Here is a 71289-nt window from a genome sequence, read left to right as displayed (position 1 = left end):
AAATTCTAACAGCAACGTGAAATGATATTTGTCATACCAGAGAGAAAAAGTAAGCCAGCAAAAACAGTCTTTCTTTCAGCATCTGGTAGTTAAATATAAAAGTGAAATGCTATTATACGCTCAGAAACTTAGAGTGCCTTGCTCTCAAAGAATGTGCTAGGGAGTAATCAAATCGGTGAAGGGACAATGAAAGAGACCCTGGAATGTCTGCAGGTGAGAGGCCAGGACGCGAGGGAGCCACTGGCTTACTGGTCACCAGTCGGAACAGGCACCCACAGCCCCATGAGGGCCATCCAGAGAGCATTTAGAAGCAGAGACCAGCCCTCCCTCAGCCCCAGGTCCAGTGACCACATCTCCCTGACCAGCTGGACCACTGAGATAAGAGGCCTCTAGTAGAGAGAGAGGCTGAGGCCTTGTGCTGATAGGCCCTGAGGTCAACCCTGGGGGTATCACGCTTCTGGGAAGACTGTGTGGTCTCTTGGATATGTTCTGACTCACTTTTCCACATTCAAAGTGGAGCTGACAATGAGTTATTTGGAAAGCCCTCTTGCCTTTTGTGTATCTTTTGGTACTTTCCAAAATGTCCCACTCTGGACACTTTTTCATTTTATATACCTCAGAGGTTTCTAGAATTTCCTCTCATACACAGAGATATTTAAATAGTTTCTTATAAGTTTGAATATTTAAATATCTAAAGTGAAGAGGTCGTAACTTCCAAGGAGTCAAGTTGTGTGATTTTTAATATTCTGGTGAAAGACAAGACTAATTGGGATGGGGAAACCCCTTCCCTCAGCAGGCAGATGGCTGCTGATCCCCTCAGCACTTGGATGGCTCTTCTGCAGGCTCCCTCTCTGTAGCTCTTACCTTAAGGTTTGCTTATTTTCTAGTAGCCCTGGCAACTTGCTCTGCATAGGTGGTCACTGGTTCTCTGCTTCAAAACAATTCTCCAGGAACCTTCTTGTCCATCTGAAAATTTATTACACATTTTACCAGTGCTCCCGTTGCCCTTGTGAGGCCAGCAACCCATCATCAGTCATCCTGAATCACCCAAGGATCACCTGGTTTCAGTCCCATCCCTTGGAGTAGGAATAAGGGAAGTTCGTCGTCCCTAGGCCTCTGGACAGCTGGTTCCCCCACCGTTACTCTTCACCTGCTTTGTTTTCCTCCTGTGTCCCCTGTCCCCATCCAGGTGTCACTCTGTCCCACTCTTCTGCCTTCTTCTCAGACCTGCCCTCTCATCATCCCTGAATCCTGGAGGGGATGGCTTGCAGCAAATGCTGAGATGCCGCCAGACGTCTGGTACCCTGTCAGGTCTCTCATGATGCTGCTTCCTTGACTCCTGTCCCGACTCTGGGAATCCCTCACCCTGCAGTCCCCTCCTCTCTAGGCCTTTCTTCCATCTTTTGGAAGGTATTTTGTGCACACATGGCCCATACTACATTCATTTTCAACATACAACATCTTTCAGCTGCTCTGTACCTCAACCCAAATAACCTTGCCCGTGTATTATCATCAACAAGATCGTTGGACTCATGGGAGCTTAAGCCCCCCCCCTCCAAGGACAATGCATTAGTTTATATTCTCATAAGCCCTGAGTGTCACTGTCTCAGACTCACCTAGACAATGTTTCTAAACTTCTGCCTCAGCCGAGGGACAAGAAAGTCCCCCGTGGTTTCAAGCCTCATCTCTTCAGAGAGAAGCCATCATGCCTTTCCTCTGGTGTGAGCCATCATTCCATTCTTCAGTTATTCTTATGTACTAAGAAAATGACTCTTTGTGTCTAGCAAATAGACTGTTTTCCTCAGTCTGCTACTCTCTCAATGCCATTAGTCTTTTCAAGGTTTTCTGGGCTTGTAGCCTGGAGAATTTGCCCACCTGCCCTGAGCCTACAAGAAAGTGTCCTGTCACCCTCTATTCACATGTAGAAGCGACCTGGCCCTTGCTCCACACTGTTCACACACATCCTTTTCACTCCCACCCAGACTCCATTTTTCTTCAAACACACAAAACTAGAGTCCCCACATATCCAAAGATGCTCTCAGTGCTTTCACTGAAGTAGCCCACCTCTGACACATCTTTCATGGAAACTTCCTTCCCATCTATAAGTCTCTCAACTGCCAAAGTCAGCCAACAGCTCAGATACCCTCCTAAAACTCAACCACAAACTACTGGGCCCATCCTGGACTTGCTCAGCGTTTCTGAGTCCGGTCCACCTTAATCAGTCAGGTTGAAGGCAAATGTTCATTTGATGCATGTATGCTGGATTACATTGGCAACTTGGCAGAATCTAGAGTAACGTGGAATATGGACTTCTGGGGATTTTGATGACATCAGTTGATGTGGGAAGACGAATTTTAACTGTGGCAGCATTTGGACTTTGTAGGGAATGAGAGCTGAGCACACACTATATCATCCATTGTTCTCTGTTCTTGGTTAGGGAGGAGATGGGATGAGTTCAGTTCCTGCCATGTCACTTCCTTGTCTTGATGGACTGTAACTGGAACTGTTCACGACAAATAAGCATCTTACCTCTTAGGTTGCTTTTGTCAGAGTATTTTATTATCACAGCAACAGGAAACAAAACTAGTTCAACCAGGTAAGATCCCACTCCTAACCCTTGCCCATCAAGTCTCCTTAAAGCACATCCAACAGCCTTAAGCTGCACCCCAACTCCTGGACTCCATTTTTCAGCCCACAACTCTGCCTGCTTTCCTGGAGACCACTCTGGTACCAGGGACCCCAGAGGCAAAGTTAGCACCCAAAATCGCAGAGGCCACAAAAACTCCAGGGAGGAAACCCTACTGGTACTGAAGACTTGCTAGTCACAGAACCCCAGGCCACTCAGGCCAGAAGACAGAGAGGAAACAGAAACAAAAGGGGGTGGTGAATCCAAAAAACACATGCCCAACAAAGATAAGCTAAAATATCAGCATCTAAACCTATAACAACTGCAAAACCCAGAGGGCTGAAGGCTAGATAAGAACGCAATCAACTCAAGCTGGGGTAATATGGCACCACCAGAAACCAGCTACAGCAAGCCCTGGAGGTCCAAACACAGCCGAAACACAAGAAAATGACCTTAGAGCCAATCTGAGGAAGACGATAGAGGCCTTTAAAAGAGGAAATGAATAAATCCCTTAAGAAAAGCAGGAAAATATAATCAAACACTTGTGAATTAAACAAACAAACAAACGAACGAACAAAAAAACTGTTCAAGACCTGAAAATAGAAATGGAAACAGTAAAGAAAACAGAAATTGAGGGAATCCTGGAGTTAGAAAACTTAGGGAAGAGAAATGAGACTACAGACATAAACATCACCAACAGAAGACAAGAGACGGAAGAAAGAATCTCAGGCCTAGAAGAAACTGATACATTGATCAAAGAAAATGTTAAATCTAAAAGTGTTCTGACAGAAAACATCCAAGAAATCTGGGCAGTATAAAAAGACCAAACTTAAACATAATAGGACTAGAAGGAAAAGACTCCCACCGAAAAATTCCAGAAAATGTGTCCAACAAAATCATAGAAGAAAAATTTCCAACCCAAAGAAAGAGATGCCTATACACACTTCTTCAAAACTGACCATATACTCAGTCACAAAGCAAGTTTCAGCAGATATAAGAAATTTGAAATAATCTCCTGTATCTTATCACACCACCGTGGATTCAATACCACTGGACAACTGAAAGCCTAAATTCTGAACAGCTCTATAGTCAAGCACAAAATAAAGAAAGAAATTAAAGATTTTCTAGAATTCAATGAAAATGAATGGACAACATACCAAAATGTGTGGGACACAATGAAAGTAGTGCTAAGAAGAAAGTTCATAGCTTTAAATGACTTCATAAAGAAATTAGGGAGGTCTTATACCAGTGACTTAACAGCACACCTAAAAGCTCTAGAGCAAAAAAAAGCAAACAGCCAAGAGGAGTAGACAGCAGGAAATAATCAAATTCGGCTGAAATCAATAAAATGGAAACAAAGAGAATGATATGAAGAAGCAATGAAACAAAGAGTTGGTTCTTTGGGAGTATCAACAAGACAGACAAACCTTTATCCAAACTAAAAGGCAGGGAGGGAATATCCAAATTAACAAAATCAGATATTAACAAAATCAGATATTAACAACATATATGAAGGAAATATAAAGAATCACCAAGTCTTACTTCAAAATCCTATACCCACAAAATTGGAAAATTGAAATGAAGTGGATGATTTTCTCGATAGATATCACTTACCAAAGTTAAAGCAAGATAAACCAAAGGTAAACAATCTAAATAGACCTATAACCCCTAAGGAAATAAAATCTTAAAAGTCTTCCCTCCACCTAAAAAAAAAAAGCCCAGGACCAGATGGTTTTATTGTAGAATTCTACACCAGTACCAATACTAATACCAATACTCCGCACATTATAGGCCTTGAAAAAACAATACTCAACCTCATATGGAAAACCAAAAAAACTAAGATAGCTAAAACAATTATGTACAATAAAAGAAATTCCGAAGTGTCTCCATGCCTGATTTCAAGCTTTACTACACAACAATAATAAAAGCCACATTGTATTGGCATAGAAACGGACAGGTTGATCAATAAAATAAAATAGAAAAACCAGAAGTACACCCACACAATTACAGACACTTGATTTTTCATAATGAAGCCAAAAGTATGCAAAGGCAAAAAGAAAGCATCTTTAAGAAATGTTTCTGCTCTAACTGGATGTCTGCATGTAGAAGAATGCAAATAGGTCCATACTTATCACCCTGCACAAAAATCTTTGATCCAAATGGATTAAAGACCTCAACATAAAACCAGATACATTAAACCTGATAGAAGTCAAATTGGTGGATAACCTTGAGTGCACTGGCACAGGAGACAACTTCCTGAACAGAACCCCAACAGTTCAGGCACTAAAACCAACAATTAATAAATGGGAGATCATGAAACTGAAAAGCTTCTGTAAGCCAATGGACACTATCAAAAGGACAGAATGGGAAAAGATTTTCACCATTTCCACATCTGACAGAGGGCTGATATCCAAAATATATAAATAACTTAAGAAACTAGACATCAACAAACTAAATAAAATAATTTAAAAAATGGGGTACAGATAACAGAGAATTCTCAACAGAGGACTCTCTAATGACCAAGGAGCATTTAAAGAAATGTTCAACATCCTTAGTCCTCAGGGAAATGAAAATCAAAATGACTCTGAGATTCCATCTTACACCCATCAGAATGGCTAAGATAAAAAACTCAAATGACAACACATGCTGGCGAGGATGTGGCGCAAGGGGAAGCCTCCTTCACTACTGGTGGGAGTGCAAACTTGTACAACCACTTTGGAAATCAATCTGGAAGTTTCTCAGAAAGCTCCAGATTTGGAATAGTTTGACCTCAGGACCTAGCTGTGGCACTCCTGGGCACATACCCCAAATATCCTCCCACAAGGACACTTGCTCAGCTATGTTCATAGCAGCTCTATTCGTAATAGCCCAAAACTGGAAACAACCTAGATGTCCCCCAACTGAAGAATGGATTTAAAAAAAAAAAGTGGTACATTTACTCAGCTACTAAAAACAATGACATCATGAAATTTCCAGGCAAATGGATGGAACTAGAAAAGATCGTCCTGAGTGAGGTAACCCAGACTCAGACAAACATGGTATAAACTCACTTATAAGCGGGCATTAGTCATAAAGTACAGGATAACCATGCTACAAACCACAGACCCAAAGAAGCTCAGTAACAAGGAGGACCCAAGGGAGGATGCTTGCATCTCACTGAGAAGGGGAAATAGATTAGACAACAGGGGTGTGTGGAAGGTGGGGACTGAGCTGGGAGGGATGGGAACAGGAGGGATTAGACAACAGGGGTGAATGGAAGGTGGAGATGGGAACAGGAGGGATTAGACAACAGGGGTGAATGGAAGGTGGAGATGGGAACAGGAGGGATGAGGTGGGGGAGGACTGAAGGAGAGGGTACTGGATTATAGGGGCCATCTCTGGGAGGAGCTAGAAACCTAGGACAATGGAAACTCAGGGATCTATTCCAGCAACGGGGAATATGGAGCCTGAACGAGGCATCTCCTGTACGCAGACAAGACTTCCAATGGAGGGATTGGGACACCAACCCAGCCACAAACCTTAGACCACAGTTTATCCTGCCTACAAGATGTGCAGGAGTAAAAGACGGAGCAGAATTTGAGGAAGGGCCAACTAATGACTGGTCCAGACTGAGACCAGGCCATGAGAGACAGCCAACCCTGACACTATTAATGATATTCATTATGCTTGAAGACAGCAGCCTAGCATATGTGTCATCAGAGAGGCCCCACCCAGCAACTGATGGAAACTGATGCAGAGACCCACAGCCAGACATTAAGGGGAGCTGGGGGAATTCTGCAGAAGAGGAGGAGGAAGGATTGAAGCAGCCAGAGGGGTCAAGGACACCACAAGAAGACCTACAGAGTCAACTAACCTGGGCCCATAGGGCTAAAAGAGACTGACTTGCTAACCAGAAAGTATGAATGGGACAAACCTAGGCCCTCTGCACATAAGTAGCAGTTGTGCAGCTGGGTCCTCATGTGGGACTTCTAAAGAGGAAGCAGCTGTCTCTGACTACACTGCCTACCTTTGATCCCTGTCCCCTAACTGCCTTGCCTAGCCTCAACCAAAGAAGATGTCTTACTGCAATTTGATATGGCAAGCTGGCTGATATCTGTGGAATGCCTCCCCTTTTCTGAGGAGAAGGGGGAGAGGGGTGGATGGGGGGGCAGGGACTGGAAGGAGGGGAGGGAGGGAAAGCTGGAAGGAAGAAAGGAAGGAAGGAGGGAGGGAAGGAGGAAGGAAGGAAGGAGGAAACTGGAGCAACACTGGGAGTAGTTTCATGGTCTTTTTCAAAGTCTGCCTTGATTTTAATTATTACAACTGGCTCATCTTCGCCCCACAGCACTCATGATGTGCAATTGTTCGTCTTTTGAGCAGAACAGCACATCTGTAACACGATGACAACTTGATATCACCCGGTAGCCTCATCTCCGGGGATGGAGCAACAGAGAAAAACTCCAGAGACAACAGAAACACTTCCCCACTGTGCTCTCTTGACATAAAAGCCCATCTTCCATGAGTGTCTCTCCTAAGGAGCAGAAAGCCTTAGCACAAATGTGAACAGCAGAGTCCCTGTGGGTCTCTGCTCCCTGGTACATTTCAACCAGAGCAACTGGACAGGTGAAAAAGATTGCCTGGACACCCTGAGGGTCACATCTGTGACAGAAAGGAGTCTGAACACTGAGAAGGAGTGCCCAAGGAACTGTGTCACTTTCTAATTAGTGCCTCAGAAGAGAGATGAGTGCAAAGGTTAGGAGAAAGGCTCCTCCCACACAGCAAGCAAGAAGCAGCCCCTGGGCAGGCCTGGCCAGGCATAGAGCAATCGCCCTCAGTGAAAGCAAAAGCACAGGGTGGGAGTGTTCGCCTGCCTGCTGTTGTCTGATCCTGCTGTAAGCACCTGCCTCCCAAGGGCTGGTCGTTGGTGCCAGTTTCAGTGCTAGAGTTGGTGGCATGATAGTCCAGGAATGGGTGGTTGTCACCTTCGGGTCACCGAGGCAGGTCAGAAGGTCCCTCATCCTTTTAGGTGAGAAGACAGCAGATGCACACGGCAGGACGACTTTCACTTCCCTCAGGTTTGAAACAAAGGCTAGTCACAGGAACACTGGACAAGTGAGCAGGGACCTCTGTGGTCCCCGTCGAGAGTTTGGAGACATGACTGCTCTCTCTGCGGCCATGACGGATCTGGGGAGTGATGCTGGCTTCCAAGCCTGGGTTCCCAGGCATTGAACAACGTCATGGTCCACCCCAGTCACACATCTAGATCTGCGTGTTTACTTCTGGGGGTCATTTGTTGTGGGCAGTTTCTCTTATTTTCTAATGGGAGATCGATGCAACGGTGTCCGTGACAGAGCAGATGCCTTGGGCACAGCGGCCTGTGGACAGTTAGGACTGACAACTCCTTCAAGCCATGGTCTGCTGAGGGCTGAGCCACGTGGCTGCTTCAGGCATCACAAGATCATGGCTCAGTGCTACAACACAAATAGTCTGACTCCAAATTCTTAGTCGTATGACAGTGAAGAAGGAAATTTTTCTTGTGGTGGCGGTGGTGTTAATCTGTGTGTATATACTCTTTTTATGGTTTTTATTGGTTTATTTAATTGTGTGAGTGTGCGTGCATGTGTGTATGTATTCCCCTGGAACTAGAGTTACAGGTGGTTGTGGTCCACCCAACTTGGGTACCAGGAACCAAACTGGGGTCAGCCGCCTAATAGCTGAAACATCTCTCACTCACTATCACTAACGTGAAATTTGAGGCCACAGCCTCCTCATGGTGGGAGTATTTCAGTTGCTCTGGTTCCACTGACATTCAGAGAGGGGCCCAGCAGCACAAGGGAACACGGGGGCTGGAGCCGTGCCAGGGTAGCTCCTTGGCTTCTCGCTTCCTCAGCCTGTCTCGAGTTACCCAGCCGGTGCGCAGAACATCAACACCATGGCCCACAGTCAGTAGGAACTCTGCTGATAATAAAGTGGGGGGTGAAAAAACAAAGCAAAGCAAAACAAAAACGCAGATAGTTGTTAGAGACTCGCACACTCAAGAGACAGGTCCAGGGCCGTCCTACCAGCAGCAGGTCTGGGACCCAGGGTGGGTCGGCTGGAGCATCGCTGCTCTGTTATCTCCCTGAGCTCTCCATGTGTAGAGAGCTGAAACCCTAGCAATGGTGGCTGGGCAGGGCACACCTCGGCCTCTAAGCCTCAGGGGTGAGGGTCCAGTTTAACCGCCTCTGCTTGCTGGAGGGCGCAGGCAATCAAGTGCACGCTGGCACCTGCACTGGCTGGCCTTTCCAGGCCTCCTCTGGCCCAGCCCTGCCTGTGCTTCCGTGCGAGCACGTCTCGCTGCACGCCATGCTCCAGGACACACACGATGCAGCTGTCACTCGCCTTTCCCTGGACCACGTCATGGTTCTGTGTTCTCAGCCCTCCTCGGAGGCATTCGGGATGGATGTGGGGCTGCAGTTGTAATCACAGCGCTGGGGACAGGGCAGCAGGAGGATCAGGAGTTCAAGGTCCTCTTTGGGTAGAGCTGGAAGTCTGCTCGGGCTGTGTAAAAAAGCCTGTCACAAAGCTCCAAAGCAACAGCAGAGGTGTTTGAGAGGAGCATACATCTGGGGCTTGTTCTGTGGAACAGGGACACTGGGAGCACTCCCAACCCCCAAACCTTGTTCCTGCCTCACAGGAAAAGCTGACACTTAGAATGCTGACTTCCCGCTTGGAGCTATCGCTCCTATCCAGCTTTCCTGCATTCTCTTAAATGTATATGTTAAAGCGCTTCCTGCACCCTCTTAAATGTGTATGTTAAAGCGCTTCCTGCACCTTTGAGCCATGGTTATTGGTTTTCTTTGCGGATCAGAAGAAACTGCCTTTTGCACATCGACTTGCACAGAGATCTATTACACTCTTGATGCTGTGGGGTGCATTTATTTGAAACCTAATAGTGACAGGAGTCTTTACCTCTTACCGCATGCCCACTGCAAGCTGATAGATTATATCAACTTTTCTACACTAGTGTTAACCCAGGCATGCATTCGTTTCTACTGTAGTCTCATGACTTCAGTAAAAGATGATTGTGTTTGTCCATGCACTGCCAAATAAATAAATAAATAATCAAAGGATACAGAATGTTCCAGCCACTGAGGACAACTACGGTTGAAAACATCTAATAGCAAGAAAGAAAGCTGGCCACATGTCATTTTGACCAATTTTAGAATTCCCCAAATAGGGTGATACTGAGTGATCATCCTACCTGGGCAGAAGCAGGACTGAGTGGTTTCCTCTTTGTGTTCTTCTGGATTGGTGCCTTTTCCTAGGTGTAAAAGTGCACAGGAAGGCACCCTGGTGAAGTCCCGCCCTGTCCTTGACTCTCTTGAGCCCTGGATGCCCCAGAGCCAGATGATGCCTGTTGCTTCTTGGGGCAGAGACATCACCACTGCGCCTGTGCAGGAGGTGGCTGTGCAGGGTGGCTCAGATCTTGGTACTCCAGAGAGCAGCGGGCAGTGCCAGAAGATACAGGGAATCTTTAAGGGAAGGCGCACAGGGTTGTTGAGGAGAGGGGGCCACACAGGTCCTCCACAGACACCGGATCCCTGAGGGCTGGAGTGATGGGTGGTTGTGGACCACCCTGTGTGGATGCTGGGAACCAGACTGAGGTCCTCTAGAAGAGCAGCAAGTGCTCTTAACCACAGAGCCATGTCTCCAGCAGCAGGACAAAATAAAATGTGTGTGTGTGTGTATAATGTGTGCTGTGTATGTGTATGTGTGTGCTCACAAAAGAGATAGGAGGAGGGAGAGAGAAGGGGGAGAGCACGAAGGACCTGCGCTGTGTGGATGAGGGGGTGTGAGTTCTTTGTTTCTGCCTTGCTTGAAGCAGAGTCTCTGGTCGCCCATACCTCTGCTCATCTGGTCTGCAGTTTTCTGTGGGCTTTTCTCCCACCTCCACCACCCATCTTACCCTAGGAGCTCCAACATTACAGATGCGTGTTACCGTATCTGGCTTTTATATGGGTACTTGGGGATCTGAACTCAAGTCCTCTTCCTTTCACACCATGCTCGACATGCTGAGTCATCTTTCCAGCCCAAGCTAACCAACCAGTGATGGAGAGCCGCTTGCCTCCTGGAACCAGCTCCACACAGGTCTAGGAGCAGAGCAAAGGCAGTTATGTTTGGGTGATGGAAGGTTCATCTTAACTGGACCCTGTCTCCAGTAGCTGATGCTTTCTCCATAGAACAAAGGGGCAAAGGGAGTCAGGGAGTAGCTTGGGGTACCGGAAGACAACTGTGAGTAAATTAGTCATGTGTTCATCTTTGTGTGGCTGAGTCCACCCTTGCATCACTGGCACATGGCATGCACACCCTGAGAAGGTACAGAAGCTAACATCTCATTTTGCTGGATTTGCAATCTCAGAACCTATGAGATAAGACTTGGATATGGCAAATGAATCTTTGCTAGATTCTCCTTGATTCTATGTTTTTAAAAATGAATGTATTAATTTTACATGTGCAAAATAAAAGTACCCCAGTAGGGCACAAGAGGAAAAGTTTGGGAGATGGCTACTGTTGTGGATATAAACATGTTTTTGTTTTGGTCCCAGGTATGGAATATGGGGCTGATTCAGATGGTCCACAGCAGCAAACTATTTGCGTCATGCAGGCTCTGACAGGAGCTCTTTGCCAGCTGCAGACAGTTTAAATCTGAGGACTCTGGAGAGAGAATAAATGCCAGAGCCCAGAAAGTAGAGCTTGGAGGAAGAACAAGGTTGTTCCTGCTTCCCCCTTTGCTGCTCCTAGTTCCTGTTACGCGACAAGAAGATGGAGATCTCGTGCACTGAGGATTGGACTGACTCCAAGGAACCTGATGACCCTGAGCAGCAGGAAGCAGCTAAGAAAGAACTGTGCCCCCTCTCCCACTAACCCTTTCTCTCTCCTACCTGGTGTTGGGCTGTTGGAAGGGATTGTGGTGGAGTAGGGAGAAAAAGATACAAGAGAGTAAATAAAAAGAGTAAAAAGTAAATAAAAGAGTTTTTAAAAAGTACGCCAACGGGCTACAGACCAAGCAATTGGCCAATAGTACTTCAGAGCACTGGGCCACTAAAGGCTTGCCTTTGGCCAGGAGCTTCCTGAGAATGGTTTCGAATACAAAGCTGTGTTGGGCAGACTTCCGTCTCCCTGGTTCTGCTGCTCACCCAGCAGGCTATGGACACTGATATGCTGCAGGGGCGCACGGGCCTGTAAGTGCATTCCCGTGGGAGTGGCTGGAGCATGACGCGCCTGTAAGTGCATTCCCGTGGGAGTGGCTGGAGCATGACGTGCCTGTAAGTGCATTCCCGTGGGAGTGGCTGGAGCATGACGTGCCTGGCGGTGGAGCGGGGTGAGCGTCTGCAAGAGGAGATGCTGTGTGAGCTCCCTGCTTCCTGGTGCTAAGGCTAGGGTGACAGACGACAAGGATCCCTGTTTCTTAGCAAGACTGGGGCTACTAAGAGCACAGTAGTGGGGGTATGGGAAGCTTAGGCCTTCCTCAGGAACTGCTGGGACCTTTTGCTCCTTTTTGGCTGGTCATTCCTGACTCTCACCAGCCTCTCTCTGACCATGGGGTCTGCCTTTCACCTTCTCACTGCCACCATGCCTGGATCCTGGCAGGAAACCCACATAATAACTGCTCACTTATCTCTGCCTGCACTTCTAAGGCCACCACACATGAAGAAGCTTGAAAGATAGGCTGAGGCCTTGAGCCAGGAAGGCCCAGAGGTAGCTAAGGCAGCCTCTCCTCAGGCAGTCCGTGGGGGGAAATAAATACAGGAGGCAGCTGGCTCTCATTGTAGGGAAGAGGACATGGTGGATCTCATGGCCACCCTTCACCCAATCACAGTCTCAACTCCCCCTCTCTCAAATTCCTCGCCTTTCTGGGCTAAATGGCTAGACTTCAGTGGATGTCAGGCAAGCAAATCACATCCTTCATAAATCTGAATGCCCCGCCCGTAATGTCAAAGGTACTCTCTGTAATTTGGTGGCAGAGAGGATAAATACCACTTAAAAAAAAAGTTTTGCTAGTCTGAAAAGTGACTCAGACTCTAAGATCCAGCATTCATGGCATAGCTTATTTTGTCACTGACTTTGGCAGTGGGTGGGAAGAATTTTGGTTAAAGGCTGCTGAGATGGCTCGTGGACAAAAGTGTCTGCCCACCAGCCCAGTGACCCACGTTCAATCCTAAAGTCCACGGAGAAGATGAGAACAGTCTCGCAAAAGATGTCCTGTGGCCTCCATGTGAAAACTGTGGTGGCACACGTGGGTGTGTGTGTGTGTGTGCATACTCGCACTCTTGCATGTACTCACACAAAATAATGGAACAAAGGAAAAAATAATGTTTTAAAAAGAAATATAGTCTTTGTAAAGCTAATGAACACAGACAAGTTTGAAAAATTGTTTTAAGTGTTGGTTAAACAACCATTAAAGCAAGCCTCAGAGAGGGGCAAGAGGGGCCTTTTAGCACCCACTCGGTTGTTTCTGTCCACCTCTTCCTCGCCCAAAGCCAAGGGAGGCGGAGGTTTGTCTCTGCTGTTTGCTCAGTAACTAATTTTGCAAAAGACTCGGTTGTACTCAGAGGCTTACGCCACAAAAACAAGGTGACCTTGAAGCCCATCCCTCGGTGACTTTGCTTTCTGACCTCCTGGCAGCTAATATTTCCCTATCAATTTAGTGCCATGTGGAGGGGTCTCTTTAGAATCCTAAACATTACAAAGAGTTTTCATAAGAAGCACTGTCATCTGTCTTAGGCCCCCAGGCCAAGTTTTTAAAATTATTACAACATCAGAGGTGTAATTTTCTAACATGACACTCACCCAGGATTCTATTAAAAACCTGGCTCTGGAACCATCTGGTGTAAACTGTGGTCCCTTTGTCCACAGGAGTGGACTCACCCTGTGCCTATAGGGGAAAATACAGGTTTATACTGAAGCCCAAGGAATCTGGGTAAAAATATTCTTAAGGAGGTTAGATCCCAGGAGGTTAGATTTCCAGGACATCCACAAAGGGGAAAACCTAGCTGAGGCGGGAGGCACGGGTGCCACACGCATCTATGTGGACTATGCAGAGAAGCCAGTGCACAGACGGCCACCCGAGTCATGCTCTGCTGGGGTGGCGAGGAGCCTCCTTCCGAGGATGTCATGGCAACTGCTGATGCGATCATTTAACAGTGCTGCCTGAGTCTCCCCCACCCCACTGGCTCTTCCTCCGTCTCCGACACTTCCTGAGCAGGCAGCCTGGCATCGGCAAGGTGTGTGAGAAGGTCTCTGCTCCCCCGGGGATGTAGAGGCATGGAGTCATGGAGTCTAGGACTGGAGTTCGCAGCTGCTCAGAAGCCCTGGGCTGACTTCCTGTTTCCATCGGAGTCAAGAAAGTCTTATGGAGAGAGAATGAGCGTTGGGATCCTTGAGTGTCTGACGGGAACATCTTCAATCTTCTAGAAAACCTGGAGCCAACGAGATGCTCCGGGGGAGAGGGCACTGGCCACCAAGCTGACGGCCTGGGCTTGGTGACCAGCCCACAGAGTAGAAGGAGAGAATTAACTTCTGCGCATTGTCTTCTTGTCTCCGCACACAACAGACAGACCGATGCAAAAGGATGATTCTGGAGAGCTTCACAGCCCAGCTTTGAGCTCTGCCACATGGCCACACAGACACATCAAGTGTGCACAGACTTCGTCCCATGTGCTGACCCTGGAAAGTTTCTGGCACCAGGGGCTTCTCACTTCTCATGACACCATACTTTCATGAGGGTGCTGGATGAGGCCCAAGGCAGTGGTACACCCATGGAACTCCAGCACGAGGATGGCTGAAACAGGAGGATTGCCAAGGTCAGCTGGAGCTACGTAGCAAGACTGTGTCTCAGAACGAGATGCTCAAGAAGCTGCTGGCAGGTGTTTGGTACTATGAGTTAGTCACAAAGCTAGAACTCACCTCTGTTTTGTCACACTAGTTCATGAACTTTCACTGCCTGGATCTCCTAACAAGAGCACCCACCCACTGCCTCTCCTCGTCTCTCACGGCACCTGGACATCACTGGGAATCTTCTCAGGGTGAGGACTCCCAGTGTCCCCATGGCAACCTTTACTGCCCATTAGGACCACGCTGTCTATGTGGATCTCAGGAAAGTCTCCTTTTGTGGAGGCCCAAGGAGAATGGCCACATCCCCCCCCCATGTGGGACGGAAGCAGGAGGGTCCTGGGGGCATCAGCCAGGAGAGGCCTCGTCAGGCTCTCCTGTCTCAGCCCACAGTCTGACTGAGAGGGCTGGGCCCTGGGAGAGCCTCTTGGGGACCGCAGTACTGGAGAGCACACCACACAGGCTAAGCCATGTGATGCTCCCGGTTTCCACATCATCCAGCAGCACAGGGCACCACTGAGGGAAACAGAGTGAAGCACTCTCCAGCTTACATCTGCAGCCTTCTCTTAATCTGTAATCTCAGCAAAGTCAAATGAAAAGGAGCCCTTGAATGCCGACTTTAATTGGTCTTTTGCTGGTCAGCTCAGCACTGCAGTCTGCAAGACCCATGTAGGGCAAGCTCTCGGCGACTCAGACTTCCAAGGCTTTTCTTCTTCACGTTTGTCTCCATCGCTGCCTGTGTCTAACACACCTTTTAAGACAGGTTTAAAAAAAAATAGATTACCTTGGAGGAGGAATTTCCAGATTTCAACTTGGAAACCACATGCTTCCAGGCACTTTTCAGTATTGCACTGCCCTAATGCCCACAGATCTGGGCAGTCAGCACGCCCCGCCTTCACTGCAGGGTGGACAGCAGCAGCTGGGGACCTTCCTCCATGGCTTTGTTTGGATCATAACAGGGAATCTGGGTACTTTTCCCTCCAGGAAACTAAAGGGCAGTGTAAGGAGAGTGATGGAAAAGTCCCAGTTCCCAACCTCTTCCCGTAGAAGCCCTTTGTTATGTTCATATGAACTGTAAGGTTCATGCCTGTGGCACAGGACTTGGGTAGAATTTTCCCATCTGAGACATGCAAATCTGCCTTGAAAACAATGGAGCTGCATTAAAGTATCTTCAGAGGCACAGGAAGTCACGGCATTCTTGACATGTGAGCAAAGCCATTGTGGCCTCTCGCTGTCCTACCCTCCAGTGGCTGTCACATCTGCTCCTTAGAGTGAAGTTCCCTTCCTAAAAGAAATGGCAAAACAACATTTTATACTTATCCAGCGATGACTTCAAATAAACTAACTGTATTTCTTTCTTTCTTTTTTTTTTCCCCAAGCAATTTGAGGCCATTGTTATTAAGGCATTGAAAAGAAAGGGAAATAGCTTAGCCTGGCCCTGGAAGTCCTTTGAAATTTAATTGACCATCAGGCCACCAGGCGTCTTGGCACATGACCATTTAATAATGGGAAACTCAGCCTTGCATCAGAAGAAAGGTGTAATTCATCAGCAATGCACACCATTTACATGGCCGTCCACCGAGAATTCTGGGGAAAAGTGCAGAACACACACTTTTAAGTAATTTATGAGCTTTTGAGTAGCATTAAAGCGACTGAGCCCTGGCAGTAAGAAAAATGTTTGTGGACAAGCATGCTTAATGCTTTTAAAAACTTGAGCCATAACTATATCTTGCCTGATGCCCAATTAATACAGTCAGTGGGGAGGGCTTTTTCTTTTCTTTTTTTAATTAGGGATATTGATAAATAGGGATACCTTAAAGTGTTTAATTTAAACAGTAATACTACTTTATTTCCAGACAAAACCCAGTTTTCTGACACATCTCGCTTAATCCACATGAGACTCGATTTAAACATACCAACAAATCTGTATACTCTCTCACGGGCCCTGAGGCTTGCTTACCATAAAGAAACACAGTCACCATTTTTTTTTTCCAAGTTTGATCTAAAAACAGCCCAGCCCCTGTGGCCTTAGGGTTTGTAGGAAGATTGCTATGAAGTAAGCCTCTTCTGCTCCTCCTTCTCTGAGCGCCCCTGAAGGTGGAAGAACGATGGGGACCCCTTGACTGGTGCTGCTCTCCCTCCGGTGACATCTGAGGCTGTGAGCAGTCACGGGCTGAACAGGGCCTTCTGGGGATGTGACGCCGAAACCTCGTAGAGAATCATGGTGTCTGGTTTTCAAACACGTCAGGACCATTTCACCATCAAACTACACAGACCAGCACACAGGAGGGTGTCCTCCCCCATTCTCTACCAAATGTCATATGTGTACATATATAAGCGTGCACAGGCACACACTCACACACACACATGTAGCATCAAGGTCTCTGTTACATGTGTGTGTGATGTAAGTCACCCCCAAATTCTGAAAGTCCTGGCATACATGCATGAGCAATGCTTGCGCCCTGTGTGCAAACGTAAGACGCTATCACATGCATGTATCACATACTGTGTATTTGTGATGCAATCAGCGCTGTGTCAGTTATACACCTGTCAGCATACACATATCATACATGGATGAAGCTGCGACTTGATGGGTCACTAACTTGCTCAAGCCACAGAGTTAGGACAAGTGAGCACACAGAACCCTGATAACTACTGCAATTCCTAAATTCCCACACGCACTGAGCACAGGTCAGACCTGCCGGAGGAGCTGTCTGTGCTGAGCCTGCTCAGTGCACTGCTGTGCATGACCCGCTCAGAGTCCTCCTCACCAAGCACGCATGCTATCAGGAGAGAAGGCCACACCCTGATCCATTCATTCTGTGATCACGTATTTACTCACTTACTCACAGGCCTTGATCTGCATGTGTGTAAGCAAGTCCTGTGCTCAGAAGGTGAGCATGTTGGTTAATCACATCCTGCTCCGGCTTGATGTGCTTTTCGGAAGGCTCATACAGGATAAGATGGAGGGCTGAGGCGACGGCTTGGTGGGTGAGTGCTTGGTCCTCCTGAGGACCTGAGTTCAGATCCCCAGAACCCATGTAAGAGGTGGGGTGCAGGGCTCCGCACCTCTAACCTCAGGGCCAGGAGGCAGAGGCAGGAAGATGGTGAGAGCTCATCTTCCAACTCATCAAGCCAATCAGTGAGCTCCAGGGTCAGTGAGAGACACTGTCTCAAAAGCAAGTGATATATAAACGAATACAGGAAACAGAGGAAGATACTCAGTGTTTATCTTTGGCACACTTGTGCATATGTGCACACGCAAATGTACTATGTGTGTGCCTGCACACACACACACACACACACACACACACACACACACACACACACACACAGGCAGAGTGTTTTTGGAGAAGTTGCACTCAGGTAAACACAACAAAATGCTGACTTTTGGATGCTAGACACGCTGTATTGTTTACCAAACTGTATAAACAGCTATCACATAGGAGCCTTCCAAGATAAGCAGGGATTGAATCTGGCTCTGAGCACAGACACTCAACAAGCATCCCCATTGGATTCTGAGGTGCAGCTACACTGTCCCTTGAAGCCTCTGGGAAAACACTCTTAATATAATTATCATCTCAATGTGAGTTTTAGCATCTCTTTGGAAGACTCCCTTGGAAGTGATAAGCACTGGGCTCACCCCAACCATTCCGCTGCATGCATCCAAGAAACCCTCCTTTTGTGGGCTTGTGCCAGGCAGCTGGCTGCACCTCAGGAAATCTGTCCCACCTGACCCCAGAGCTCAGGGCTGGGCTGGGGACCCATCGACTGCTGGTGTAAGCCAGTCAAGTCCATGCTTTTCTCATTGTAGTCTCAAGCGACACTCCAGCTCTAAGGAAGCAATGCATTTGCAAAGCTGCCACTACAGTGAATTCAGGAACAGGGAGACACTCCCGCACACATCAGGATCCAGGCAGCCAGAAGTGACATCATATCCAATGCAGCCCTTCAGTGCACTCATATCAAACCTGTTGCTGGGTGAACTGTCTCATACATAGAATGAGCTTGAAAGCAGGGGTCAGTCCTAATCTCTAAACCACATACTGCATTCAGCTGAACCCACTTACTTCAAACAGTCCACAGAGATAAAAATTTCCCTGCAGGAACCCACTTATCCTGGTAACGCTTTACTGGGGCTTATTTACAGGTGCTCCGTGCTGCCTATTTTCCATGTCCTGCTTCCTGCTGGAATCTGTGCCAATCGGAATTTGCCCATAATGTGTACAGGTTACAGAGCTGCGGGGATATTCCTGACGATGTTTGAGCTGAGCTCCAAAAATAATAAATGCTTCAAGAGAGTCTCTTGGGAAGTGTGGCTGTCTGGCATCCCTAGTAAGTACTGACAGACGCACACCACACTGATTTCAAGGCAAACAACCTTTTAATAATAGTTATTAATTAATTAGTTAGTTAATAGTTAATAAGAATTGAAAGGAAGCCAAGTGTTCTTTTAAACTTTTCACCAGCAATTTCCACATTTAAAAAAACCTATAAACCTTTTTATTTTGACAAAAATAATACACTTCAGCTTGACCTCATAACATTTGTTTCAGTTGTTTTTTTTTTTTTAACTGAGTGTTTTGTTGCTCAGTACCTCATTTTGAATACAAACAGAGTTCGTATTTTTTAGGGGGGGGCATGTCCTCCAAAACCCTTGCTAGATTCTGACCATGTGTTTCGGAGGCATGGGAAGAAGTGCTGGTCAACCGCCCTGTGGCTGCAGAGGTTTGTGTAGCAGGCAGCTAGTGTCTGTGAACACGCCCAGGGACTTTCTCTCTGTGGGAAGGACACGGTCAAGAGATGACATAGCTGGGGAGCATGTTACACGGCAAACTCAAAGTCACCAATGCTGTGAAAATCAAAGAGCAGAGGAGGCAAAGGGCAGACCAGGGGGGCCTGTGAGAAGAGCCTTGAAGGAGACAGGAGGGAGGAGACACTCGAACCAGAGCTGTGGTCCTGTGGAGAAGTGGGTCTTCAGTGAGATGAGCCAGGTTCAAGTACACAGCAGAAGCGGCAGAGGCAGAGGGAGGCTGAGTTGGGAAAGAGGATGAAAGAAGGGATACTGGGGCTACCAGTCCTTGGAGACCCTGGAAAGTAGAGACACAGGACGTCTCACAGGCTCCAGGAGAAAGCATCAGGTGAAGGGAACAGGGAGTCACTGTCCTGCCTACAGCAGGACAGCCTGTGCTCCCCGCAAATGTGTTCAGGGCTAACTTCTGGAGCCCATGACCAAGACTTGCTTGGCAGAATGTGTCAGGTCCAGACAGGTCATCAGGAAGGGACTTATTCACCTATGACTAATTTGCTGTGAAGAGAAGGACCTGAGGATCCTTGTGGGGATCTGGAGACAGACCGGGTCTGAGCCTACTTGCTGACCTTGGACTGCTGCTGTCTTACTTACCTTTCTATTTCTATGGAGAGACACCGTGACCAAGGCAACTAACAAGAGACAAAGCGTGTTGAGCTCACAGCTCCAGAGGGTTGGAATCTACAGACAGCAGGGTGTGAGGTGTGGCCACAGGGAGGTGAGGCTCTGTAGCTCAGAGCTCTTCTCCAGATCTACAGGCAGAGAGAACTGGGAAGGGCGTGGGCTTTCAAAACCTCAAAGCTGTGACACAGCCACTCCAACTAGGCCCCACCTTCTCATCCCTCCCAAGCAGTTCCACCAACTGGGGACCACGCGAACCCGTAACCCGTGGGCCATCCTCATTCAAGCCATCGTAGCCACCACAGGCTGGAGTAAGGAAGGCTGGTCCCCTGAAGCCTTCCAGGGGGGCCCAGGTCTGGGGACAAGGCAGCTTTGACATGTAGTTCCCAGAATGGTGGAGGATAAGGTGGGCGGGGCGTGCAGAGGAGGGAAGTGAGGCCAGGGCAAGGAACCAGATGTCTTAGGCCGACACTTGTTTCACAGTGTTTATTCGACCACAGTGGTTTGACCTGGTTTGACAGTGCTAGTGCGTGCTGGGGTGCTCATCCTAGTGTGGTTGGAGCACCGGCTCATCTTATTTTGTGCCGGGGCACCTGCTCATCCTGTTCCGTCCTGGATGTGCCGTTGGTCTCTTCTTCAGTCTCTTTTCTCCTGCTGTGTCTCACTCCTCCCATCTCGGAACTGACACATCCAGAGAACAGACCCTGCCACAATGTGTGCTCTCTGTACACCAGCTGCCCTGCCGTTCCTGAGGGAGAAGTACCCAGGAGTGAAGGGCTGCTGCCAGCTCAGCGTGCCTCCACCAGGGCCTCCTGTCTCCTCAGCTATCGCTCGCTTCACTCAAGAATGCCTCGAACACTTGCGAGATGTGTACCCCACAGCACACCCACCCACAGCGGCTCAGGTCGGCTGCTCTGTGAGACTCTGGAGAATAACATGAGGATAGAAATCCGCCCTGTCACACAGCCACGTCACACAACCACCGCACCGCAGAAAGATGCAAACCCATGTGCTTACCTCTGAGCAATCTGGGCATCGGTGGACACTGCTGGGAGGAGAAGTGTAAGGAAAAGTGAGCATGGAGGGGAGGGCCTTGAGAGACAAGTGTAAAGATGGAGTGTGAAGAGAAGTGAAAAGAACGCATGTGAGGAATGATCATGAGTGGAAGTATAAAAGATGAATGTGAGGGTGAGTGAGTGTGAGGAGGAGTGTGAAAGATGAGTGTGAGGAAGATTGTGAGGGGTGAGTGTGAAGAGGGAGGTAAGGAGGCATGTGAGGGAAGAGCTTGAGGATGAATGTGAGGATTAGTGTCAGGGGAATGAGTGTGAGAATGAATGAAGGTGAGCATGACGAGGTGAGTGAGGGATGAGTGTGAGTTTGGGAATGAGAAGGCACAAAAGTGAGCAGCTCCTCCCAGTTCTGAGTTCCAGCTGAGGTGATGACCCCTCCCTTGCTCACTCACGCTCCAGGCACACACACCCCTGCTCCCTTCAGATCAGTGAAACTCCCCATCTCCCCCTTGCTGGAACCCTCCTAGTTGGGAGGCCCTGAAATCCCTGCCCTTGTCTTCGCGAGCATGCACAAATGCACGCACACACACACACTCTCTGAGAGGGATGCAAAGTCCTTCCTCTTGCTCTGACTTTCCTAACTACTTCATGCTTTTTCAAAGTGACTGTGGAAATCCCTGGTGCATTTCCCAGGCCCCGGCTGCCCCTCCTTTGTGCCCCCTCCCTACGTCACACTGGAAGGAGACAGTGAACTACTCAGTCCCTAATGTGTGTACACATGTGCCCGTGGGAATCCACACTTCTGGGCTCCCTCCCAGCTCGGGGAGCACTCGAGTGTCCCACAGATGGCCTGGCTTTGTCAGGGCGCTGCACTCTCTCCCTTTGCCTCATGCTGTCACGGCCTCCGGGTCCGTTTGGTCCCTTAGCAGCTCCAGGCTCACACTGATGGTGCACGCCTCGTAGGAGTCACAGCTCCAGGGGTCACCCGTGCACACAGCTCTGGATCCGTGAGCCCTGCGTCTGTGAGCTCTCGTCAAGTCAGGCTGAGAACACGTGATTTCCCTCCTGTTCTCACAGGGCACACAGCGTTTGTGTCTGAGAACCACAAACAGGCCACGCTTGCGGATTAGGAACATGCTGATGTGACTTTGCACTCAAAGTTTCGTAGTTAATGCAGAAATCTGTGTCAGTCTAAGAAGAACCATCCTCGTGCAAGGAATGTGTGCGGCTCACACAGGTGTGAGAATGCACAGAAGCTGTGAAGTTGTGGTGTGTGTGATGCCGCACAGGTGAATCCAGGGAGACACTTACAGCTTGACCTCGTTTGCACTTCAGAGGTTTTTCTGGTACATCATTAAATATTGTCTCGTATGGTCACACACACTTTCCTTTGTCGTGGCTCCCTCAAGAGACAGAATAACCACCACACCACACCACCCTCAGCACTTGCACAGTAATGGGTGTTGTCAGTAACCGGCAGACAGCTGTGAGGACGACGGGCAGAGGTTACAAGCAAAACCACGCCGGTTCACACAAGCGCTTGAGAGCCCCTGGGTTTGGGTCGCTGCAGGGTCTAGACCCTGAGCGTGTGCCCCGTGGACCCTGAGGCCCGGCTTCTCAGTGCCTCTCACCAGCGCCCACAGGCCTGGGAGTCCATCACCCCTGGTCTCCTGCACACACTTTCTCAAGGAGAGGCCCCAGGCTTTCTGGACTCCCCCGCTCATACCGTCTGCTGACCAACGGTGGGTAAAGAACCCCAGGCGTGGTTCGGGTCACTTTCTGCAGGTCCTGTGGCTTTCCTGTTGGCAGGGCAGGCAGCTCTGCCCCTCGGCTTTGCCACCTTCCTGAGCCTTGAGGCCCTGGTCAGCTCTGCACGGCCACAGCTTTGACGTGCCCATGTACTCTGCAAACAAAGGAGTCCTGGTGTGCGCACCTCCTGCTGCTCATTCGCCTGTGTTTCACGGATGCTGGCAAATGCAAGGCTTACTGGTGCACTAGATCCCCCGCCCTCCATTTGGCATTCCCTGGGGACTCCCCTCTGTCCACACAGACGCCTGGAAGTTCTCCTGGCCTGCTCCTGGCCACCGATGCCCGGGAGCTTGTGGACCAGCAAGCGGATACTGGAATGAATGGACCCACCCTCTCCTAAGGGGCTCTGGCTGGCGACTTTCCTTGTGGAAATTCATGACCAATATTCACTCTGGCCAGAAATGAAAGCACTTCCCACCCCCACAGAAGCCTGTGCATCTGTCTCCATTGACAGGTGAGCTCTCTCATCTGGGCAGGGCAGAGCAGGCGCGTTGGAGAGAAGGAAAGAATGCCTGCCAGCCTGGAAACAGGAACACGGGGGTGTTTGTGTGCACACTTGCCTGGGTAGGCCAGAGGATGAGCACGGGGTCATTTCTCGAGTGCCTGAAACCCATCAAGCAGGCTGGGTGGCTAGGGAGCCACAAGCACCTGCCCACCCTTCCCCCCAGCGCCAGGGTTAGTAACGGCCACTATGACCCTGATTCTGTTTAGAAGTGGGTTCTGGGGATCGAACCCAGAACCTCATTCTTGCCAGGTCTGAGCCTCAGCTTCCAGGAGCACACCTCACGGCCTGAGAAACCTGCAGTGGCTAAGCCAGCCTCCCATACGATGCTCTCCTTGCAGACAGCTCCCCCTTTCTGGTTACCCACCACCCTAACTTGGTGCTAACTGCCCCGGGTGTTCTCATTTCCTGCCCCGTATGCACCTTCCCATTCCGTTCTTATTCCAGCTGTCTACAGCGTGGGGAAGGGTCTAGGCCCTTCCCCAAGACCGGATCACGCTAAGGCATGGTTGCATGTGTCAGTAAACCCGGATGCAAAGGGATCCAGGTCCAGGTCCTGCAGCAAGGGCACAGATACCGCTGCGCGGTCATCGGGAGGCACAGGGGCTGCATGTCGCCTTCAGCACTGGATCCACAGGGTGGAGATGCTGACTTAGGCTACTGGTGTGTGCCACTGCGCCTGCTTGCATGCGGATCTGCCTGGAAGAGGCCTGCATCTCCCTGTACATGAGGCATCCGGGCCTCCCCCCCTTCCGCAGGTGCTGAGCCCCGCACCAACTGCAGCTCTGGCCCGCTATCGTGCCAGCTCCCTGCCCTCCCAGCTGCTGACTGGAGAACGGGAAGGCAGGGCTTCCACTAGTCTGTTGTGCAGGAGGGTGACTGGGCTCCCGTTCTTGTCAGAAAAAGATGTGACAGAGTGATAAAACAGACCAGCAAGTGAAGTATTCACGGAGAAGAGCAAACTTTGAGAACCCGGTACCTCCCCATAGGGGGCCAGTTTGGAGCACTTCCCCAGGAGGACCATACCGAGGTGCCTGGGGTGTCAGGGTGATTGTTTCGTGCACAGCCCACAGCAATGATGTTTCATCACTAGATCTGAATGGGGGACTGGATGGTGACTTGGGGTTTAGACCAGTCGGTGTGGCACAGAACCAGGCTAATAGCCTCCTAGGGGAGGTGGGGGTGAGAGAAGGCTCTGCAGGGTCCAGAGGGAGGAGGAGCAGAGAGGGAGGGGACCAGGAGGGCCAGACATGCATCCTCTGGTCTGACACTCCAGCCATGGTTTATGGAGAACTCACAGTACTGTCGGCCTCCATTAAGCACTTCCATTTCCCTAAAAGACAAATTAATCTATTTTACTAGGTCCATAATTGGAGAGTATTAAACCTAAACACCACTTTAAAAGTCACTGAGAGAATTCCGGCTGCTTCTCCCAAGAATGCGGCTTGCTGGCTCTCCTAGGATCTCAGGAGCCAGCTGAGGACACGGCACTGCCCAGGCTGAGGCTCATCCGCCTCATCCCGACTAGCTCTATGTGGATGAAGTCTAAAATAGAGCTTGTGGCCAGACGCAGAAAACTCAGCAATGAACTTGTTGCCCATGGGCAGGAATCACGATGTCTTCCTGGTTTTTGCCTCTTCTGACCCCTCTCCTATTCCCTCTCAGAGGTCCTGACTTCTCTCCACGTGGGAAGTCCTAACATTCCCCTCCCACATCTTCCTTCCTAGGGAATCCCACATCTCTTGCTGTCTCTGGCCGAGTCACAGTAGGATATGCCATCCATTACCCAGCTCCACAGAGCGGGGTATTCAAACAGACTGATTGCTGGTGCTCACGTGGACCCTCTCTTTCTAGAACACTGTGGATAGACGGAATTCTGAGTCCTTGCCACCAAATCCAGCATTCAGTTTGTTAGTTACTTTTCTCATTGGTGACAAAATGCCTGAGAAAATTACTGTGCTGGAGAGATGGCTCAGTGGTTAAGAGCTCTGTCTGCTCTTTCAGAGGCCCTGAGTTCAATTCCCAGCAACCACATCGTGGCTCACACCCATCTATAATGAGATCTGGTGCCCTCTTCTGTGTATGCAGGTGTATGCTCATGTGTATAAATAAATAAATCTTTATTTAAAAAAAAGAGTGAAGTTGAGGCATGCCCAAACTCGGAAAATCTCATCTTGAGGCTGGCAGGAGTAGGTCGGTTCCCTCTGGTTCTGGGCCTGCATGCCCCATGGACCGCACCTCTGCCGCCCTTGAGGTGGTCAGGTAGCCTGGTGGCCAGGTTATGGGTTAAGCCTCCTTCTCCTTACAAGGTCATGTCCAGCAAGCACCTGGAATTCCTCTTCATTCAGATAAGGCATTCCCAGCACCTGGTCCTGGCCAATGACGTACACTCATGCTGAAAGCCTCTAGCCACTCCCCAAAGGTTTAAATAGCCTTTGCCCCCCACAATTAAACAGACTCTCTCCCTGAAGCTGTCTCCTGAGAAGTCTGTCTGTCCTGCGCTCACGGCCGTCTGAGGTCTCCACCCCCTAGCCTTTTCTGCCAGGATCCACTGGTTGTGATTGCGGGCTCCACGCGATTATGGGTGGGCAAGCAGGCCAGGAATGGCAAAGAGACACAGCTGTGACTACCCGAGGCTCGAGGTGAGAGGAGTGGAGGGGCATTCTCACACACAATTAGGACAGCTCTTCTGGGGAGCCATTGGCAGTGTGTGGGACACTCTGCATTCAGCACCCGGAGGGGGCATCATTCCTGTGTGTAGGCATCTGTCCTTTGGGAATGATGCAAACTATAAACAAAATCTATGTAGAATGCATCCGCTCAGATTCTGCTTATAACTCCGAAAAAAAATCCTAAAACAGTGGCGAGCTCCAGAAGAGTAGAGAAGAACCAGTGTCCTGCACATCTGCAGAAGAGGATGAGGTCATTAGACAAGGTCCCTTCAGTGGCTGGCTGGCATCCCACATAGGCAGGTCCAGGATGACAGCTGGCAAGCAGAATCCCAAGTTTGCCTGCCTTGCTCAGGAAGCTCCCTTGGTTAAGAGGGTGCAAGAGTGGGTGCAGGTCCTCAGTTCCTGGAGACCATCTGACCCTTGAACTATAAACCTTAAAGTCCAAGACTGGAGAGGCACTGCTGGGTTCAGCACCTTGGAGAACTCCAGTGTGGCGGTGGATGGAAGATGGCTGCAGGATACAGTAGGAAGCCACTCCCTTGCAGAGAAGGATGCTTGCTGTGGGAGGCAGGCATGTGATAGCTAACGGAAACCATGACGGAAGCCTCTAGAGAGGGAGGGCTGTATCTATGCATGTATACATACATAAGACCTGGGCCTTCTTCCTGGGCAGGTGGGAGAAACTGAAGTGAGATGGAGCATTTCTTGATCCTGTCTCTCACCTGCTGTGGTGTTGAGCTTGAGCAGAGTCCCAGGTTCCTGAGAAGGGATGGAGAATGAAACAGAACACTGTCACCTCACTCAGGGAAAGGCAAAGGGACAGAGCGGTGGTAAACCAGGATGAGCATGGCACTTTGTGGCTGTGCTTGGCTTTGTCTCGGATCCTGAGTTTGTAAGGACTAGAGGTTTCCGGCAGTGAAGCAAAGCTGTAACACCCAGAGTCACCCAGGGCGATGCCCTGCACCGACCCCATTCGTGCTTACTTCCTGCATGTCATTGTTTGTCCACGCTGGGAAACTTCATTTTGAGGCACAACACTTGTAGCTGGTGTGGCAGTCCTGAGCTACCCACTTGGGAGGGGGTAGCTCAAGGAAGTCCTCTGGCTCTGCCTTTTCCCTCCAAGGAGTCACGTGACTTTGGTCTGTATGTAAAGGAAGGAAGACTTACACAGATATTGTTTTGCAAATAACCATCAATTTATATACAATATGTTGAGACCCTATTTGCCCTTTTAGGATTCTTTTTTTTTTTTAATGTAACTTTGTTAAACATATTTCATTTAGTGTTGCTACCTGGTAGTGTGGCTTAGCACTAACATCAAATTCTATTTGAAGGACATATATATGTTTATGTTCTTTCTAAGTAAAAAATGCAAAGGAGTAAATGCATACTTGCCTAGATTAAAAGACTCAATTCAGATATATGATGGCTAGGGTGATAACTTGGCTAGAGAAATGATTGCCTTGTAACTATGAGGCCCCGAGTTAGCTCCTCCAGGACCTACATGAAAAAGCCAGTCAAGGTGGCATGCCCTTGTAATCCCAGCACTGGAGACCAGAAACAGGTGGATCCTAAAAAATAAACCTATAACATGGATGGCACCCAAGGACCGACATTGAGGCTGGCCTCTGGCCTCCATGAATAGTTGCACACACACACATATTTGAAATATTGTTCCCTTCTGGAAAGTTCATCCATTATGTTTTCTGTGAAACACTGGCTGTCATGTGCTGTAAGGTATAAAAGAAGGTGGCGAGCCCGTATTTTCACTTTCACAATGACTGGAGCTTCTGTGTGATCAGAAGAGAAAAGATGAACACTAGACCCATCGGCCCAAGGCTGAGAAAGACCAAGGCACGGAGCCTGACGGCCAGCAGACAGATGCTACCCGCCCCCCCCCACAGGTGTGGAACAGATTCAAGGAATCCCGCAGTGTCCGACCCTTGAGCCATGGGACAAAAAATTTAAATAAGGACCAAATTATGTTTATTCTAGAACATAAATTTCAGTGAATATTCAAAAATCAGCTAATGTAATTCACGATAATTTTAAGTTAAACTCTTAAAATTTCTCTCTGACTCTGTTGCCCACCTTTGGGACCCACTCCCTACTCAGCTACCTCCTGTAGCTTCAACTGGAGAAGATGGCTTCCTGCACCCTGAAATGCTAAGGCTGGTTGATAGCCATGGGAGTATGAGAGAAAGGAGGGAAAGGGGAGGAGAGCCGCCTGTGGAGAGAGCTGAAGGGTAAACGCACAGCAGCATACTGGCCTAATGTGGCATACACAAGGATGTCGTCAGAGGGAAGGAAAGAGGATGGGAGGCTGGCTGCAGACCTGGACCAAGAGAGAAGCTCAGCGTCTGCCAGCACAAACCAAATGTTAAAAAACAGCTTCGGGGAGTGGGGAGAGAAAAGTGACGTCAAGCCACACACACAAAGATTTTACATGGGTGTCCTGAAGCCCCAAACAGAGAAAAGGAATGTGGGCTAAGCACTAAAGAATGCAGGTGGGAAGAAGAAAACAAATATTTAAACAAAACAAAACAGAAATTCAAAATCCAAAATCCAAGGGAAGTAAAGAAATTTAAGTAAAAGGAGAAATTGCCATTCAGTCAAAAGGCAGCTTAAAGAAAACGGAGATTCAATTAACCAACTCCAAAACAGGCGTGTCATAAAGCAACGGTCCTTGGTCTACATGAACAATGCCTGCAAACAGGGAGAGTGCTTTTAAGTCTGTGCTGCTGGAGGACAAGCTTGCCACTTGCTAGTTCCCTTAAAGTAACGTTTATTACACACGAAGACTGAAGGTGCGAAATAAACACCGGCAATCCCATTTCTCTCTGTGATACTGTGTGAGTGCTGGCAGGAACTTTAATTGTTAAAAAGGTATAAAGTGCAACTGGGGAGATTCATTGCAGGGCACTCTCTGGAAGTCCTTCATAGTTTTTGCAAAAGTCCGCTGGAGCCTAGATATGTATAATCCACTGCCATAGAGAGACATTCCCTTTTTCTATATAGAGACATTCCTTCCTTCTACAGTGTCCCTACAGAGCGGTGTGCAGTCAGGGACGAGAAACAAAGTGATGACAGCAGTCATCAAGTGTGTGAACATGCCATGATGGAGATCCAGAAGGCTGTTACAGTTTGATTTGTATGACCTTTTATATAACTACATGAAAGCCACTTTGTTTTTTATTGATTTTTATTTTATGTGCATTGGTATTTTGTCTGCATGAATGTCTGTGTGAGGGTGTCTGATCCTAGAGTTATAGGCAGCTGTGAGCTGCCATGTGGGTGCTGGGAATTGAACCCTGGTCCTCTGGAAGAGCAGCCAGGGCTCTTAACTGCTGAACCATCTCACCAGGCCACAGAGGAAGACAATGGAGCCAGCCTTGATGAGATCCGATAGGCTAGGGTCAGATAGAAGGGGAGGAGGACTTCCCATATCAGTGGACTTGGGAAAGGGCATAAGGGGAGAAGAGGGTTGGTGGGTGGGGCGAGGGAGGGGGCTGCAGCCGGGATATAAAGTGAGTAAATTGTAATAAATGTATTTGTAGAAAAGATTTGTTTTGTGTGTGTAGTGTGTAGTGTGCATGCACATACCTACTGAGACCAGAAGAGGGCATCTGATTCCCTTTAGTTAGAGGTGGTTGTGAGCCCCACAACATGGGTGCTAGGAGTCAGTTCTCACCTTCTGAAATGCAGTAAGTGCGTTCTCAGTTGCTGCACCATTTCTCCAATCCTTCCAAAAAACGACTTTCTGATTTAAAAAAAAAAAAAGTCCAGAATATAATCTAAAAGCATGGAACAATCTTGTTGGAGTTCATGTCTTACCCTGGAAGGACCTTTAAGAATGGGTCTCCAAAGGAACAGGACAGGAGCCTATCACAGAGGGCCTCTGAAAGACTCTACACAGTAGGGTATTAAAGCAGATGCTGAAACTCATAACCAAACTTTGGGCAGAGTGTAGGAATCTTATGAAAGAAGGGGCAGATAATAAGACCTGGAGGGGACAAGAGCTCCACAAGGAGAACAACAGAGCCAAAAAATCTGGGCACAGGGATCTTTTCTTAGACTGATACTCCAACCAAGGACCATGCATAGGGATAACCTAGAACCCCTGCACAGATGTAGCCCATGGCAGCTCAGTCTCCCTAGTAATGGGAACAGGGACTGTCTCTGACATAAACTCAGTGCCTGGCTCTTTGATCACCTCCCCCTAAGGGGGGAGCAGCCTTACCAGGCTACAGAGGAAGACAGTTCAGCCTGTCCTGATGAGACCTGATAAGCTAGGGTCAGATGGAAGGGAGGAGGTCCTCCCCTATCAGTGGACTGGGGGAGGGGCAGAGGGGGAGAAGAGGGAGGGAGGGTGGGGTTGGGCAGGGACGAGAGAGGGGGCTACAGTTGGGATACAAAGTGAATAAATTGTAAATATATATATATATATATATATATATATATATATATTTGAAAGAATGTGTGTACAGAGTGGACAGCAAACTAAAGGGCCAGGAAACTCTCCTGTGTGAGAATCCCTTGTACTGCTTCCACTGTTGGGGTCTTGGATATTTTTTATCTCGTTATCACAAAATTTCACCCTAGACATCAGTCACAATGTCTTTCCCTTTAATTTTTTCACTCTTTACCTCATGGCATTCTATCTTAAAAAAAAAAAAATCAAATCCTGATATTTCTTTGTCCTTTGTTCCTGCTTTGTGGTTGCATGTTTTAGTGCTTAGCTCACTTTGTTCGTTTGTTAGCTCTGGGAGGGGAGTTGGGATCCACCTTCAGAGTGCCTTCAGAACGTCTTAGGTGACGCTGACCACACCGCAGGTCCCATGCTTGCCTTCGGTGCAGGGAGATGGCAGCTGCCTGGCCCTGTATGGCAGGGTTGACGGTTGTCCTTCTGATCTGGTGAACTGCAGCTGTGCGCCTTGCCACCCACTAGATTCTGCACTACCTAAGGGCACCGGTGGGTTCACAGGGAAGGGAGTCACCTGTTTCTGGGACTTTGACAATGTCAGGGAACACCAGCTGCTTGGACCAGAAAGCTCAGACTTGCTGGGCTTCTGCTGCTCCCAGCAACAGGAGGCTTATGGCCGTTTACCCATGCAGGCAGGCACCCCAGGCAGCAGTATGTGTTGAATGGGAGATGAGCTAGACCAATCTTTACCCTGAGAAAGACTTCGTCCAGGAGGGTGTTTTGCTGTCCACACCCTGGCAATGACTGAAGGAGAGGTGTCAGCCTCTTGCATGTCTCTGCTTTACACAGGAAGCTGAGCCAGCAGGACCAAGAGACCTGGGAACCAAGAGACCAAAGAGGAGGAAGAGTTCTGGCATCAAAGGCTGGGGTACCAAAAGACAGGGGGCTCAACAGGCCTGGGGGGGAGACCAAGAGACCTGGGGAGATCAAGATACCCAACAAATCCAAGAAAACTGGAGATATGGAAACCATGAGACCTAGGGGACCCGAGGGGACCAAAAGGACAAAGAAATCTGAGAACACAAGAACAAAGATCTGAGAACACCTAATGGGACCAGAAGACCTGAGAGGACTAAGACAGGTGACAGATTCAAGAGACCTGGGGGGACTAAGGCATGTATGAGACCAAGAGACCCGGGAGAACCAAAAATTCCTGTGGGCACAGCTATAGTGAGAAAAGCTTGTGTGGGACCAGTTAGCACAACTGTGGCTGATGAGTCTGACAAGATCCCTTTTGTCCTTAGGTCTGTACAACATCATCACCAGACCTCGTATCTTGAGCGTGTCAAGTGTGACTGTGAATTCGGCAGGCAGGCAGTTTCTGACACTGTAGTCCAAGACAGCACGGGCAGTCCAAAATCAACCAGACACAAAACCACAGCAGGGTCACTAAGCCTTGCTTTAGCATGAAGTGATGTGTACAGGCCATGATTACGGTCTCCCTTCCCAGTGAGGTGGTCAGCCCCTAACCTGAGGAGTATGCATTGGCTTCAAGGACCTGGGTGTCATTTAAGCTGCTGCAGCACTCTCTGAGAAGCGGCCATTCCTGGTTCTCATATTTTAACTCCCACAAGTATGTTTGAAACTGCACCAGGGCTTAAGAGAAAGGGGTTCCCCTCCTGTCATGTCCACACAAGGGACAGCAGACATCAATTTAGACGGGAAGCGCAAACTTATTTCAAACTTAAAGAAGAAAATGACCATGGAGGCGGGTGGCCAGTGACTCAGTTATATTTGAGAAACATAAGGACAGGAAGGGCAGGGAATGAAATGCCAGACACACGCAGGGCTGACACTGCACCTAAACACAGAATGTTATACTTTATTATATGTCAGCTCCCTTTCACTCTTGCTTCTTGTGAGTTGGAAGGTTCCTCACAGAAGAGCTGATGGTTACGGACACCTCCTTGCAGTACTGAAGACAGATCCAGCCGGCTTCCAAACCAAGTTAAACTTAAGGGCTCAAAGTCTGACACTGATGCCTTAAAATCCAGAAGAAGCATGGAAAACAAGATTTGTCTTAAAAGTTGCCACAGTTTCCTCTCCCCCCCAATTGCTGCACTTATTCCTTTTCTTACGGACACAAATTTTCTTCAAAAGGCACGTCTATTTAACTAGGAAGGAGTTCAGCCACTCTCCCTTCCTCCCGCCCTCCCTTCTTCCTTTTCTCTTTCTCCCTTCTTTTTTTCTCTCATCCTGTTTTGTCTATTTGTTTGTATTCTGAGACTGAATCACACTTCAGATTCTCCTGCCTGGGACCCCAGGCTTTCCCATCATGCCCCACATGTGTTTCAGCATTACAGTTTTGTATTATCTTTTCTTGGAATCTTTGTGGACTCTGATATGGAGTTTGACAATAAAACTCCCTAGGCTCAAAGATTAAAAGCATATCAAATCATTATTGTATTACCATGCTTTTAATATGTATGCATAAAATATGGTCTTAAGAAAAAATTTGGAAAAAAATAGAAACCCATATACTCCACAAGTTGAAAAGGGTTAAAACAGCAGCATCAGGAATTAAAACCACAGTTCAGAGACAGACCAGATAATGTTGTAATAACATGTGACAATTTCTGTTTTTAAATTGTATGTCACAACCAAAGATGCTTAGAAAAAACCGAAGTCCTCAACCACCACAGAAGTGAGCCTTGTGGAGGCAGAAGGGCCACAGAGGGAAAGACAAGCATTCTGGAGAATTGTATATAATGAGGCTCCACAAGTGCCCTCAGCACACCTAGCCACTTTGAATGTACTGGCTTTTATGAGATGAGTTGACGATCCAGCAGTGACCTATGCACCAGTCCGTTTTACACACACAGGAATGCCACCCTGAAACCTCTACTGTGCTGTGAGTTAAATGCGGCACACATTTACCCAGATAAAGGACGAACAAATATCAGTACATCTCAGATTTTCCCTTAGTTTTTAATTACAGTGCATAACAGGATTTTCAAATGTTCACACTCAGAACCTAGATGACAGGCACTATTCCATTCTATAGGGAAGAACACTTAAAACAGGATCACCAGGCAATTCTTCTCTAGCCCAGCACCATTGGTGTGGTCTCCGAGACTTTGAGAACGAAGCAGCCAGTGCTAGAAACCCTGCTACTGGTCTGGTAATTCCTACAAGGCATCTGTGTGTGTCAGGCGGCCTGGTTTGCAGGGCTCTGCCTGCATCTTACAAGCTGATTTGGTTACTTTGTTCTTGGAAAACTGGCAATGCCTGTACTTTTCAGTTACTTTAGTTCAGTTACTATGTTAAAATTTTATGTTAAAAATGTGTTAAATAAGGTAAAAGTGTAAGACCGTGCAAAGCTAAGCGGCTTTGTGTTTTGGTTGCAGCCTGGGTTCTGCTCAGGTTGGGTCAGTGCTCCACCACTTAGGGATGTCCCAGACCTGAGTCTCCTGTTTAATCTTTTATTAATCTGTAGACACATAGGACAGACAGATGGAAATTCCCTATCCAGTAGTTAAAAGACTTCAGCTCAATTCCCTCTTGACCAAGAATCATATACTTATAATGTCTGCAATTAGGAGGATGAAATTTTAAATGTCCTCTCCATACTGCTAAGAACAGCATGACATGGTACATGAACACAGCAATGAAACACAGTTACTAGTGTATGGTTACTGATACATTTTAAAGATTTATTTGTGTGTGTGTGAATGTTTACACATATATATGTGTACCACATGCCTGTCTGGTGCCTGTGGAGGTCAAAATGTGTTGTATTGGAGTTACAGGTATTTGAGCCTCCATGTGGGTGCAGGGAACTGAATTCAAGACCTCTGTAAGAGGAAGTGCTCTTACCCACTAAGCAGTCTCTCCAGCCCTGTTTTTTTTAACTATTATTTTATTTGTATATATGTATGTTTATGTCTGAATGAATGTCACATGTATTTGGGTGCCCTCAGAGGTCAGAAGGTGGCATGGGACTCCCTACGGCTGTGTAGACAGTTGTGAATAATCTGTCATGGTCTTTTGGAAGAGAAGTAAGTGCTATTAACCACTGAACCATCCTCCATCCCCAATTACTGTTATTAATCCTGTATGTCAGCTTTTGTTTTAAACATAGAATCACAGAGATGTGATTGGCAGTGCACACAGCTATCAAGCCTTCGGGTTCCCTCCCTCTAGGCAAATAACAGCTCTCTCTAAACACATCACTAATTTTCCTATTGCCACTACATTAAAGCATAAAATCGAATCCAACATCGCCTAAACTGAGACTAAGCAATCAAAAGGGGGGGGGGGGTCGTATATCTGGAATGAACTAAGGAGTCCCTAGAACTTAGAACGCAATTCTAATCATTTCAGCTAACACTTGCCATTAATAGTTTTGAGGGTGATTTTTCTTTCCCACTCTTATTTTTCCAAATTTCATTTCGATAGTTTTCACCCAAAGAGTCTGAGGTTGAATGGCCAGTGTGGGAGAAAGTGTTTTGATTTTAACTCACATTGTATCAAGTGAGCATAGAATAATCCTGATTTAACTTCTTGATTTACTGTGTTGCTGTTTTCTGTAACCTTTCGTTGGCATTGTTAACTATGTTATGTGTTGAAATCTGGACAGATTAGTTCCACAATTACCAGGTCGTTTTCTTGCTCTTGTCGCTCCTCACCTGCCACTCTGTCGCTCTGCACCAGTGTCTTTCTGTTGTATCTCCCAATACTCTTAGTACCTTCCTTCAGGATCCCAGCAAGGACAATGTACGTTAGGTGGTGAGCAATTTCATATAAACCCTCTGGCCACCAGTCGAGGAGCAGCTGTGCACACCAGACGCCTTGGGAAGAGACGTCGCCAGTGGGTGGCAGTATGGGTAAGAGCCAGCCACATTTCCTGTGATATCCTCAGGCTGGGTTTTTAAACCACCTTCGGACACAGACTCTAGAAGCAGCCTGCTAATGGCTACAGGGACATGGCAGATTTTGGAGAGGGACTTTCTATCAAACATCATTGTGCCTGGCAGGAGGCTGTGTCTGTTACTCGGGAGCAACTTGTGAACCACACCAACTGCTTGCTCCTGATCCACAGCACAGATCAAAGAGCCCAGGCTGACCTTGCTCTCCCTGAGGCACGGGGACTTGCAGAAGGTCACTCCCAGCTGTTCCTACTGCGCATTCAGAAAATATAGCTGTGTCACTTCAGAGACATTCTTAATGTCGCCGGCATCCACCGTGTGGACCCAGGGACAGGCAGTGCTTACTTGATAAGTTATGGTGATTTTAGCATTTAGTAAGCTTTTATTTTAGAAAACTCCTCCCTGAATGAGCACCTAGGACTATCCGGACTGCTGAATCAATATTTTTAATGAGCAGAATGAATACAAAGTTAAAAAGCCACTATAGTGCCTAAGGAAATAATGTCATCAATTTATGTATATTTATACAAATTTCATTCTTCCTTCCTTTTTTATTTTCTTTAAAATTTTTTGCTTGTTTGTTTTTCTGCATTTTTGAGACAAAGTCTCACTAAGTAGCCCTGACCGGCTGGAATTCACTGTGAGAAGACTGGGCAAGGAGCTCAATCCACCTGTTTCTGCCTGCTGAGTTTTTACAAATTCTGATTAACTGTTTGCTGGGTCAAGCACAGAGACTAAGTGGGGCAGTCAACAGTTACATTCTTGCAGGGAAGTTATCCTGTTGTGAACACAGAGTTCGCATGTTACAAAACTCTTGTGCAATTTCAGTTGAAACATACTAGCAAAGAAATGCTGGGGGAGCTCGTACAATGCAGCAATCCCCCCAATCCCAGACGGGCGAAAGTCTGGGCAAGGTTCATTCATCAGCAATGCAAATGTTTTGAATAAGCTTGTGAACCAAGTTACTGAGGGCAGTGAAACAGGGTAAACAATGCCATCCTTTCTACAGAGTAAATAGATTTGCCAACATAAACCGGTGTTAGGCTTCCTGGAACACATTTTAAGTAAGGGCTTTTCTCGCTGGCCATGTAGCTTTCCATTTGACAATCTGCCTAGTCAGTTTTTAGAGTTGACCTACACAGAAAATCCTGTCAGACAACTAATGCATGAAGAATTGAAGAAAAGCTAAAAACTCTATACTTTTCTCCTATACTAGCCTCTCTACATGAAGAAAAATCTATGATCCCTTTTGGTAATAGTATTTATATTGTGAGTTTTTTAAAAACATATTTTACCTGTTTATATAATTAACAACTTAATGAAAATACTTAACTTATTCCAGAAAGAATTTTTCTTTTAATAAAGAAGCATAATTTCATGAATCTATGTTAAAAAGAATATCTCAAATCTTCCTTGGTAAAAGCTATGACTGAAGCTTGACATGGTAGCACACATCTGTAATTCCAGCATTTGGGAACCAGAGGCAGGCAAATCTCTGTGAGCTGAAGGCCAGCCTGGTCTACAAAGCAAGTCCAGGATAGCCAGGGCTACACAGAGAAACCATGTCTTGAAACAAAACAAAACAAAACAAAACAAAACAAAACAAAAAGCTATGAGTGCCATGGCACTTGCCTTTAATCCTAGCACTTGGGAGGCTGAGACAGAAGGATCTCCAATTTAGAGACCACCTTGGTCTACAAAGTGAGTTCCAGGACGGCCAGAGCTACACAGAGAAACCCTGTCTCAAAAACAACCAACCAAAAACCTTCTGGTCATTTGTCAGCTGTAAAAGGGAAAGGAGGGCTGTAAGGAAAGGTCCTAACCCAGGAGGAAAACCTGCAGTCAAGCTGTTCTCTGGCAACAGGCCAGGCACGTGGCCCAGGGTCCTGTGAGCCCAGCACATTGACAGATGTTAGGAGCGGCTTGTACTGAAAAGGTATGAGAGAACAGCTGGAAAGTCACAAGATACACAGCCAGCTTCCAGTAAATAAACAGCTTATCTGGCAGCAGGAAGGAGAGAAGGCAAGGCGCTGGGAAGGTGGGGACTCCCTCAGGAGGAGTGGGGCCTCTCGCTTTGCACTTGGAAGCCCCAGGGCTTCAGAATGACGAGGCCTGTCACCTTGGTGAGCAGAAGATGTCACTAACAGAGATGGTAGCTCTCCCTGGCCCTCCTGTGCTGCTAGCTTGGTACACAAGGAGGCAGCACACAGCTGGCCACCTGCACACCCTGAGCTCCTGACTCTTAACATTAATACAGCCCCAAGGAAAACAAAGCTGGCGCTGGGTGAGCGCCAGTGGGTGCAGAACGTCATCACTCAATGCGTTCCTAAAATCTAATTTTGTGTTAAGAGTCAAAATAAAAGAGAAAACAAAATGGTTACCAAAGATACCTTCTCAAAGGAAAGCATAAGACACTGGCATAGTGGCCTCTTGTCCCGAGCTACTTCAGGTTACGGAACATAGAGGCCCATTTATGTGTCTCATGAAGTGGCATGTAAATTATCACAATCAATAGCATCGAGCCACCTTTTCTTCAAGCTCCCACATAAAAATCCTGTCGGGTTGTTATGTTTCTTCTGGGTAGAGATAACGTTTGTCGCTAGAAGGAAGGGAGAAAAGGCGGCACACACATGACCGTGTGCTTGGGAGACACACAACCACGGCGTATACACACCCGGGTGTGCGGCCACACACATTTGCATACGTACAGGGGTGGGCACTTACAATGGCATTCACTGATCTCTATTTTTAAAGGGTGTAGTTGAAAACAGGAGACTGAATTCAATTCACCCCTTTGAGGTTAATTTTATGATATTTACTACATTCATGACTTTATGATATTTATGACTTTTTATTGAAAAATTTTATGATATTTATGACTTTTCCCAGGCTTTTGCTACTCATCAATAATTATAACCATAACCGTATACATGCTAAAAACAGAACGGGTCCAACATCAACTTGAATTATCTTGGCACAAAAAATTCACATTAGCCTGTCTAAGGCTTAAACATGCCAGTGTATTTGCAGTAATGACTTCTGTAAACAATGCAGGGCATTACAAGGCGAACTTCCAGGACTCGGAACAAAATAACCAAGGTTAAACGGTTAAGATAAACTCTTGTCAGGAATAGTTTCTCTTAGATACTTTCCCCGGATGGGCAAGGGTTTGTTTTGTTTACCCGTGGAGTCCAGGGTTCCGAGTCCGCCCTCGCTGAACTCGGATCACTGCCCTTTCTAGCGGTCTGTCAGTTAGGAGACCTGACGTGCGGGTGCTTATTTGCCCTCGACTTTGGAAGTCACAAAGGCCACGTAGATAGAGAAATTCAAAGCAGCAGTTCAAGGGCATCTCTGGCCTGGCGCCGTGCCCGGGGCCGCGCTCCTGGGTACCGCGACGCCCGCCGGGCGCGCGGGTGCGGGATGAGCAGGGCGTGGGGCGCGGGCCGGGCGCGGCGAGCGGGGGGGGGGGGGGACGCCCGCCAGCACCCGCTCGCGGCTCCCGCCCAGGCCCGCCCTTTCCCGGCACTATGGAAACCGCATTTTCCTACGCCAGCACGCCCTCCTCCTCTCTCCTATTACATCCAGAACAGGCGACTTCTACTTCCCGGGAACCTGACAAGTGAATGGCTCCGATGACGCCCCGGAAAGAGCCCACGGCCGGGGGCGGGGGCGGGCGCCCGCGGAGGGTGGGGCGGGTTCCGGGGCGCCCCTCGTCGCAGGGAAAGGGCACCGAGCTGCCACCGACCCGGAGCTGGCGGGCAGCGGCGCTCGTAAACAAGCCGGGCCGCGCGCCTGCCACCCGCAGCGGGCACCGCCCTGCGCCGCGCGCCCACCGCGGCTGCGGGGGCACGACCACCGCCCCGCGCCGGCTCCGACCTCCCGCCTCCGTCCCCTGTCAGCGGCGAGAGGCCTGGGGCCGGTTAACCGGGCGCGGGGTGGGGGCACAGACCCCGCAGCCGCCTCCTCCGCGGCGGCCTTCCCACCCTGGGTGGCATCGCCCCCTCCCGCATCCACGACGAGCCCCTGATTAATGAGCCCGGCCCGGCCCCCGCCGAGCCCCGGCCGGGCCTCGGAGGGAGGGGGAGGGGACGGCGGGAAACGCGGCCCCGCTGTCGGCCCGCCCCGCCTTCCCCGCGCCTCGCGCCCATTGGCCCGGCCCCACGTCCGTCGGGGGCGGCGCAGCCAATGAGGGGCGGTGGGGCGGGGCGTCGGCGCGAGTGTGCCTGCGTAACGCAGAGTCACGTGTTGTTTTGCTCTTAGTTCAGTCACTCGGTGCGCGATGTGTTACTCACTGTGCGGCGGGGACCGCGACAAGCCCGGGTCGTCGTCGGTAGCGGCAGCAGCGGCGGCGGCGGCCCCAGGGGCGGCGTGGGCCCCCACTATCCGGACGCAGCCCGGCGCCGCGCCGCGCGGAGCGGAGACAGCAGGCCGGCCGCGCGCGCCCTGAGCTCGGCCCCGCGGCGCAGGGACCCCGACTCTCGGCCCAGCCGGCCAGTCCCCGGGCGCCGCCCGAGAGCCCGCGAGGCGGCGGCGGCGGCCCCAGGCGAGGCGGGGGGCGGCCGGCGCCGCGCCGAGCATCCTCCGGAGCGCCCGCGGGCCCCACGCCGCCGAGCCCCGCGCGCCTCCAGCCCACCGCCCGGGCCCGGGGGACGCGCGCGCGCGCGGCCGGGCGGCGGGGGGCGGGGAGCCGCCCGCGCCCCTCGGCCCTCGCCGGGCCCCCGCGCACCCCGGCCGGCCGGCGCGGCCTGAAGCGGCGGCGATGGCGAGCGCGCCCCTGCCCGGGGCCCCCGCGCCGGCGGGCGGGGACGGCCCGAACCTCAACAACAACAACAACAACAACAACCACAGCGTGCGCAAGTGCGGCTACCTGCGCAAGCAGAAGCACGGCCACAAGCGCTTCTTCGTGCTGCGCGGCCCCGGCTCGGGCGGGGACGAGGCGGCCGGGGCCGGGGGCTCGCCGCCGCTGCCGCCGCGGCTGGAGTACTATGAGAGCGAGAAGAAGTGGAAGAGCAAGGCGGGCGCGCCGAAGCGGGTGATCGCGCTCGACTGCTGCCTGAACATCAACAAGCGCGCGGACGCCAAGCACAAGTACCTGATCGCCCTCTACACCAAGGACGAGTACTTCGCCGTGGCGGCGGAGAACGAACAGGAGCAGGAGGGCTGGTACCGGGCGCTCACCGATTTGGTGAGCGAGGGCCGCTGCGGCGACGGGGCCGCCGCGGCTACCGGCGGCTCCTGCAGCGCCTCCCTCCCGGGCGGCTCGGGGGGCGCCGCCGGCTCCGACGACAACTACGGGCTGGTGACGCCCGCCACGGCGGTCTACCGCGAGGTGTGGCAGGTGAACCTGAAGCCCAAGGGCCTGGGCCAGAGCAAGAACCTGACCGGGGTGTACCGCCTCTGCCTGTCGGCGCGCACCATCGGCTTCGTGAAGCTCAACTGCGAGCAGCCGTCGGTGACGCTGCAGCTCATGAACATCCGCCGCTGCGGCCACTCGGACAGCTTCTTCTTCATCGAGGTGGGCCGCTCGGCCGTCACGGGCCCCGGCGAGCTGTGGATGCAAGCCGACGACTCGGTGGTGGCGCAGAACATCCACGAGACCATCCTGGAGGCCATGAAGGCGCTCAAGGAGCTCTTCGAATTCCGGCCTCGCAGCAAGAGCCAGTCGTCCGGCTCGTCGGCCACGCACCCCATCAGCGTGCCGGGCGCGCGCCGCCACCACCACCTCGTCAACCTCCCCCCAAGCCAGACCGGCCTGGTGCGCCGCTCGCGCACCGACAGCCTGGCGGCCACCCCGCCGGCCGCTAAGTGCGCCTCGTGCCGGGTCCGGACGGCCAGCGAGGGCGACGGCGGCGCGGCGGCCGGGGCCGGGCCGGCAGGAGGCAGGCCGATGTCGGTGGCCGGGAGCCCCCTCAGCCCAGGGCCGGTGCGCGCGCCCCTCAGCCGCTCGCACACCCTGAGCGGCGGCTGCGGAGGCCGCCCGAGCAAAGTGGCCCTGGCGCCGGCAGGGGGCGCGCTGCAGCACAGCCGCTCCATGTCCATGCCCGTGGCGCACTCGCCGCCCGCGGCCACCAGCCCGGGCAGCCTGTCCTCCAGCAGCGGACACGGCTCGGCCTCCTATCCGCTGCCTCCCGGCCCCCACCCGCACCTGCCTCATCCGTTGCACCACCCCCAAGGCCAGCGCCCGTCCAGCGGCAGCGCCTCCGCCTCCGGCTCCCCCAGCGACCCAGGTTTCATGTCGCTGGACGAGTACGGCTCCAGCCCCGGCGACCTGAGAGCCTTCAGCAGCCACAGGAGCAACACGCCCGAGTCAATCGCAGAGACCCCGCCAGCGCGGGACGGCAGCGGGGGCGATCTCTACGGGTACATGAGCATGGATAGGCCCCTGAGCCACTGTGGCCGCCCTTACCGGAGGGTCTCCGGAGATGGAGCTCAGGACCTGGACCGAGGCCTGAGGAAGAGGACTTACTCCCTGACCACGCCTGCCCGGCAGCGGCAGGTGCCCCAGCCTTCCTCTGCCTCCCTGGATGAGTACACGCTCATGAGGGCCACCTTCTCCGGCAGTTCCGGCCGCCTCTGCCCTCCCTTCCCCGCGTCCTCTCCCAAAGGGGCCTACAACCCTTACCCGGAGGACTATGGGGACATTGAGATTGGCTCTGGCTCGCACAAGAGTTCCAGCAGTAACCTGGGGGCAGACGACGGCTACATGCCCATGACGCCTGGCGCGGCCCTGCGGAGCGGCTCAGCCCTGCGGAGCGGCGGCCCCGGCGGCTCCAAGACCGACGACTACATGCCCATGAGCCCCACCAGTGTGTCCGCCCCCAAGCAGATTCTGCAGCCGCGCTCGGCGGCGGCGGCGGCGGCGGCGGCGGCGGCGTTGCCCCCCTCCGGAGCGGCAGCAGCACCCCCTTCAGGGGCGGGCAGGATCTTCCCCGGGAACGGAGGCGGCTACAAGGCCAGCTCCCCGGCAGAGAGCTCCCCCGAGGACAGCGGGTACATGCGGATGTGGTGTGGCGCCAAGCTGTCCATGGAGAACGCAGACCCGAAGCTGCTCCCCAACGGGGACTACCTCAACATGTCCCCCAGCGAGGCGGGCGCCGCGGGCACCCCGCCCGACTTCTTCGCAGCAGCTCAGCGGGCGGGCGGCGAGGGCCTCAAAGGGGTCCCCGGCCACTGCTACAGCTCCCTGCCCCGCTCCTACAAGGCCCCCTATTCGTGCAGCGGAGACAGTGACCCCTATGTGCTTATGAGCTCCCCGGTGGGGCGCATCTTGGAAGAGGAGAGGCTGGAGCCCCGGGCAGCCCCCGGGTCTGGCACCTTTGGGGCAGCCGGAGGCAGTCACGCCCAGCCTCATCACTCCGCAGTGCCTTCCCCCATGAGGCCAAGTGGCAGTAGTGGTGGCCGCCCCGAAGGCTTCCTCGGTCAGCGCTGTCGGGCAGTGCGGCCCACACGCCTGTCGCTGGAGGGACTACAGACTCTTCCCAGCATGCAAGAGTACCCTCTACCCGCAGAGCCCAAGAGCCCTGGCGAGTACATCAACATTGACTTTGGCGAGGCGGGCACCCGTCTCTCTCCGCCTGCCCCCCCACTCCTGGCCTCTGCGGCCTCGTCCTCCTCACTGCTCTCAGCCAGCAGTCCTGCTTCGTCCCTGGGTTCAGGTACCCCGGGCACCAGCAGCGACAGCCGGCAGCGCTCCCCGCTCTCCGACTATATGAACCTGGACTTCAGTTCTCCCAAGTCTCCTAAGCCTAGCACCCGTAGTGGGGACGCAATGGGCACCATGGATGGCGTTCTCTCCCCAGAGGCCTCATCCCCATGCCCGCCGCTGCCCCCACGTCCTTCCGCCTCCCCTTCCTCCCTGCAGCAGCCTCCGCCACCGGCTCCAGGAGAACTGTACCGCCTGCCTCCGGCATCGGCTGCCACATCCCAAGGCCCCGCTGCTGGCTCCTCGACATCCTCGGAACTTGGGGATAATGGGGACTATACCGAGATGGCCTTTGGCGTGGCTGCCACCCCGCCGCAACCAATTGCGGCTCCCCCAAAGCCAGAAGCTGCCCGACTGGCCAGCCCCACATCGGGCTTGAAGCGGCTGAGCCTCATGGATCAGGTGTCGGGGGTGGAGGCCTTCCTTCAAGTCAGCCAGCCCCCAGACCCCCACCGGGGTGCTAAGGTCATTCGTGCAGACCCGCAGGGGGGACGCCGTCGCCACAGTTCAGAGACCTTCTCCTCTACCACCACAGTCACCCCAGTGTCCCCATCCTTTGCCCACAACTCCAAGCGCCACAATTCGGCCTCTGTGGAGAACGTCTCTCTCAGGAAAAGCAGCGAGGGCAGTGGCATCCTGGGAGGAGGTGATGAGCCTCCCACATCCCCAGGACAGGCACAGCCCTCACTGGCTGTGCCCTCAGCACCGCCGGCCAGGCCGTGGAACCCCGGACAGCCTGGAGCTTTGATTGGCTGTCCCGGAGGGAGCAGTTCTCCCATGCGCAGAGAGACCTCTGTGGGTTTCCAGAACGGCCTCAACTACATCGCCATCGACGTGAGGGGCGAGCAGGGGTCCTTGCCGCAGCCTCAGCCGCAGCACCCACAGCCAGGAGACAAGAGCTCCTGGGGCCGGACCCGTAGCCTTGGGGGGCTCCTCGGTAGCGTCGGAGGCACTGGCGCCAGCGCAGGGTGTGGGGGCCCGGGCACTGGAGCCTTGCCCTCAGCCAGCACCTACGCAAGCATCGATTTCTTGTCCCATCACTTGAAGGAAGCCACGGTCGTGAAAGGTGAGGTCCTTTGACCTTGAGGATGGGAGGCATGGCGGAACGTTGGGTGCCTAGATGTTACCCTTCCTAGTGGCTCTCGGCCCAATTGCCAACATGCTGGCTCCTCTCCCTCTTGGCTGCCATGTCATTGTCTTCCTCCAAAGAGCTGGGCAAGAACATTGAGTTGGGTTAATGCTGTTCCTCATGGGTGGAAGACCCTGATCTTATTTTAGGTTGGGCTATCACTCACCTGGGTCCTTGTGGCCCTGTCCTTCCCGTCGCTGGCTCGGTGGAGGCTACAGAGCAGCCACTCCAGAGGAAAGTTGTGTAGATCTTCATAGTCGAAGGTGCCGAAGGCCCCAGCTGCTGGTTCTGTGTGGGTGGCTGCGCTCCAGGTCACTGCTGCCCGAGAGTCCCATGCAAGCGTGAGTCTCCATGCTGCTGGCAGGAGCAGTTCCTGTCACTGCAAGTTCACACGGAGACTGACAGGCTTGTCCGTCAGAGGCACCTTAGCTCTCACAGGGAAATGGCTGTAGTGTGGCTTTGCTTACGTAGCCCGATGGCAGCTGTTCTCACCTGAGCACAGCGGGGAGTTTCCTGGAGGGTTTCCTGTCTGTGGGCACTAGGCAGGTAAACCTCCCAGGAGTTCTGGTGCTGCAGGTCCAGGACCTGGCAAAGTGGCATTGTTAGTAAGTCCCCAGGTAATACTGGAGCTGTTGCTGTGGGCATGTAGGTAACAGAGCCCTGGGGAGGTGTGGAACTCCAGAGTCACTGGAAGGCCCCTGTGGGCTGGGTGGAGCAAAGGGTGGGGATTGGCACGGGAACAGGATGTTCTGGGATTCTCAGAGCACCTCAGGCGCTAACACTCAGCCATGTTTCGGGACCAGGGATTAAAGAAAGCGCAGGAAAGATGAATGTGCAGGTCTTTCTCAGGAACCGTGGGACTGGAGGATGCCCACCACTGCCTCTTCACCCCTGCAGACACCCTTGAGCAGGGATGGGCTTGCTGTGCAGCTGGCAAAGCCTTCTCTGCCTCAGAGTGGCTGGGGTGTGAAGGTGGGCAAGGGAGCTCAGCTCTGCTGTTCTTCATCTTGTCTGTGTTTCTGTGGGGTTCCACCAAGGACAGGCTTTGTGCCATGGTGGAGCTAGTGGTGTGTTTTGGAAGCAAGGTGGTGGTCTGTCTCACAGGGACCTGGGCACTTTAGGTTCTTAAAGTAAGTGGTCCAGTTGAATGCCTTTTGCGCCCAGACTGTGTTGTGTAGTATATTTGGGGCTGTTAATTCATTGGATCCAGGTTTATAGCTTGGGGCAAATACTGGCAAACTCTAGGGTAATAGTTGAGAAGCTAATTCTTTGTTATTCTAATTGAAACTGGAGCAGAGGAAGAGGAGTTTCTAGGAATTAGCTGCAGAACAGCACTTCACCATCTGATTAAATCAACTGGAAGTTGGCAGAGCGAGCGTGTCTCCTCCATGGTGCATCTCTCAGCTGAAGGTCACTTTGTCAAAGTTTTACTAAACAGCACAAAATTTTCTAGTGCTAGGGAGTTGAGGCTAGCTAAGCCACAGGCCATATAAATACAACTGGGTTCGTGTGACTGAATGGGGCAAGTCAGTCAGTCTGCCTCACCCACACACTTAGTTGGCCACTTCCATTACCCTGGTAGAGGTGGTGGGTAACCGTGCAGAGTTGGGCCCGTGTTATCTACTCTGGGAACCCCAGGCCGAAGTCTAAACTCAGAGGCTTGGGGTCTGCGGTATAGCCCCTGCATTCAGAGAGAGGTTAGAAAGAATGCTGGCCTGCAGGGGGTAAGTTTGTTTGGACACCTGGTTCATGTAGTCCGGCCTAAGGTTTCCCACCAGGATAAAATTCCTGTCAGCCTGCAGGATTCACGCATGTGAAATCCAAACAGCTCTTCATGCAAGCAGTCGGGGCATTTTGGTTTCCGTTTGTCAGGTCCCACAACTGTTATGTTAAACTCTTTTCTAAAGGGGACTATTTTTATAGGAAAAACAGATAACAAGAGTTCATCTATTGTGCCAAAGCCACGTGTTCAAGGGGAGGCAAATGTGCTAAATTAGATTTCTGGGAAATTGACTTGAGCAGAGAGCAGCACCGGAGTGGGCGGAGGTGAGCATGCCGCCTCTGCTCACAGAGCTGGGCCCTTGATGTCTGTTGAGCCACAACGGACCCCTGAAAACCCCAACATGGACTTCTGTGTGCAGTTCATACGCATGTAGAAATTGGTGGTGGGCACAGATTTAAAGTTCTCTACAGAGCACTGTGCTTTGAGAAAGTGGTTTGTAGAAGCCAGGCTAGAAGCATGAGTCTGAAGCTGAAATGGAGAATGTCCTCCCTCTTACCAAGCTCAGCCCAGGCTCTTAGCTGTGCCCCATGTGTGTCCATTCAAGCTGCTCGCTCGTAGTCTCCTTGGACAGACCTCGTTAGTTACACAGGCATGGAGTGGCTTCGTTCAACCTCGGTCAAATTTAGTACATAAGTGATTCAGAAGTAAAAGTCCTGGCAACGTTTTATAGTTGGTGGCAGTTGAGTTGGAAATGGTGGGTTTCTTAAATACAGCTGACTGAGAATCTGGAAAATGCCAGGTACGTGTGTATGTGTAGGAAGTCTGATTAATCTATTAGAATTGTGTTGTTGGGAACTGAGAATTCATTGGATTAACTGTGTTTTAAAATGAGTTCTATTAAAATCATGTACATTGTTGTCAGTAGGATTAGATTGGTTTGGTCCCTAAAAATCTTAGTTTTCCTCCATAGAGGGATTTTCACTGTGGAAAATACCTAATTAGTTCTGTTTGATTAAAAGACTACTTAAACATTCCAAGGGTTTTTTGTTTTGTTTTGTTTTTGTTTTTACAAGATTGTCAGATAAGTGAGGTGTTTGCAGAGGAGCTGGGGTCTTGATTTAGTTCTGCCTTGGGAAGTGTTTGATCCCCATGCCCAGTGCAGTGGCCTTGCAGACCTCTTGTGTCTCAGTGGATGCCACCTGGGCCTGGTGCCTGGGGAATGAGACCGTGCTGGCTAGCTCCCACCTCCTAAGGAAGAAGCAGCTGAGGTGCTAAGGAAAACACTCAGGCTTTGGTGAATGAAAGTCACGTGGCCAGTTCTGCTTCCTTTATTGAAAGAAAAGCCTTGACTGAAGCAGTGTGGCAAAGGAAGGAGGGAGGGGCCAGGAAGCCAGGGTTCTGGTTGCTAATCTCCTCTGGGGAGCCACCGACCCGTGTTCCCCGTGTTCGGTGGCCTCGTCTGTGGAGTTGATTCTTCCCCTGCTGGGTCATGAGGAGGTGAAAACCAGAGCGTCCTAAGCCCTGAGGAAGTGCTGAGAAAACAGCAGCTCTGTGATGTCAGAAATGTGAGCATGAAGGCACTTTGGAAATGAGTACTCTTAAATTAAAAACTAATAAATAAAACACAAACTGGCAGTAGTCTGAGGATGAAGACAGTGGCTTCTTAAGTGCTTTCCCTGCCCCCATTGTCAGTTGTGCTTGGTTTGCTAAAAACCTCACCTCCTTCATTTAAGAATTCAATAAAACCAGGTGGATAGTTCAGCCATAGAGCAATGTGAAAGAGAGTAGCAAAACAAAACAAGAAAAGATTTGTTCCAGAATTTAAAAAAAAAAAAAAAGTAACAGTGTAGAGATTCAAATTACACAGTAGCAGAACAATTAAGAAAGACAGGCCTGCTGTCTGCCTTGGCTTCAAAGTACACTTTATACTCTCCTCTGTGATGTCTTCAGGTATTAAGAGCTGTTGACAAGCCGAGGATGTGTAATTAGAATATACATTTTTAAAAACTGACTCGTAATGCTGGAAGCTCTCATCTAACAGCCAAGCCCTTAAACTTCCCGTGTTTAATTAGCCAGCAGCGTTCAGCAGGGATTCGGTTCTGTTTGTTGACTTATAGTGCGGGTCACTGCTGAGGTTTTGAATTCGACGCCATGCTATCTGTTTGTAGGGTAGGAATGTGCTGGATTCTTTGCTCTTCACCCCTAAAGGATAAATTTTAATAGCAGCAGCTGTGTATAAAGGCACTCCGTTAGATTTCTGCTAACACCTTTTCTTAGAAGCATATGCTAAGAGCCAGGTAACTTTGCTATCAGATTTGGCAAGCTGGCCAGCTTTTTGTTTTGTTTTGGGAGGGGGCCTTAGATAGTACAGAATTGCATGTTCTCTCTTCACCTTGGAAACAAGGAAAATGTAGCTTTATTCTTGCATTTACATTGCCAAGTAGCATGAGGGCCGCTTTGACTTAGAGGGGAGCTGAGCCCAGCTTCAGCCTTTTTGCTGAGAGAATTTGGGGGGGGTGGAGTCTCTGCAGTCTCTCCAGACCAGCATGAATAGACTGTATGTTTTTTGTTTTTGTTTTTAAGATTTTTGTTATTATGTGTACAGTATTCTGTCTGCATATATACCTGCATGCCAGAAGAAGGCACCAGATCAAACTATATGGTTGTGAGCCACCATGTGGCTGCTGGGAACTGAACTCAAGACCTTTGGAAGAGCAGCCACCTCCGAGCCATCTCCAGCCCCATGTGTATGTTTTCAAGAAGTACCAAGCATTTTGATGTTGCTGTTTTAGTATACATTTTCCGAATCTCCACAGTGACAGGCTTCAAAGGTTGTGTAACTTACCTTTTGGTTTTGTGACAGTAATGCTTTCCAAACCTAAACTGAATAAATGCTCTGTTCATTTTCAATGGTTCCAGTGAGGGGTGGCCACTGGTCTTTGAGTGTCTTCCTAAGCTCATGCTGAGCTACCCTGAAGTAACACATGCAGAAGAAAGTTGGACTAGACAGCAAAGCAAGCTGCACACCAGGAGCTGCTTGCTGGGTGCAAAATGTGCCAGACACTTCTGGGCTTGGCAGTCTTACTTCTTAATTTAATTCATTGTGTTAGAATGCTGAAATAAAGTCGGGTTAAAATGCGCAGGCTGTGTGTGGATGATAAAGCAGTCCATTTAATAATTGCAATTTCTTTTCCTGCTAAACTAGAAAAAAAATACTGTTTTACACAGTCATGGTTTTTTGTCCAAAGGCGTGCTAGAAAGTGCAGGCAAAAGATTTAAACCCTTTTCCACTTTCTCGTGTGTGATATTTATGCAATTATATTTGTGAAATATTTCTTACCTCCTGTGCATTTACTGTAATTGGGTCAAACATTTGGATTCATGATATATTTTAAAATATAAACCTTTGCATGAACTTTGTACTTAAAAGTAAGAGTCTTTCGATATTTATTTTTTAAATTATCAGCTTTTCCAGAAACATGTTTAGAACTGCTATTTGTGTATGTGTTCCCATATTGGATTTTTATACCCATTTTTTATTCCTAATTGAGACTCAAATGCTAATGTATTTTCTGAGCACATTCAGTCTTTATTCAGGCACCTCAAAAATATTGGTTGTCTATTCTTTTAATCCTTAGAGGGCTAGGAGAGGTTCTTTATGATTAACAGTAATATTTAAGCTTTGAGTTTTTTTCAAAGCGTGAATGGAAGCTCTGTAGTTCACCCTGGGAAAAGCCGTATGCTGATTTTACAGGTGCCTCAGCTTTGTTGCATGCTCGCAGTGCAGTGTTTAATATTTATTAGTGTGACATACTTTCTCTACGTGCTCTGTAGACTTAACTCAGGCCATCTTCAGGGACAAAAATGTATCATTAACGATCCAGAAAGGGGGGCTGGAGAGATGGCTCAGCGGTTAAGAGCACCGACTGCTCTTTCGGAGGACCCAGATTCAACCCCCTGCACCCACATGGCAGCTTACAACTGTATGTTAACTCTTGGTCTAGGGTATCTGACTTCCTCATGCAGACGTACATGTAGGCAAAACACCAATGTATATAAACTACAAATGAATAAATCATTAAGAAAAGCAATCTATAAATGTGCCAAGTATAAGGCAGTGCTGAAAGAGTGCTGAAAGAATTCTGCTCATTGGGTGTAATGAAAAATGAAAAACGTATACCACACAATACTGAAGGGTAATTTCACAAGGTGGAGCTGGGAGGAATTCAGAACATTTTCGTTGTAGTGTTTTATTTCTGTAAGTCCAATGTCATGTGACGTTTATACACCCTGCGACTTACACAGAATCAGCTTTTATGTGTGGATGTTTTGCCTGTGTTCATGTCTGCGCACCACGTTTGTACCTGCTGACCAGGGAGGCCAGAAGAAAGCATCAGAGCCCATGGGACTGGGTTTGCAGAAGGCTGTTAGCTGCTGAGTGGGTGCTGGGAATTCAACCCCGATCCTCCAGAGAAGCAAGTGCTCTAAGAGCCACGGTATCTCCCCAGCCTCAAGCTCAGTTTTTGAAGTTAAAGGGGTCATAGGGGCCAGGTGACCTGAGCAAGGTCATTAAGAAAAAAGAAGGGGGTGATGTTGGAATCTTGGGTCCTTAACCCAGGCTCTTTTTGTTCAGTTATCAACTTGCACAATGCCTACACCCCTCTGCCTCAGCATTTCCAAGCTGATCCTGTGTTTCTGGTCTCACTTGTTTGGCAGTGAGTTAATTTCCCCTTTCCCTCTCATTTCCCTCCATACACTATTCAGAGTGAAAGGGAACAGTTAAGGAAGAAGAATGGAAAAATGTATGTTGTGGGAAGGTCCTCTTTTTAATTTTTTTAAAGCCAGTTTCCACCTATCAATTTGAAGAACTCCGTAGTGTTAATTTAATTTCTAAGTGCCTCTCCCCTTGTTCCCTTCCCCTCCTCCCTTTTTTTTATAACCCTTGGTTTTTTGGGGTTTTTTTTTGTTTTGTTTTGTTTTGTTTTGTTTTGTTTTTTGTCTAGGGATTTGCTAGCTTATCTCCTGGAGGTAACCTGTTATGGTCCAGGCTTTGCTTCTTGGACCTCTGGAGGTGTCCGGAATGAGACATTTTTATTCCTCTAGCAGTTTTTAAGTTTAAGTAAAGAACACAGGGCATGGTACTTGATACAAAACTCAGTTTCCAGGTACATTAAGCCCCTTCAGCTCAGTGTGGAACAGTAGGGGGTGGGGTGGGGTGGGATCCGGAGGTACATGAGGGGACACAGAACTGGGAGCCACTGCCTCAGCAATGTCCTTTCACAGGCTGCTGTCTTATTCGAGGTCAGATTTCATTTGGGTATAGTAGTCATTAAATACCATCAGGAGAGCGCAGGGGACGGTGGTCTAGAGGTCACGCCTTGGGTGAACATCTGAGCACCTTGCCTACCCTCCTGGGCTCAGCCTGCTCTAGTGGAACAGCTGAACAAGTGTGGCGCGCCCGCCAGCCCCCTGCTGTTAGGACACTGCTTGGGTGTGGACAAAAGGATGTGTTTGAGGTAGCAAATAAAAGTGCCCATTGAGAAGATCGTTCACACAACAGCAGAGAATGTTGGTAAGAAGAAATTTTTGTAGCCTAGTTGAGCATGAAGGCTGAGGCTCCCCAGCAGCACTGAAGCCTTCACTGTTTGGGAGCAGAGCGGCCCTGCTGACCTGTGATGCAGCCTGGGTTAGTACTCTCCGCTTCTGTGTCTGTGTCCTAAGCACGGAATATCCTACACCCCACACAGCCCGTTAGCAGCTTCCAAGGAAATGAGTCAGTACTCAACTAATGACGGGTAGATTTGGAAAGTCCCCAACTTAGAATTAGCCCCAGGACTGGTTAGTAGCTAACCAGCTGTTGCAGGGTGGTCACCTGAGGACCAGGTCTCCCACTGGGTCTTACTGTTCTTAAGGTCCTTCAAAAAAAGTTGTGGGGAAAATTATTTAGCTGGGTTTTTGCATGGAGATAAACCGATTTCATTCACATTAAACTGGACACAAGTGGTCCCCTTTGGGAATAGTGTGGTCATAAACAATAATAAATAATAAATAAATAAGTAAGAGTACTTAGACAGGTGCACCAAGAGTTCACTAGATGTTCACAGTTAAAAACGAGTAGATCATTAGAAGGCTGAGTGGCCAGGCCAGTGCTGTGTTCATGTTGGCTGAGTCTTGGAGTAGGGTCCTTCTCCCTCCAGCCCTGGGCCAGGAGCCTGCCGTCGTGAGCAGCATGTGGCCGCAGTGGGCTGATGGAGGGGACTTCCACAGGACAGTCAAACCAGAACCATGGAAGCTTCTCTAGGTTTCCAGAGAGTCGGGTTCAAAGTTCAGTCTTGCCATCATGGATCTGTTGAGCTCTTTCTAGAAACAGAATATTCTAGAACCAAAGAGTGGACTCTGGCTGCACTAACAGACCAGTCTCAGCCATTGTGTCCACAGATCAACGAAAGAGGGAAGGAGAGGAGACAGGCCCAGAGGATTGAGAAGAGGGATCACATCTTGGGGCATTGACTTGCATGTACGGTTGAGGGAGGAGAATTGGGGCTGGGGCAGGGGTGCTGTGTGATTGATTATGCAGCCCCTGTTGAGGTCCCATCGTCCTTATCTCAGTTCTGGTTCTTCAAGATGTCCAGAGTGTTGGAGGGGACAGCTGGCTCTGGAGATGGGCTGCCCTTGTGTTCATAGGTGATTGCCCTCCTGGGGGTGGCGCACCGCCTTGGGAGCCGCTGCTGTTCCTGGAATCAAAAGTGGCTGGAAGTCTAGAGCAGCGACTTATCTCTGTGCCTTCAGCTTCAGGGACAGATTAAGCAAATGAAGCCAGCCTCTAAGCCAACATAAGACAGACAGACAGACACAGACACACACACACAGGAGAGGAAGAGTTTTGCCCTCTTTTTTAGTTATTTTGTGGGCTTGTATGAGAAGGCAATGCTTTTTTACCAAAGCAGATTCTGGATGTACTTAATTGTGAAGTTAGTTGTAAAAACTGAGAGCCACGCTCTCTGGTGTGCTGTGTAGGGGCTCTTTTTATCACAAACAGTGAAGTCTTTTCCAAGTATGGTATGTGTGGACTCCCCAACTGAGGCCCTGTGCCTCCCTCCCTTCAATTGAGCACATTCCAGGAAGCCACTTGTCACTGCAGCGACCCTGTTTGTCCTATGCCTTTCTAATCGTTAGAAAAGCAGAGGGAACCTCTCCTCTTTTTTTCCCCCTGAGTGGGGCCACCCTGGGCCACTGCTCTACCCTTACCCCTCTTCAGGATCTTGTCTGTCCCTGGCAGATGGGGAAATGGTGAAGCGAGTGGGTGAGAAATCTTAGAATTAGACTGAAATGACTCCACTAAATCTTTAAGGCATGCAAATAATGGCTTGGAGCATTAAGCAGGATTGGAGAGCCACAGAGCAGCTGGGTTTTGTGTGACAGCGTCAGAAATCAACTAAGTAGAGCTGTGGTGCTCAGTGGGTATGGCAGACTCCTAACCCTTGGCATTCGCACACACCTGGAAGGGAGGGTCTGGTGGCCTCGGAGCCCCTCTTCAGGATGTGGAGATCTGGCTTCCTTGGGGAGGTGCCTTCCCATGACTGCAGGGCTCCACTGTAGAGGCTGAGAGTGGCTCGTGTCTGGGAATGGAGCTAGGGGTTCTCCTGCCGGTGTGTGCAGAACACATGCGACGGATGTCTCTGGCCAACAGCATGCATAGTTTTAAAAGCTTGCTGGAGTTTGGGGCCAGCTCAGCCTCAGTCTGCTAAGTTACACTTTAACAAGTTACTATAGCGGCAGTGACTTAGAGAACTGTCTGCCTTGACAAGCTAGGAAAGAGGCTCATCCTTCTGTGTTTCGCCTCCCTGGCTTGTTACTCCTTCCGGAAGCCAAAACGTAACCTGCTGCTTTCCAAGGGAAACTGAGGGAAAATTACTTTCTGTGAGTCGTGTAGCCGTGAGTTCCAGAATCTGATAGGCCTCTGAGATGCTGTGCTGCCTCCAGCCCTCTGCCAACCAGAGGGGGGGCGCCCAGCTGTCCACCCTGCAGACCTTCACCCTGAGCGGCCATGCCTGCATACTGGTGGGTTTCCTTCTCTTGGGCTGTCGCTTCCAGGTGCTGCATAGAACTTGGGTGAGGCCATGAGTTCACAGGATATCTGGCAGACAGGGGCTGGTTTGTTGATTGACCTACCAGTCTCTAGCCTCTCCTCTGGGCCTGATTGACAAGAGCAGATGACATGTCCTTGCTTTGGATCTAGCTATCAAGGTGGGGGGTGTGGCTTTGTCTACTGTGCTCAGCCCAGCATTTTACCCTCTGTCACCAGGAGCCTTGGACCCTGCTCTGACCCAGGCATCCTGGGCCTGAGTGCCCTAGTGTGTGTGGCTGCTAGAGGCTCTGCCTGAACTGAAGTAGTCTTTTTGGAAGCGTAGTACATATGGACTTTAGTGCTTCGGTCTCCTTGTAAGCATGCAGGCCTTTGGCTGCAAGAGTCCCTGTGGATCCCATGCAACTGGCTGAACTGTGTGGCAGTGGGGGCTGCAGGGGGCAGGGAGGGCAGCCTGCATTGTGGCTGGATGCTATGCCACGTTGTGGTCTGCACCAGGCTTTTCTGCCCTGGTTTGAGTAGGGTGGGGAGGTAGAGACACTCTGGGGGTTCTGGGGTTGCCTCCAACGTGAGTTCTCCTTCTCCACTGGGCCTCCCAGTGGTTCCCTCTGCTGCTAGGTAGCATACATAGCAGGGTTTCCACTGTTGTCCCAGGTGCATCTTAGGAGGGGGGTGGGACTGTGACAGCAGGTGTCCTATGCCCTACTGCTGTGACTCCCCAAACAGTCAGAGGAGACAACCTTCCCCAGCAGCTCAGGTCTGAAGAAGGCTTTGTAGTTCAAAACATGGCATGTGGTTGCATGCCTGCATGACTGAATATGCTCAGAGAAGTGAAGGAGTCTGACCACAGAGTGTGAGTCATGCCAGAAGCATGTGCTGCTTGGTGTAGAAAATCAATATTCATGGATGTTGTGCTTGTAGTCAGTATGGTTTCTATACAGAATCTCCTTTGATGGTTTCACTGTGACACTTCTGGGGGTGGGTGAGGTGGGGAGAGAGGTTATCCCTGTCTTCAGGAGTGGGTGTGGTGGCCACAGTCCTAAGTCTGGCTCTGGTGAGTGTAGCCATGAGGCCTCCCACACATGTGTGGGTTTCAGGGTGCAGGAATAGTTGCAACTAATGGTTCCTGTGCCCCCACCCCCAGGGAATGGCAGTGTTTGAGGGGTGGCTCAGAGTGGGGGGGGGCTGTGGCAGAGGCTGGGCTGAGTTTTGTTCTTAGTTCCTTTTCTTGCTGCTGTTGCTGCTATGGAACACCTGATAAAAGCAACTCGGTCCAGTTTATTTTGCCTCAGAGTTTGAGAGTACGCTCCATCGTTTGGGAAGGCGTGGCTGGAGGAGTTTGAGACGGGTGGTCACATTTGTCCCCTGAGTGACTGATTATTGCTGTGATCAAGTTGGCAGTCAGTATTAACCATCATAGCAATAAGCAGGTTGGTCATCAGTTGAAGGAAGCACATGAATGTGGTCCGAATATTCATCCTACTTTCTGCGATTTGACAAGGAAAAAATATAGGCTTTATAACTCCAGTTGTAAGCATTTTTATATTGTACATAAAACATAGTTTTTACACCAGTGTAAGCCATCCTATAGAAGTGTGCTAGATCTGAGGGAAGAATGAAGCTTCTTACAGGATGCTTGTAATTTTAATGCTGGCTCTTGAATCAACTATTCCCATGAGGGAGAAGCTTTGCCCTTTAAGTCAGATTTTCAAATGACGCAAGAAAGATTTGGGCCGATGGTGAATTGCAGCTGTGGTGCGTATCGGTTTCTCTTTGTGAAGCTAAATATCAGCAAAGCTTGCATTTAGTGGTGGTCAGACGGATTCTGAGCTGTGCTGTGCATTAGGAAGGCAGAGGGATCACTGTGAAGAATGCTGGCTTCACACTCGGTCTTATGACTCGCATGGTCTGTAAGAGGATAGCGTGGCCTTTAGCGGGCAGTATTGCATTTCTGAAGTGCGTAAGCTTGCAGAGAATTTCCAGAGGTATCAGTTGGTCTCAGGTGTAACACACAGGTGGAAAATGTGTGGCGCTATTTTGACAAACCGCCCTGTGTCTTCTTTTTCCTTGATAAATGTCGGTGGGCTCATCTGCCTTGAAGGGTTGGTTCTCATTGGTTCTGTGAAGGATTGGACAGTGAAGGTTCATGCTTGGTTACCATAGCTACCCAACTGTGCTTGAGGTGGAAGCAGCTGCGCTATGTAAGTGACAGTGGCCATGATCCAATAAAACTTTATTTGCAGAGATGTGGCCGGCCCCTGCCGTGCACCATCACGGTGTGTGCCATGGAAAGTGTTCTCCCTGAGTATCAGACCGCCTTCAGGTTTTGTTTTCCTTTTGGAAGTCGTGCTTATCTTTTCTTCTCCAAGAAGTGGCATATAAACTGGAAGGTTCTTATTTTAGTTTTTCAGTTAGTTGAATGTAGGTTGACTAAGGAGCATTGTCCTGAGTGCAGAGGACGTGAAGGCCGGGACATGGTCACTTGCAGTCCAGCAGGCAAGATGGCTTCCCAAGGCATTATATACATTACCTAGTCGTCCTCATTAAACAGGATCAAATACTAACATGGTATTTAATGTCCTTTGAAGGGAGTTACATAAAAAGCCAATGAAAATTTTGCATGATCTCATACATAGAATCTTAAAGAAACAAAACAGGTTAAATGTACAGAGAGCTCAGTAAACCTGGTTGACTTGGGCTGGGTAATGCGTGGGGAGAGAGGGGGTGGGTTCAGACACAACGGCACTGATGGCTCTGTGGACGTCTACAGGGTATGACAATCACATTAGCGGGTTTTGTTGAGGTTTTAAAAGCCAGCAGCCTTTAACTGCAGCTAGAGGAGGTGCAGGAAGGGAGCTGGTTAATCCCTGGTAACCTTTCCACTGTCCAAGTGTGCCGCATAGCAGCGTGCTGTAGCCCTCGAGTACGCACAGCACCATTTCTTACAAAACAAAACAACATGGAACAGATGCTGCAAAGCGGAAGAGGAGGCTGGATTCATGCTCTTCCGGTTGTCTCACTCACTGCACCCCAGACATCTCTGCCAGCGGTCAGAGGGAGCCTCCCCCTTGACAACCCTGGGAAGGAGTTGCCCCTCCCTCCCCGCCCCAGGCCCCTGTGGCTATTTCCTCTAGTTTTAACCTGGGATTGGAGTGTCCTGGTTTGAGAGAAGGGGTCCCCTAGGATGCAGAAGAGTCTGGAGGGTGGGGGTTGGGCTGGAGGATGAAAACAGCTTGGTCGGTTGGTGTCAGGACCTGCACCTGCAGGCAGCTGGGGGCCTGCTAGGGAGAAGCTAGTTCGAGGCCCACATTAGGAAACAGCCATTGAAACCGTGCCTTGTAAAAGCCAAGAGGCTGAGCTGGCAAGTTCCCATGGGCGAAGCTGTGGGTGTGTAGAGGAAGTTTGAAGTGAGGCGCACACCGTGGCTGGGCCATTAAGCGGCTGCCTTCCTTGAAGGATTAAGCAGGACTAAAGGGCAGGTGTCTCTTCCGCACTCCAGCCTTGAGAAAGCCAGATCGTCTCTTCTCCCGTCTGGGATCAATTGTGTCATTAGCAAGTTACAACTGGAAGGGAGAGAGTTTGTGTAATAGTAAGCATTCAAAGTGAAAGGATTTTAATTGTCAGTGGAAGTGTGAGCTCACGAAGAGAAGGCCTCTCTCAGGCAGGTTGTCACAGGGAGCTTAATCATCCATGTTTTCCTTTTCAATTATTTTCTTTCCAAGTTAGATGAAAGGTTAAGGAGCCGTTTTTCTTAGAATCTCTTTTGGTGGGTTTGTTATCACACCCAACCGTACTTTTTTTTTTTTTTTAATGCTTTTTAGCAAAGTATGAAGATACTAAATTATCAGGCTTTTTTTTTTCTAGGAATTTCTCTTCCAACTGAAAAGTCTCTTTTCCCAGCTAGTTCTGTGTTTAAATAAAAAAATAAAAACAAAAAGCCTAAACCGGGCATTGAGATAGGCTTGAAGGATGTGGGAACTCACCAAAGGGTTTGTTTCTGTCTTAATTCGATTTGCTCCTAGAAATAGAAAATATGTGGCCTCTGGTTTTCCTTTGTCATGCAAATCAACATTCATCTAAACAGCACTAGTGGTTCAGGGTGCACACCTGCTCTTCTGTGCCCTGCTGGGGCTCTGAGTTCCTGGGACACTGGAGCCCGGAGCCTGGGCTCCCCAGGGCAGAGCTGCCCTGGCCCAGGTGCATCCTGGGATTCAGAACCCTGGCCTCTGAAGGACCTTGATGTCGAGCGTGCGCAAAGCCAGAGTCTCTTGATATGTCCCAGCAGAGGGAAGGGGCTAGTTCACCGGACTCGGATGCCCCTGGCATATCTGTCTTAGTTTTTGCTGACAGACTCTGGGTTTGGTGCTCATCTGGCTGGTGCAGAGGCACTTGCTTGTCTTCTCCCACTCTTTCAGTGGTGTGTCCTCTGTCTCTCCCTCCGTCCCCGTCCTCTCCCCTCTCCTCTTTCCCCGGGATCTGAGCAGAACCTTTGGAGGTGGAAACCCAGGCTCATTCGACCTGATCCTCGGGGACTTAGGAGTCCTGGCCTGGGATCAAATCCCATGTGGGATGTATCAGTGACGTATGTCATCAGTGACCTCTGAGCAAGATGAGGCCAAGCTGTGGAAGCTCCTACGATGGGAGGAGCTTCTCTGCTGAAGTTCCCCTTGTTGCTGTCTCTGCTTTTTATGGCTCCAGGCACTTGCTGCTTCAAAGGGTTATCTCTGCGCTCAGGGAGTTGGGTGTAGAATTGCAAGGACATTTCAAACCCTGTGACTCCACTGTCCATATGAGTTACAGCCAAATGCAGGACAGGGGTGTGTGGATCTCTCCTGTGTGCAGAGCAGAGTCCTTCATGGGTTTCTCTCCTACCACCATGATGGGGACAGTCCCTTCCTAAGGCACATGCAGAGCAGAGTGGCCATAAATGAATCATCCCTGTGTTGCCTCTAGTGGATTTGACATAGGTAATGAATAAATAAATGTGTACTGGCATCTCATCCTTAGGAACTATAAATATTTAAGGTTGAGGATGTCAGATTAGTAGTGTTAGAAAGTATTTTCTTCCTCGTAGTCTGCATGAGCCAGTCCAGTAACAGTCTATATGTTCGCAGAGGGGCAGAGGGCACACTCATTCTAGCTCGCAGGCCTAGGGCGCATGCATCTTGGCTTGCACCCAGGTCCATTCCCAGCTCTCTCTTCTCTCCTGGGGAACTGGAAGGCAGGGGCGCTGGTGAGGGCAGGGCCCGGTTCTTTGGTGTCCACCTCCCCCACCCCAGTCCTGGGCCAGCCTTCTAAATATGTTCCTCGGGCAAACATTCTGGCTGTGGTAGGTCAGGGTTCTGGCCAGCATGTGCAGCATGGGTTTTGCCACCTATTTGCACTGGAGAAAGGTGTTCTGGACATTGGTATAAAGACAGCTAGCTTCAGTATTAGGCCTTCTTTTCATAAGAATAGAAAAAGGGGGGGGCTACTCAGGCAATTCCTTTCTCTTACCCACCTTGAAGAGGCAATTATTCCTTTCTCTTACCCACCCACTGAAGAGTAGTGCTTCATGAAGTTGGACCCTCTGCTGTGGGTCGGGTGAGGCCCCCAGACTCTGCTTGATGTCATTTCTGCCCAGCCCTTCCTCACCTGAGGAGTCAGAGCCTGACAGTGAGAGTGCAGCCCCCAGCAGACTAGTTGTGGGGGGGGGCAGCAGTTGTCCGAAGGTCAGTGTTGGGGACAGATGGTGGCTGTGAAGGCGAGAACCCTGCCTAGTGCCTGTGCTTATTTGCTGGAGCACTTGACAAAGTGGGGGTGGGGGGCGGCGCCGTTACTCACCCGTGTGTGCACCCTGCTGCCCCACCTCCAGGACAGCCACTCAAGCTTGCCTCTCCAAGCACCTTATTTCAGGGGAAAGACCCAAATCCCGAATGCAGGCTCACGGGTTTAGGGGAGCTCCCAGGTTACTGTGGTCCCTGGAGCATGGCTCACCGGTTGTCTGCTCTCTTTTTTTTCAGAGTGAAGTGCTGCTGGCTCTGTCCCTGCCACACTGAAATCTCCGAATCCATTCGAAGGACACTTAGCATGTTTCCAACCAATGCTGCTCACTTTCCTTTCACCAGGAGCAAGTCCACGTTCTGAGACTTCTGTGAATTGTATTAGATAAGGAACCGAGAGGCCAGGGTGCCGCTCTCGCCTGCTTCCACGTGGAGCACTTGTTGCCATCACACTGTTTGTGTTGCATTTTGTTTCATTTGTAAACTAAATGAGGCGGTGGAATACACTCCGGGAGATTGGATGTTTCCATTGGCCCTCATAAATCCTGGCCATCCTTGTCATTTTGTTGTTATTTTTCATTTTGGCAAATCGGATTAATCCCTCAGCATGCAAGGAGAGGCTACGACACACACAAAAGTGATCAAATCTGGTATTTACTGGCTTACAGTCAAAGCTACCACAGTCCTACCTCAGTTCAGGGTGAAGCCGGATTGATGGGCAGGGTTCAGGGCAGCTGTGCGCCCAGACCACATGCTGACCTCCGCCTCTGTTAAGTAGGTGTGGACTCCAGTCCAGGTCCCTGCAGAGTGTACCTACACAGAACCCGGTGTGGGACTGGCAGTTCTCCATGGGATTGGACTGAAGACGGATTAATCCTAATAATTCCTAAATGTGACTGGAGCAGCCTCCTTTTGGAAATCATCAGCCGCATTTGGGGGTGGGGGGAGGGGTGGATCTCTCTTTGTACCTTTACAGGCTTGTTGACTTCTCTCTGTAGATGTTCATATGAGTACTTCAGAAATCAAAAGCCTTTTCTCCCCTCTACAAGCCTCCCGCCTGTGAATCTAAGCTCGCACTCCTTGAGCCAAAAACTCAATGTAGGCATGTCCACAGCTCAAGCCTGGTTCGGGGTTTGACAAATTTTGTTTTTTAGATATATCATCTCTGACATAATGTTGCTTTGTTGGCCAGCAGCGCTGCCCTGAACACGAGGGGAGGCATTTCAGCCGTTGTGCTACTGACGGCAGAAGAAGGAAACCACCTTTCTCCCTGCACGGCTCGTCAGCAGTTCTTGACAGGGACTACCCTGGGTGTGTTCTCAGTGTTCAGGAAATGTCAGTGTTGTGAAACTGGTTCACGTGTCACCTAGAAGGGCTGAGCTTGCCGGCTGAATACCTGTCACCTTGCTGCTCCATCACAGGACTGGAGGCCCTGCCTCCCCTGACCCCCACTCCCCAGTGCCTGTCTCCTTCATAGTCCCGTAGAGGCTACACTAACTCTCGGAAATGTGAGTTGCTGGTTTATTTTTTATTGTTGTTTTTGTTTGGGAGAATATATATATATATAAGTATATAGATATATATCACTATAGAATAATGCATTGGTAAGAAGGGGCTTTTAGAGGATGACCAAAAAATTCCATGTCTTAAAAATATATTTAATGGCAATGCAGCTGTCTTCCTGCTTCCGTGCTGAGCTTGTAGAAGAAGGTTGTATTGCAAGACAAAGTTGAATGTAAATTGACCCCCACCCTGCGCGGATCTTGCGGTTTCCTTTCCTGCAGTCGTGCGTGGCGGCAGCGGCGCACAGGCCGCCAGCACTGGAGCGAAAGTCCGTTCTGCCGCGTGCCGTGCTTTACCGAGATGGGAGAGAACCTCCTGAAACTTTGCCTATTGTTGGGACTAGGAACTCGGCCGTGTTGGCTGTGTAACTAAATCCCCCAGGGACAGTAGGGCTGTTCTGCTGACCACAGCACCCCGAGGCGGATGGGACACGCCCTCCACCCTCGGAGCGGTCACCACAGGACACAGATGGCACGTGTCCCTGCCGCAGCTGACATGAGCAGAAAGAGAAACCGAGAGTACACTAAATCGCCCTCATCCTGTACATTTCAAGAAGAGCAGGCATATGCAATATTTCCATCCTTAATTTAGTTTACAGAATGGAACCAAAATGTATAAGTGCTATGTTCGCCACATTCATGCTGTATATTGGTCTTTGTACATCCTGCCTGACTTAATCTTAAATTTAAACTATTTTTTGCTATATAAACTTTAACAGTTAAACAGTGTTTTCTTTGGTACATGTTGTTTCAGGATATCAAGATGTTAAATATATTTCTTGCTATTGTGTTTAAAAAAGAGAGTCACCCTCCCTGCTGTCTTCCGCTGTACATGCTGTATATAGGGGTCACGTGATGCCGCCGAAGACGAGAATAAACTGGAGTAGTTTAGTTTGCTGTATTTAGTCTGTATTGACCATGGATGCCCTCCTTAATAGCCATATGCAATAAAATAAAATACATTATTTATGAAATGAACACAGACTGGAGGATCCTTTTCTGCAGGGATAACCAGTTTAGCTTAAAGCCAGTCTCATCCTGCATGCGGTCACTAACAAGCACTGTGGGTTTGTTTTCGGAGACAGCGTTTCTCTCTACATAGCCCTATAGCTTTATCCAGGAACTCACTGTGTAGCCATCTGGCCTCGAACTCATAGAGAAAGCACTTGCCTTTGCCCTTCAGATGCTAGGATTAAAGGCATATGCTACCACACTCAGGCTCACTTTGATGCCTTTTGATTTTAACAATTTTACTCTAAATTGAAAATGCCCCCTAAGAACAACAGCAACTTAAGGGAGAAAGGGCTTACTGTCCTTCAAGCTCCAGGGTCCATTATGCCATGGCAGGGAGGTCAGAGCAGGAGCTTGAAGGCATCTGTCACATCACAGACACAGCTCAGCTCACATTCTCTTTGGTTTGGTTTGGTTTGGTTTGGTTTGGTTGCTGCATGTCTCCATATGTCATAAACCACTTTTGGGATCACGTTCTCTCCTCCTGTGTAAGTCCCAGGAATAGCACTCAGTTGCCAGACTGGCCAGCAGGTGCCCTTTACCCTCGCCATCTTGCAAACACCACTTTCTCCTGTTGATACTCGCCAAGCTAGGGAATGCTGCCACCCGTGGTGGGCAGGCCTTCCCACCTTCCCCAGATGTACTCAGAGGCTCCTGTCCCAGCTGTTTCTAGAGCCTGTCAAGTTGACAAAACCACCATCATATTAAGAGAGAAAGTGCTGTGTCCGTGTGGTAGATTGAGTGCTGGTCTAAGTGTTGTATTAATTTCTTCCTGGTTCACCACAGCTTCACAACACAGTGTCTTCCGGTTTTAGGGATGAAAAGTCAAGAGTGTGCGTGCGCATGCGCACTGTGTGTGTGTGTGTGTGTGTGTGTGTGTGTGTGTGTGTGTGTGCGCGTGTGTGAGAGAGAGAGAGAGAGTGTGTGTGTATGTGTAAGAAATGATCCCTAACAGCGAGTCTTAGAGTCCGCTGCCCAAGCCAGTTGCCCCTCCAGACACAGGAAGTGTAACCATCACAACTGAAGTGCAACTATGGAGCAGAAGATACTGGGATGATGCTCACTGATCTTACCAGGGCAGCTTCGCCCCTGCTGGAAGTGACTTCTGTGTATGTCCTCATTGCTCTATTTAACCCTTGCAGTTAGTTACTAAACCTAAACCAAGCTTTCCGCAGGGAACTCTGTGCCACTCACATCACGGAACAGGCAGGAGTTGGGTTTCATGCGGCGCATGCTCTGTCTGGAAGAACTTGGCAGCTGTTGCCACGTTGCTTTCCTGCACGGAAGCCGCTTAGGGAAAAGTTCAGAACCTAGTTCTTATTCTTAGAGTATTTTATCCTCTGTTTAAATCAGTTCGCAGCCTTCATAATGCTGTGCTACAGCCCCTCGTGTTGTGGTGACCCCAGCCATAAAGTTATTTCCGCTGCTACTTCATAACTAGTTTTGCTGCTGTTATGAATTGTGACGTAAATATCTGATGTGCAAGCTACTTGATGAGCAATCCCCAAAGGGCTCAGGACCCACAGATTGAGGACCACTGGTTTAGCTGCTTAAAAATTCTGCCTTGGCTGTTCTGTTTTGTTTTGCCTGGAGGTTTTCCTGCCTCCGCCTCCCCAGTGCTGCGACCCTGGGCATGTGCACCACACAGATCTCTGCCTTCGCTCCTGAGGCTCATCTAGCCCGAGTCTCGATCCTGAGCATGTGGTATCCAACATGGAAGACTTGGAATTCTGGGTAGCTCTGGGTCCTTCCCGAGGTAAAGTAACATTCTTCTCTGTTTGAGCTGCTTTGTTTTCAATGTTTAGGGATCATTTCCCTTCTGCAAGCTTTATCCTGATACATTTTTCCATCCACATCTTTCACACACACAGTCTTGTGTGTCCACTGGATCCCCTTAACTTTCCTCTGTATTAGCAGTGACTTTGTCAGCCAGGCCTGCCATTTCTTACTGTTGCAGTGTATTTGTAAATGCCATACAGTGTTGGTGCCCATCTTAGCTTTAACTTGTCAACTTGACACAGCTCAGAGTCGCCTGAGAAAGGACTGTCAATTGAAAGATTGCCCAGATCACATCGGCGTGTGGCCATGTCTGTGGGGGATGATACTGATCTTTACCTAACGTAGAAGATGCCTAGCCCGTTGAGGGTGACAGCATTCCCTGGGCAGGTAGTCTGTGAGAAGGCAAATGAGTTTGAGTGTGCAGGCCTTCCTGGTTTCAGCTTCAGGCTCCTTCAGGGACTGATTGTGAGCCACATACACACTTTTCCTTACCAAGTTGTTTTGGGCACCCTGTCTGATCATAACAAAACAGAGTGAAACCGGGACCACCGGGCTGCCCACGTCAGTACCTTTAGTGCCGTGCCGTTCCCTTCTTTTTATTTACTTTTTTTCACTGATGCAATTTAAGTCTCTTTTATTTAGTTAGCAGTTGGTATTCAAACCCAGGGCCTTGCACAGACTAGCTGAGGTTTCTACCACTGAGCTGCATCTCCAGCCCTGATTTTAGACTGGGTGAAGTGAGTGGGTTAGGCTGATATAATACAACCTCTCCCTTTCCCGTCTTTTCAGACTCAACCTTTGCCTCTCACCCCTGGGCCCAGTGGTAGTAAAATGGCTTTTTATTTTAATGTCACCAAATTTGAATCCCTTTACAACTCTGTGCTTTGCATAAAAATCGTTTTACAACTGTGCGCAGCTCTGGTGTGTCCAGAGCCTCTTGCTTTACTCTGCGTGAGTCAGGCAAGGCTACAGCAGCTGTGTGCCCCCCCCATCCCAGAAGTCTCACTTAAAGAGCACATCCAGTGGCTGCTAGCGGTGAGTGAAGGTTCTGCTTCACCATCCTATGTGGAAGGAAGACACCACTTTTGGCTACAGGAGCCCTGCAGTGAATGGAAATGGAGATAAATTGTCTGCCACGCCCCACTCGGAAGGGACCCCTGTCATTTCTGCTTGGTTTTCATTGGCCAATGCTGAGCCCTTGGAGACAGGAAAAAGTAGCCATACTGTGTGCCTAGAGGAGAAAAACTGCTAACAGGCAGATGGTTTTAAGGTCCACACTGCAAAGCTGGTAATCCATCCTTTGGTTTCCAGAGTGTTCCTCTCCTTTGTGTGAGTGCCCTTGGGGGAAGAGGAACTGTGTAGACACAGCATCTGGCAACACTGTGTCCCTGTCACATTGCCACTCACAGAGACACTGCCACCCACTCCTATCTCACACATGAAAACCTGACAATCAATAAACCAGGGCAAAGAGAGGTCCAACCTGGCCAGCATTCTGCTAGTGAGCTAGGGGGTCTCACAAAGCTCTTCCTCGCTGTCATCCTGGTTTCCAGCAGTGTGTGACACATAGCGGTGTTTGACTCAGCCACTCTATTCTGCTGCAACACTCTGTAGGTTTTTTTCTTTTTCTTCCTTCCTTTCATTCTTTTCTGTTTTGAGACAGGGTCTCCTGTAACCCAGGCTGGCTCAGACTCACACCATTCCTGTTGTGGCAGGGGTGCAGTCTCGGCCTTCTTCACCCGTATTCATGGCTGCTATGAGCACTCTACTGACTGAGCTGCATCTCCATGCATACTTGCATTGGCATGGGTTTCATCTGTTGGCTTTGGAGTTGACCTAAGTGACCACGACTGAGTCCTAGTGACCCACTAGTGTCTTACATGTGTGGGATCACACTTAACAACATACAACAGAAAAGGCAACACAGTTGTCATCCTGGAAGTTATTGATAGATGGAGGGCTGGTGTGGTTTGTCTCATTAAAACTGCATGATCTTGTGTGGTAGTGTATCTCTTCTTCCTCCTTCCCTCCATTCATTCATTCATTCATTTATTTGTTCATTCGTTCGTTTGTTTATCTGAGACAGGGTTTCTCTATGTATCCCTGGCTGTCCTGAAACTCACTCTGTAGACTAGGTTGTCCTCGAACTCAGAGATCTGCCTGCCTCGTCCACTGAGTGCTGGGACTAGAGGCGTGTGCCACCATTGCCTGGAGACATTTCTCTTGTTCATGTTCAATGAGAGAGCACAAATTTCACACAACCACCTTAGTTCTGGTAGGAAATTTCTAGCTTGGTGCCATATGCAGCTGCCTGGGGTCAATGGAGCAGTTGATTAATAAAAATTCACAAGAATCTGGAAGCCTCTCAGGCTTGCCCAATGAGGGGACACAAGGCAGGTGTCCTGGGCTCCTGGCTGCACATGGTGGCTGCCTTGATGCAGACAGGCAGGGTGAGGCCCCTCCTACCTCTCTTCCTCCCTGTGCAGCATCACTGTGGCACTGCAGAGGGAGTGACAGAGCTGGGGTCCTGCCTTCTGGACCGTGAGTCAGAGAACAGGGCTTGAGTGGGGCTTGGGGGCAGGTATGCTTGCTTGGTCCACTGTGTACATGAGAGGAAGAGGAAGCTTCATTGAGTGAGCCAGGAAGTGCCAAGGCCCAGAGGCAGGGACATGCTCAACCAATCAAAGAGGCAGGAAAGCCAGGACCAAGACTCTGCCCCATCACAGCACTCTTCACCGCTGTTCAGTCAGAGCCTCCGTGTCCCAGTGAGAAACAGTTACAGACGTGAGTGGCTGGTTTGCCCTCTGTGATTAACACTCTCTACCCCGTAACTCGGTCAGGGGCCGGAGGTGGAAGGTCAGCCTCGCGCAGGAAGCGGAGCCCTTTCCTTCCAAGGCATTTCTTTGGAGGTGGGTCTGTTTTTATGGCAGAGGGCAGGTGTTTGGGCTTTGGATAGACAGAACATTCTGCAGCAGTCACCTAGGCGGTACCTCAGCCCCACATGCTGGTAGATGGCTGGGCATCAGTGAAATCCTAGAGACCGGTTTTCTCTGCTCCGATGCTTGCTCCTGGTTACCGTGGTGACCAGCACTGCCTCAGAGACAGTGGGAGGCAGGACCCTGGTGCATACCCAAGGACAGTGTGTGGGCACACTGGCCTTGCCGGTCCTGGCAGGGCTGACCTGCTGTGCTTCCCTGGTGCTGCATGCACCCTGCAGGGCCGGGCAGGTCTCTGTGGCAGGACACCCTGTCGCTGCTGATCCCTTGGAAGGTTTCTGATGATATTGGGGTGCTGATGGGGCCATGCCCTGCCCCCTCCCCACCCCACCCCATGCTTTCAGTGTTCAAATTACTGATGTAAATGTTACCAGTTTTTGTCATCTGTCACATTTCTGGAAAGGCCAGTAATGTCCAGAGGAGGAGAAACCAGTGACAGCTCCTGGCCTCATTATCGAATGTTGAACATGTTTCTGCCCGAGTCAGGAGGAGGTGACCTAATAACTAATAAGGGAAGCAAAGGTTCAAGTTCAAAGCCAGTCTCTCTCCGCTTTCCACTGCCGTGTCTGGTTGACGCTGCAAAACTGAGTGGGTGAGCAGCTTCCCGGGAAGGCGCGGAGAATGGGGGGCTGCTGCCACTGCTGTCTTCCCAAACCTCTTGTCTGTGTTAAGAATAAACTTACTCAGCCCTTTGCTCTTGAGCCAGAAGGAAAAAGCACTTCAGACATCTGTGATAATGACATTAGTGGGGTCAGAACCATCTTCTGGGGAAACACCCAGCCATAGGCTTTGCCATGACTCCTGGGTGAAATCCTTGGCTTCTTTTTCTCCTCCACTGCTGGTCCCTAGGGTCAGCTTCTCCCAAGCCATCCATCACTGGCTCTCTGTCCCATGCCCTGCCCTCCCAGCCAGGCCTGGGCAGAGTCTGGCCCTACTGCTGGACAGCTGTTGGTCCACTGTCACCTCTTTTCCAGACCCATGGAGGGCGGCCGCGTGGTCAGGCCTGGGCTTTCTAGGATCGTCTCCGAGCTGTCCGGTGCGTGTCTGCAGCAGCTCGCTGGCCAGTGGCCAGGGTTTTGTTTACTGCTCTCGGAGCAGACATTCTCCTTCCTCCCGCCTGGGCTGTTTTCTGAAGACATTAAGCCCTTGGCTCACTGTGCTCCTCTCCTGCTTCCGGCTGCGCTGCCTGGCACAACCACGTCCGGTCAAGTGGCTGAGCCAGCTGAGTTTCTCTGTCCTCCCGGCAGAGCGGGCCCACAGCACAGCTGGCTTTGGGCACCCTGGCCAGTTGCTTTTTTTCCTTTGCATTACTTTCCTCCTGTGAGTTATTAATGTGGGTGCACTCCTCAAGGCTTTGGCGATGGGAGGGGGGCACATATACCTCCTCCCTGAAAGCCAAAAGTTCAAATAATGCCTGCAGTGTGAGTCAAGTGTGTGCTTCCTATCTTGTTTGAGTCAAAAGCTCTACCATCTAAATCCCAGCCTTCCTCTGGAATTGAACTTGCCTGCAGACATCCCTGGCAGGCAAAGGAAAATGGCAGGCAACTGACAGGAGCTGTTGACTTTTATCTCCTTGCATGGCACTCTCCTAGCACGGGACACAGAGCTGCCGGGCTCAGGATGGTGACCCGATCCTCCTGCTTTACTCCAGCCTGCGCTCAAATCCCATCACTCCACAAAGTTACCTGGAAGCACCGAGGTGTGGCTGACAGGCTGCTCCAGCCTGAGTCAATAGCCACACCTGAGGCAGTGAGTCCTGGGGGAGGCAGCTTTCAGGCAGCTTCCTCCAAGTGCCTGCACTCACAGCTGTTTATCTGGTGACTCAGTCAGGACGCAGGCCAGATGGCCAGCTTCTTGACTGTTTAAGGAAAGCTCCCACCCAAAAGGGGCCTCACGCTGCCGCTTCCATGCTGGAGCCCCAGCCCTTTGTCAACTGCCTTTACCAGCTATCATGGGCAAAGAAAAAGAAATTGGTTGTTTCCTTTTCATTCAAGAGCAGGTAGATAAATGAGACTCTTAATTGCAGCATGGTACACACTAGGAGAATGCATGGGAAGACATCTTTCTGCCTCTCTGTCTCTTTCTCAGTGTGTCTGACTGTGTGTGTGTGTGTGTGTGTGTGTGTGTGTGTGTGTGTGTGTGCGCATGAACAGGCCAATTGCTAACCATCTTGTTTTTTTGCAACTGAATCTATTTTTTAACTTGGTGCTCACAGTTTGGCTATGCTGGTTTGCCAGCGTGTCCCAGGGTTCTGTGTGCCTGTCTCTACTTCCCCAGTGTTGGGGTCACCGACAGTATGAGTGCATCCAACATTTATGTGGGTGCTGGGGATTTATGCTTTCAAGACTTTCCTCAGTGAGCCGTTCCCCAACCCTCTCTGTTATATTTTTTAGACAATTAAAAACTCCTCATTTTTATTTGTAAGCACCATTTTGTACATGGAGAAGCTAAGGAGAGTCATCTATATGGAACTCAAAACCGGTGGACAGTAAAGGACAGCACATGGTGCTTTTAGCCTTAGGGATGTCAACAACACAGGGACCGAGGAGAGACAGCAGGAATAAATGCAGGCTGGTGTGTCGCTGGGCAGAAAGCTACTTCCCTGGCTTCTCAGGCTGCTATCAGTGGGTAGAGGGGTGAGGCCTGTCTGTAAATGAAGATGAAGTCCTTGGAAACCAGGCTGCATCAGCTCCTAGCCAGCCTCATGTTTTTATCCCCCCCCCACCCAACGTGCTAGGGTTTGGCTCAGGGCTCTACAAATGCCAGACCCCAATAAGCCACCTGGCCAGGCTGGCCTTAAATTCATGATCCTCCTGCCTCAGCCTCCACGGTAGCTGTGATTTCTTTTCTTTTTATCACTCGCAAAAAGCCTAACTAATAAAGAGTGAATTGAAGGTACATAGGATAAGGCCTCAGAAGGTTCCTTTGTGTGGCAATCGACTTGACCTCTCTTGCACATCAGTGACCCTCCAAGGAACGACACTAACATCGTCTCCCATCCACATGAGGTAGACGTCTTCTGTAGGAATCACTGATTTCATGATAAGTGACAAGCTTTCAAATAATCCTGTAAGGAACCCTAAAGGCCCTTCACTGATCCACTAAACCACATGCTCTGTGACAGTGACAGAATCCAAAGGCAGCTGGAAGCACGCAGGAAGCCTCAGCAGGAGCAGAAAGCCAAGAATCCCCTAAATCCAAGACTGCTTCCTGGTCTATCCCCTTTCCTGCAGCTCCAGGCACACCAGTTGCAGAGACAGGTCTGCTCGCTCCGATCTTGCTGTGGGTCCACACAGGTGATGCAATCCCTGAGTTGCCCCTCTCTTGAAAGTGTGGCACACGCACCCATTCCAGAAGCCTTGCAACTTGCTGTGGCCATCAGTGAGATGAATCAGTGCCAGCCCCAGTGTACCCATTAATCCATCCTCCTTCTTCCATGTGACCCGCACTGGGGCCCTGCTCCCCGACTTGCTGCATGTCAGCAGCCTGGAGCAACAGGCCAGATGTGACAGTTAGTTGACCACAGCCTGAGGACTACCCTTGCTAATCCCAGCTCTCAACCTGATCATACTCTGCTGGTGCTGCTGTCTCCATGACTACACATAGCCACCTGTCATGCTCTCCATCCTTGACCTCCCTGCTTCCCCTAAGATAACGGTTGCCCTTGCCCTGAGAAGGAGCTTCTCCCTTCAGAACTGGGCTCTTACCTGTGACCTCCTGTCACGGGCCAGAGTGCTACAGAGCTAAGCCTGCTTTCTCCATCCCCTACTGGTCCTCTTGAGACTCCTCAGCAAGGTGGAGATCCCACTAGCTCCTGGCCCAACTCCCTTCTGGGTACACCCTTCATCCACAGAAGTTTCTTTCAGGTCCCACCTTCCCAGACAGTTAATGGAATCACCTCCCAGTACACCCGCTAGGATTATTGCAGGAAACACTAAGATGGTTCTCAAGAAAACCTCATAGCTCATCTACAGTGGAAATTCCAGCCTCCGCCTCTGCCTCATAGACTTCTTCCTGTTTTCATTCTGTTGAACATCTGTCACTTGCTAAATGTCCTGAATGTTGGCCCGGCTAGCTTTGTTGTCACTTCTCTATCACAGTTTGGCCTGAATTGCGTAAGCTTTGTTCACTTCTGTGTGTGCACACGGTACACACGCAATGAATTCTCAGCCTCGTGCTACAAAATGTACGCATTCATTTTCCAGCAGGTGCTCCAGGGGATAGTCTTGGCGTTGGGGTGTACCATGCCCTCTGCAATTCGGGATCCTGGGATGGTACATCAGAT

The 71289-nt window shown here is 50.0% G+C and overlaps 1 protein-coding gene across 1 annotated transcript; it reads left to right on the top strand.

The window, feature by feature from the left end:
- The first annotated feature begins 39533 nt into the window (after nucleotides 1-39533).
- On the top strand, nucleotides 39534-62196 carry Irs2 (insulin receptor substrate 2). Its single transcript, XM_021637520.2, has 2 exons — nucleotides 39534-44022; nucleotides 59897-62196. The coding sequence occupies exons 1-2, from the start codon at nucleotides 40014-40016 to the stop codon at nucleotides 59899-59901; spliced, it is 4014 nt and encodes a 1337-aa protein (XP_021493195.1). The 5' UTR covers nucleotides 39534-40013; the 3' UTR covers nucleotides 59902-62196.
- The last annotated feature ends 9093 nt before the right edge of the window (nucleotides 62197-71289 follow it).

Source organism: Meriones unguiculatus, chromosome 4 (genome assembly GCF_030254825.1).
Source record: "Meriones unguiculatus strain TT.TT164.6M chromosome 4, Bangor_MerUng_6.1, whole genome shotgun sequence".
In the NCBI taxonomy this organism is placed as follows: Eukaryota; Metazoa; Chordata; class Mammalia; order Rodentia; family Muridae; genus Meriones; species Meriones unguiculatus.
This window is presented reverse-complemented; position numbering and strand designations above follow the sequence as displayed.

Excerpts from the sequence above, each read along its gene's own strand:
- Irs2 (XM_021637520.2), top strand. The coding sequence starts at position 40,014 with ATGGCGAGCGCGCCCCTGCCCGGGGCCCCCGCGCCGGCGGGCGGGGAC.